This window comes from Entelurus aequoreus, linkage group LG26 (assembly GCF_033978785.1).
Source record: "Entelurus aequoreus isolate RoL-2023_Sb linkage group LG26, RoL_Eaeq_v1.1, whole genome shotgun sequence".
Classification (NCBI taxonomy): Eukaryota; Metazoa; Chordata; class Actinopteri; order Syngnathiformes; family Syngnathidae; genus Entelurus; species Entelurus aequoreus.
The window spans coordinates 7,377,005-7,449,093 of NC_084756.1; the positions used below are offsets into that span (position 1 = coordinate 7,377,005).

At 41.5% G+C, this 72,089-nt stretch overlaps 2 protein-coding genes across 13 annotated transcripts in view; both read right to left on the reverse strand.

Moving 5' to 3' along the window:
- Window positions 1-442: 442 nt before the first annotated feature.
- Window positions 443-33,337, reverse strand: hp1bp3 (heterochromatin protein 1, binding protein 3). The gene is made up of 13 exons (XM_062038288.1): window positions 33,172-33,337; window positions 32,686-32,769; window positions 18,176-18,350; window positions 17,789-17,881; window positions 17,504-17,660; window positions 11,166-11,309; window positions 11,030-11,089; window positions 10,812-10,951; window positions 10,352-10,442; window positions 7,292-7,451; window positions 3,559-3,670; window positions 1,417-1,599; window positions 443-1,356 (listed from the first exon to the last, which is right to left on the reverse strand). Exons 2-13 carry the CDS (start codon window positions 32,753-32,755, stop codon window positions 855-857), a joined length of 1,887 nt encoding a protein of 628 aa, XP_061894272.1. The 5' UTR covers window positions 32,756-32,769; window positions 33,172-33,337; the 3' UTR covers window positions 443-854.
- Window positions 33,338-69,321: 35,984 nt separating this feature from the next.
- The window catches only part of eif4g3a (eukaryotic translation initiation factor 4 gamma, 3a), a 126,021-nt gene continuing 123,253 nt past the window's right edge, over window positions 69,322-72,089 (reverse strand). For all 12 annotated transcript variants that reach the window (XM_062037752.1, XM_062037761.1, XM_062037760.1 and 9 more), the window contains one exon: window positions 69,322-70,082. In XM_062037752.1, coding sequence (XP_061893736.1) covers window positions 69,901-70,082 — 182 coding nt within the window. In that variant the 3' untranslated portion in view covers window positions 69,322-69,900. The remainder of the gene's footprint in view (window positions 70,083-72,089) is intronic.

Below are 72,089 nucleotides of genomic sequence, written 5' to 3' on the forward strand. Positions count from 1 at the left end.
TATATATATATATACACATACATATGTATATATATATATATATATACACACACATATATATACATGCACATTTATATATATACACGTACGTACACACATATATATACATACACACACACATATATACACAAATATATAATACATACATTATAAATATATGTATATATATACACATTATATATATATACACATGTGTATATATATATACCTATGTATATATATATATATATACACATACATATGTATATATACATATGTGTATATATATATACATATGTATATATATATATACATATGTATATATATATACACACAAACACACATGTATATATATATATATACACATATACACACACACACATGTGTATATATATACATATACACACACATATATACATATACACACACAAAAAAACCACAAACTGCATGCAAAGAAAAGAGCAGTTGTGTACAAACGGCCATGTTTTATTAATGCCTTGAGGGCAAAGGCGACCAACACAAGGAGTACATGCATGCAAGGATGGAAGCGCTAACGCAAGCTGCTTGTTCCTCTGATCCACAACACCGCGCTGCGAAGCATTGAAACCGGTTTCTATGCCACTGGTTTACACGGGTATCAAAAAAGATGGGGATAAATAGTGTGGAGTCAGCGCTACGTGACCATGACAACAACGTGGCGGCCAAAGAAAAAGGTTACAAGATGGCGGACATGACACTAGTGACACGCGGGTTAAAAACCAAGGTCATTTACAGGAAACTGGTGGTGAGCACCTTCTAAACAAAAACTACTGCCCCGTTAAAAAGGGGAACACAATAAAAAGTGCCAGAGCACTGACGGACTTGAGGTCCTGGTCTCAGTTCTTGGCTCTCTTTGACTTGCGGGTGGACCGCTTCTTGCTCGGCGACGCCTTCTTGGCGACGGGCTCGTCGCTCTCGTCGTCGGCCTTGGAGCGCCGACCTTTGTTCGCCGCTTTCTTCCCGACCGGCCCCTTGGGGGTGGCTTCCGCCTGCTTCGATCGCTTGGCCGCGCCCTTCTTGGCCTTCCTGCCGGCGGGCCGCTTGGCCGACGGCTCCTCGACCTTGGAGCGCTTGGCCCCGCCCTTTGCGGGCTCCTCCTCTTCCTCCGATTCTTCGGGAGAGTCCTCCGGAGTGGCGGCTCGCTTGGTCGCTCGCTTGGTCATCTTTTTTACGGCTGGCGTCTTCAGCCTCTTGGCGGGCGCGCCCCTCTTTACGGGCGTGGCTTCTTTCTTGGCAGGGGACTTTTTGGCAAGCGGACGTCCCCGCCCTCTTTTGCTGCCAGACTTGCCGGCTGAGGGGGCTTGGCGAACCTTGGGCGGAGGCCTCTTGACGGACGTCCTGCAATCAAACGGACAACGTGAGCGGCGGGCGTTTACACCACTCAACTTGTGCACCCACCTCTTGCGGACTGGAGCTTCTTCCTCAGACTCCTCATCCTCATCCTCCTCCTCCTCTTCTTCCTCTTCCGACGACGAAGAAGAATCTAAGGAGGAAGACGCGGCTCTCCGCCTGGACTTGGCGGCGGGCTGACTGGCCTTCTGGGCTGCTTTGTTGAATTTGTCCGGGTACAGAGTGCTCGGGCTGCGCACAAACAATTTTGTCATCCAGCCCATCGTTAGCATTCTCATGTTAGCATGCTAGCTTTGTCTGCAGGTATACACCTCCAGTCATATTTTGCTACTTGATGCATGCTAATGCTAGCATTTACTAATTCTTTTAAAACAAATACCGTATTTTCCGCACTAAAAAGGCGCACCTAAAAACCTCCAATTTCCTCAAAAGCTGACAGTGCACCTTATATATGGACCAATATTGAGCCACAACAGGTCTCGCAACTACGGTAACTACGCCGACTTCATTTTCCTCCTACGGCTGCTTACCGTAGAAGAAGCGCTTCTACGGGGGAAAATGAAGTCGGCGGCTGCTTACCGTAGAAGAAGAAGTTCTCCTTCTACAGGGGAAAATGAAGTCCCGTAGTTGCGAGACCTAAACTTTATGTAGAGACCCAAAAATGTCTCCTATTAAGAGACACGCTTACGACGCAGAGTTTAAACTCAAGGCGATCAGTCACGCAGTAGAAGACGGGAATAGAGCAGCAGCGAGAGAATTTAACTTTAACGAATCAATGGTGCGGAAGTGGAGGAAGCAACATGATGACCTGCGCCAAGTAAAGAAGACTAAACAGAGTTTCCGAGGGAACAAAGCGAGATGGCTACAGTTTGAGGACAAACTCGAGCAGTGGGTTGTTGAACAGAGAGCAGCAAGTAGAAGTGTCAGTACAATCATTATTTGTTTTGTTGACATTCCCTTTAGCATAACGTAACCCCAGCCTCTACTGTAGCGTCTATTCTATGCGCCTTATAATGCGGTGCGCCTTATATATGAACAAAGTTTTAAAATAGGCCATTCATTGAAGGTGCGCCTTATAATCCGGTGCGCCTTATAGTGCGGAAAATACGGTATATATATTGCACTGGTTTTGCAGGTGAAACCTAACAAAATGGCCCCCGCATCTTTTGATTTGTCAGTCCGTGGCCCTCAGTGGAAAACATTTGGGCCCCTGGTGTACCGTAAATTATGGACCATAAGCCACTACTTTTTTCCCTAGGTTTATAAAACGGTGTGGCTAGTTTATGGACTTGTCTTTGCTGCCGTTGGCTATAGAGTTTAGAGTAAAAAAAACAAAAGCATAAAAACAAAAACAAACAAACAAAAAGTGCTTTGGCGCCATCTTTTGGACAAGTTTGCTCACTGCAGGTACTGCATTGCCATTCTGTTTAGACTTTTTTTTTTAACCTACTGGAAGTACGGTTGCCGTTCGGTCTTCTAGACGTCCATAGCATTCTACTCATATGGATTAGTTATTCATCACTCCAAGAAACATTTGTAAGTTTTACAATATAACTAAAACTATTCCTACTTACTAAACCGTCCCATGTGTGATGTCTGTAGGAGTGTTTTCACGCATATTTGTACACGCTATGGTAATGCAATGAAGCCAGCGTCGTTAGCATTAGCTAATATGCTAACACGTTAACTAGTGTCTGTTAGTATTATTAACTTACAATGGCATTCTTTTTGTATAGTTACAGTTTCACAAATTCCCCAGTAAATTCACCAAAACGTCAACGTGGAGTTATTGAGTCTGTTTAGCTGATTGGAGCTACCTTGCGGGTCCATGACCACGACTTGTGTTTTGTTTGATCAACCGTTTTACTGCTGTGTTACAGACAGTTTGGAAACAATTAAGGTATGTAAATAAACATTTACAGAATATTTCCGTGTTAATAACGAATCTCACAACATATATATCTTTAGCTTATATATGGGAAATATGTTTTTCTTCTAAAATGTAGTGGGTGTGGCATACATCCCAGTGCACTCTATAGTCCAGACAATATGGTACGTGTAATCTGTCTGTTTTCAAAGTAAACTTTGATTTGAGATTATACAACCCTGGGTGAAAAAGTGTGGATACCCCGGCTGTAATGTGTTGATAAAAGGTGTGAGCGTGTTGCGACTGATTTTAAAAAGGTGTACCTTGGGTAAAAGGGGAAGGAGAGCCGGTAGGTGCCCTTGAGGCCGTGACCTGTGATCTGCTCCATCCAGCCCAGGACTTTACACTTGGTCAGAGTCCTCCTCAGGTTGGCCACTGAAAAGACACAGGGTTTAACTTGGTGGGTTCACTTCCACGAGTTTGTCCTTTTGAGAATTACTTCAATGACTGTGATTGACCGTTTATAAACAAGAATTGTAGAGTGGAACCTGGACTCACAAATGCTTTACTGTGCAAACTTCTCCATTTACCAACCAGACTGAGCAGAAATATGTCGTCTCGATGCTTCACCCACCCGCTGTGTTCATAACAAAGTAAACATGAATCATTACTTCTAATCTCAGCTAAAGTCCCTATTTTATGTCAAAAACGCATTATAATAATCAAAACAATCTTTTTATCCTAACAACAGCCATCTTAACCGACAATGCGTCCAAACACACACACTTTCTCCAAAATGTTACAAACATGTTGCTACAATAAAAAAATTAAGAGGAAAATCCTGGTAAACAAGCATAGCGTCACCTTCCAGCCACCACTAGGGTTGGGTATCGAGTATTGAGCATCGATTGGAACCGGGACTAACTTTCCGATTCTCCCGGAATCGTTCAAAAGTTTATTTTCGATTCCCAGTCCGCCGACCGGAAGAAGAAGCCGCTAAACACCAACGAAGAAGCACCCACCGTCGGAAGTGTTAGCATAGCCGAGCCTATGTAGCCGAGCGAGTCAGTCAAGCATGGATAGCGGGCGTCGGCGGTCGAAGTGTGGCTTTATTTTACTAAAAAAAAATGAAATATCGGCGAAATGTAACACGAGCGACAGGACTGTTTGGTGCTTAGGAGGGTGCACGTCGAACATGATGAAGCACCTCAGAGTACAAATAAATGCGTGTCCCGTCTTCGACGCGCTGCGCAGACCGTCCTCCTGTGCCTCTTCCTCTGGCTTCGACACCCAGCCTGGCACCTCGGTGACTGCATTGCAGTCCGAATCCGGTAAGTAAAACAATATATATGCAAGAAATAATGTGTTTTGCGCCAACGTCGAGGCAGCCAACAAATTAGCCCGCGTATTTTTTCATAGACAATTTACAACCTGCTAGCCAGGCTCCGCGATGTGCTCAGCGTACTCCGTTCACCGTAGCGGCAATGGGGAAGATGTCGGTGCCACAGACGGAAGAGTGCCACAGAAAGGTCACTGCACACATAGTCAAAAGACGTCATCCCTTTTCAGAGGTGGAATCTCCAACATTTAGGTTAGTTAAGCAATAACTTTAGAGCTAAGCTAATTGATACTGGGCTAAACAGTAACAGCAACATTACATGTTTGTTTATGTTTGCAGGGATATGGTGAAACCTCTCAACCCAAAATACATACCACCTTCCAGGGACTACCTGTCAAACACATTGATCCCGACATGGTACAAGAAGAATCGGAACTGAGAATCGTCAGGAATCGGAATCGTTCGAATTCAAACGATACCCAACCCTAGCCACCACTAGCACAAACTAGCAGTGTGAGGCCGTTCTCCATCGGCTTGTGTCCCAGTACTGCATTCTCCTTCCCTCTGGCTTATTTTTTCCAAAAAAGTCCCCACAGTTAAAAGTTAGAAATCCCCCTTCGCGGATAAAATTGATGAAGCAGCAGCTTTATCTGAGTAGCCTCGCCATGTTGCACACACGCTGTGAATGACAGCTCCTCTTTTTAAACTTTTCCAAACACCCACGGCCCGCCTTAAATTGTTCTTCCGTGCTCACTTTGGGACATCAAGTCGCCATTTAAATGGCAAGTCTTCTCTCAAACGATAGCCTCGGTAATGCTATCTCCGGCCTGCTGCTTCTCATTTATCCACACGAGCAACAGCTTTTCTACATTGTCTTGCACTTTCTCTCCGTCCTTGCAAAGATAGTTACCGTATTTTTCGGAGTATAAGTCGCTCCGGAGTATAAATCGCACCGGCCGAAAATGCATAATAAAGGACAAAACATACCGTTCAAAAGTTTGGGGTCACCCAAACAATTTTGTGGAATAGCCTTCATTTCTATGAACAAGAATAGACTGTCGAGTTTCAGATGAAAGTTCTCTTTTTCTGGCCATTTTGAGCGTTTAATTGACCCCACAAATGTGATGCTCCAGAAACTCAATCTGCTCAAAGGAAGGTCTGTTTTGTAGCTTCTGTAACGAGCTAAACTGTTTTCAGATGTGTGAACATGATTGCACAAGGGTTTTCTAATCATCAATTAGCCTTCTGAGCCAATGAGCAAACACATTGTACCATTAGAACACTGGAGTGATAGTTGCTGGAAATGGGCCTCTATACACCTATGTAGATATTGCACCAAAAACCAGACACTTGCAGCTAGAATAGTCATTTACCACATTAGCAATGTATAGAGTGTATTTCTTTAAAGTTAAGACTAGTTTAAGTTTTTGAAAATTACAGTGCTTTTCCTTCAAAAATAAGGACATTTCATTGTGACCCCAAACTTTTGAACGGTAGTGTATATAAGTCGCATTTTTGGGGGAAATTTATTTAATAAAACCCAACACCAAGAATACACATTTGAAAGGCAATTTAAAATAAATAAAGAATAGTGAACAAAAAGATGATATTTATATGACGCATAAATAACCAACTGAGAAGGTGCCTGGTATGTTAACGTAACATATTATGGTAAGAGTCATTCAAATAACTATAACATATAGAACATGCTATACGTTTACCAAACAATCTGTCACTCCTAATCGCTAAATCCAATGAAATCTTATACGTCTAGTCTCTTACGTGAATGAGCTAAATAATATTATTTGATATTTTACGGTAATGTGTTCATAATTTCACACATACGTCGCTCCTGAGTAAGTCGCACCCCCAGCCAAACTATGAAAAAAACTGGGACTTCTAGTCCGGAAAATATGGTACCAGCTCATGATGTCAATGCAGCCGCAAAAGCTAAAAGTAGTTCCTTAATGTTAGCGCTTGTAATAATACGTGTTTACTGTCAAGGTCACAAATGGCAAATAGAGTATTGTTGGGGCTTTTTAGTGGGTTTTATGGGCACAACTAATCCCAGTAGCTCCATTGTTAGCGACCTTTTATTTACCTACTGTTTAATTGTGAGGGTTGTGAGTGATGGGCAAATTCCCAAAAAAGTGCTGTTCCCCTTTAAAAGGTAACATGACCCTGAGAGCCGATTAAATCCTATATTGTTACAACAATAACGACTAATGTAGGGTTGTGTGTTGTACCGTCATGTCTGTTTGTGTACATCCTTTTGTCTTATGTAAAAAAAAAAATAGAAAAAGTGTATGGACCCCATTAAAAATACAGGAAATATTGTGCAAATGTCTATTCATGTCAGCAATTCAATATGAAACTAATATTAACTCATTACAGGCAAAGTGAGATATATGACCCTTTGTTATACTTATCAGGATCAAGGCTTAGTTTTCGATAAACACATATTTTCTGAGATTTTCAATACAAGCTTTTCATAAGCTGCAAGCCATAAACATCAAAACGATATCGATAACGATATAAAAGATGGAAGTTGCATGTTATGATCCTGTGTCATATATCAGTTTAATTTTGTAAATCTAATTCCTGGAATAAACAAACATTTATGGCATTAAATATTCACACTTTTGGAGCTCCACCTGTATCCACTGCTATTGCAGATCTTAAATGACTAAACTAAAACTTGTGGGGCGTGGCCTTACCCAGATGGTACTCCTTGGTGTCCTTGTTGACGTCCAGCAGATGCCTGCGCAGAGTGGTGGTGCTGCACGTTTTGGGCTCGTTCATGGCCGTGATGGCCGCCAAGATGGCGTCTTCCAGGGCGCCGCCCTTCAGCAGCACCTTGTTGCCAGTGCGCTTGAGCTGCAACATCATAAGGACACAAAATCAACAACAAGCATCTATTTCAACATAAAGTAAGCAATTTTGGTGTTATCATTATTCATAATGTAACATTGATTGTCTTTACCCTGTGGTACCGAGCTCTGGTCCGGTTCGTACCGCTAATAAAATGTGGTTTGCCCCATTGAGAACAAATCTACTTTCTAGCATCCATTACAGGGTTTCAACAGGTTTCAGCACATCTAATTTAACTATTTTTTATTGCCACCCAAAGTGTTTGGATGCGCATGTGTAATAGGGGTGCAACGATTAGTCGACAATAACTATATATGTCGACAATAGTCGTGATTTCTCGGGAGGAAGACGGTCCGCGCCGCCAATAGCATGTAAACATGTAAAATGTGAGAACATTTACTTTTATTCTTGTTAAAAACATGAAGACATGGCTCATTTTGCAAAGCCGAACTTGTTTTTATGGCAGTACATCTGCGATACGTTAGCATTTAATGTGGAGACATGATGTCGGACATTTGGAGGGAGGATGCGGACACAGCCTCGGTAAGAGTGTCAGCAAGCTAGCAAGGTAGAAGCTAAAAAAAGTGAGACAAAGTTGTGTGAAAAATAACTGTCATTTTAGCCAAAGTCAGCCAGCTTAACTTTGGCTACATCAGGGGTATCAAACGTACGGCAGAGGGCCGGATCAGGCCCGCGCACAGGTTTTATTCGGCCCGCGGGATGTGTTTGCTAAGTATAAAAACCAACCTGAAATTGTTAAATGAAAGAAACTGCTGTTCTAAATGTGTCCACTGGATGTCGCAATAGCAATTCTTTGTATATTTGTAGATACGTACAAATTAAACAGTCGAGGAAAATGATCAAACTATGTGAATAACATCCTGTTAATTTGATTTTGATACAATTTTTTTATCTTGATAGATTGAAAATTAACACCAATGAGTTGACTGATGAACATTATCACATAATTTATTCTGAAAATATAAATAACAACAAATAAAGATAGAATACGATTAACCGCAACATATAAGATTAAAAAAACAACATTATGATTTGTACAATTTCAGAATGTGCCGGTTCTATTTTAAACAAAGAAAATAATTGAAATTGTGTTTATTTTTACGTTATCGTGCCGTGATTTTAGCATTCTGGCCCACTTGGGAGTAGATTTTTCTCCGTGTGGTCCCCGATCTAAAAATGAGTTCGACACCCCTGGTCTACATCAATTTGAGTACTTTTTAAAGCAGCGTCAATTTGCAATGCCGTAAAAACGCAATCTGCACACGTGCAGGCGCCAATGCAGAGGTATCATAAGATTAAACACACAATCTGATTAAACACACAATCTATTGAATAGCCAAAATTTTAAGAATTAATCAAAGATATAATTCTACACTTTGAGTCTATTACAGTGCTAAAACTGACAAGACTAAATCAATAGTCAATATACCAGTGTGCAGCTTTTTAAGCATCACAAAATTATTTTCTTTTAGAGGAAGTTAGATTTGGTGTTTTGTTGTTTTACCTTTCTTTTAAATGGACAACATTTTAACATATGTAACAGCTGAATGAGCAGCACAGTTAAAGTATAAATAAATATTTACGAATGAATTAGTCATCTTTGTTGTTCATTAGCACATGCCTAAAATAACTTAGCTGCATTTAAGTTGATAGAAAAATTTGAGCCATTAAATAAGTATATGCTTTATTATCGGATTAGTCGACTAATCGTTGACTAATTGATTATCAAAATAATTGTTAGTTGCAGCCTTATTGTGTGATACATGTGTGTGTGTGTTTAGCTAAAGACAAAAATATTCTCTGGCGTCACGTAGCTTGCGTACGCAAAGCATCGGTCTTGCTCCTTGCCCTGCGTACATGCACATCCCAAAAAATCTAGCTTTGCGCCAGCGTTTAATAATGACGACAAAGGAAAACAAAGGTCATCAAAAACTTCCCACATTCTAAAATATATATAGTATAAAGACATTTCCATTAGAGACAAAATTAAAAAAATAGTAATATGATGATTTTATTTATTTTTCCTTCCATTTGCTTCAAATCCCTTGCATGTTTATTCTTTCCTTATGGTAATTTTGTTTCAATTTCTTAATTTCGGTTTGAAAATTAGAGAAAAATTATTTCTATGTACATAATTTGAAAAAAAATTAAAGACAAAGCTTCTTATGACATAATTTCTAGGGTTCACAAAGCCCGCCTTTGAACGTCTTCACAAAGTACTGTATAAAACATAGAATTAAAACAAAAAGGGGCAATATCATAAAAAGGATAAAAAGTTATAAAATGGATAAAAAGTAAAAAATCCATTAAATAAAAGCTTTTCTGAAAACCAAAGTCTTCACATGGAATTTAAAAAAAAAAAAGAGTCAGCATAGTCAAGCCCACAGAGGGACTGGTCCAAGTTCTTCCAGAGTCTCGGGCCTACAGCCTGCAATGCCAGGTCTCCCTCAAAAGGAATTTTAGGGATCTTTAGGAGACCTTGGCCTGAAGACCAAAGTGTAGGGGCACAACAAATCAGGGCCTCACCTTGCAACGCACGGAAAGTCAGGACTAAAATCTTTAACACTGCGAAATTTGACTGGAAGCCAATGAAGACCGGATAGAACGGGGGTAATATACTCAAGTGCTGAGAGCGATACAGAGTGAGACCTCTTTTATATAATTTGACAGCCAGAGACGAAGACTTAGCAAAGTTACTGAGTTCTTTTTCCATTTATCATTCAATTTATTGACTTATCAGCTTAGTCATACAATTTTATTATTTTTTAATGCCTCTGGACATTGAATTAATGCTTTTTCATGTCATTTAAGGCCTTAATCCATTTAATGCCTTTTATTGACCCGCGGAAACCCTGTATAAAATGTTCAGAAATGGGGAAGACTACCTGGAAGGTCCCAGTGGCTCCTTTCCCAGTGATCTGCTCCAGTTGTCCGCGCTCCACCGCCTTCAGCAGGGCCGACTTCAGGACTTCGGGCCTGAGCAGGAAGCGTGTGACAAAGTCTTCAACATTTATTTTCTTTATAATCAAAGTATCTGCAGGTTTCAAAGAGTTGTCTTTAGGATTTGGCCAAATACTCTCATCAGTGAAGCATATTTAATATAATTTAGGAAGGTGTGTGTCATGGTTGTCTTCCTACAGAAACCAAGTTCAAACAAAAACATATTTCCCCCCATCTTTTTCCATTTTCATACATTTTTTAAAGAGCTCCAAGGAGCCACAACGGCGGCGCTAAAGAGCTGCGGGTTGCCGAGCCCCGAGTTAATGAATAAATGTACTGATTTCACATTGTTGAATAATCGACCTGTACGGCAGGATCTCTAAGGGGCACCAACATTCAACGCACCTGTTGTCGATGTTGAGACTGGGGAAGTGCTTCTCCAGGTACTTCTTGATCAGGTTGTAGGAAGCCTCCTTGGGCTCGCACAGACGTGTGATGATGAGCGGCAGAGCGTCTCCTAGGAGCTCCTGCTTGGCACCAGCCTTCTAGAGCCAAAGTCATACGAGCAGGCCGTCACCACCGAGGCCACGTTCGCTGGTGACACCACTTCCTTTGGCACTTACCTTTGACGCGGAAGGCTGCTTCCCGAGGGCGAAGGTTCCCGAGAGGCCTTTGCCTTTCAGCTGGCACCGAGGAGAGGAGATATGTTTGAAATAACCTACTTGGAGTGTTTTTATTTTGCTGTGTTGTTCAAGTCACCTGCTTGATCGTCCCCTTCTCCAGGTGCTTCTTCATCGCTTTTTTGATGTGAAACTTCTTCTTGTCCAGCTCCATGTCGGGGCACTTTTTCACAATGTACTTCATGACCGACTGGTAGGACACACCAGATCTGTGATTGTAGGACTGCACAAGGAAACACCTTCTTACTTACCTGTGAATCCATCAAGGACTTAACAGCTGAATGAGGTGAGCTGAGATTGGTTCCAGGAGAATGACTAAATTGCGGAATGTAAGCCGTTACTTTTGTCTACGCCTTGAAACCTGTGGCTTTAAAAAAACAGTTCGGCTGTCTTATGGATTTTTCTTCGCTGACAGCCATAAAGCAAAAAGTGTTTAAACAGATGCAAAGACACTTAAATGCTGTGTTAGTTTGTGCTGTGGCGCCATCTTTTTGGACGAGTTCGCTCACTGCAGGTGCTGCTAAGTGAATACGAATTCCTGCTGTTTAAAGCTTTGAAAAGGTTGTAGAAGTGCGGTTTCGTCTTATAGCCGTTCATAGCGTTTCTACTCATACGGATTCTTCTTTCATCACTCCGATGAACGTTCGTAAATCTTACTTACTAAACCGTCCAATGTGTGGTGTCTGTAGGAGTGTTTTCATGCATAATTGTGCCTACTATCGTAATGTAATGAAGCTAGCGTGTTGGCATTAGCTAATATGCCAACACGTTATCGTGGGTCTGTTTGTATTATTCACTTACAATGGCATTCGTTTTGTATTGTTTCAGTTTCACAAATTCAACAAAATATCACTGTGGCGTTATTGTGTCTGTTTAGCTGATTGGAGGGCAAGTTTGCGCATGACAATGACTTCTGTTTTGTTTGATCAGCCGTTTTACTGCCGTGTTACAGACACTGATTGGAAACAATTAAAAGGTATGTAAATAAACATTTACTTAATATTTCTATGTAAATAACTCATTTCACAACGTATATATCTGCGAGTTATACCGTATTTCCTTGAATAGCCGCAGGGGCGTTAATTAATTTAAAACCTCCTGTCACTCCTGCGTTTACCGGAAACCGGCGAGATGGCCGTGCATGCGGTAATTATTTTAAAACCTCTTCTCACTCCGGCGTTTACCAAAAGGAATCCATAAAATTTAGGCGTGCGCTTTGAGTGTGATGTAAGCATACCATCATGAAAAGCACATTTAATTAAAAAAACGTTATTATGGTCTTACCTGTACTTATAAATGGAGTCCATTTGCAGCTCCTTCTGACCAAAAGCATCGATAACTTGTTTATAGAAGTCTTCCTTATTTTCTTTCTTCAGTTTTAAAAGTCTCTGTTTCGATGGAGATATTCCTTTAATTATTACCTCCTGCTTCCATTGAAAGTCCAGTTTAGAAAACTGTTTTATTTTAGATACTGGTATGCAATCCTCCATCTGAAAAAAAATCTCTTGCTGCGTGTGTTCACTTCTTCTGCAGTACCGGAAGTCGCAAGAAGGATCACTAGCGCGGCAGCGCCCTCTACCACCAGGAGGCGGGAGTCATTTAATGACTTATACAGTATTTCACACACGCAGCTACGGTATATTAATAAAACATAGCTGCTTACTGTTCTCTTTAGCATACTGTACCGGTATTCAATAGCTTGGACCTTAAATCCTACTGAATAGCTCTTTATCTTTTTTCCTTTGTGCGATTGTAAGCAGCTTCCTCCATTTTGAAAATGAGGACAGATGCGTCACTCGTGACGTAACGAATTTGACCCGGTGGAAGTTCTAGCCATATGCTAAATATTTTGCGAAACGAGTTTCACCCGGCGAAAATTATAGACATGCGATAATAAAATTAATATTTTGCGAAACGAATTTGATCCAGCTTCAATAATAAACCGGCGATAAGGCCAAGCATGCGTTAATTATTTTGAGAAACGACTTTGACCCGGCAGTAATTCTAGACGTGCGAATACTATATTCCCTGCGCCAATTCAAGGAAATACGGTAGTCCGGTGCGGCTAATATATGGAAAAGTATACTTATTTTTTCATTCAGTGGGTGTGTCTTATATACCGGTGCGCTTTATAGTCCAGAAAATAAGGTAAATGTAATAAAATGGTTGTACAGTTGAGGGGAAAATCAATTTGTTTACAACATTGCAATTATTATTATTATTTTTTTTTATAAACTTTTTTGGTGATGTCGAAGAAGGGTACCAGTGATATTAAAGTTGACAATTAAAAAAACGACCAGGTTATAACACGGTTCTAACATTGAAGTGGTACCTCTACTTACGGGGGAGGGATGCAACGATCATAGATTTGGACTGCACGGTTATAGTCTGAGTAACAATCACGATTATTATGTATTGATTAATTACAAAAAAACACACGGTTGGTTGCACGAACATAGACACTCACCATCTGGTAACCTCGCAACTCAGGAAATGATCAACGAGCAATGGGAAGGACACGCTAACATATAAACATGTAAAAGTTTCAAGTTTGGTTGTGCCATCTTGCTATGTCGCTGTTGATTCTCTGGATGGAGTGAGAAGAGAAACTACGAAATCTTGATACATCAACTCAATAACATACATTTGTCTTTAGTTTGGTTGGTTTTAATGCAGTGGCAACACCCGGACACTTCCAATGTCTCGGCAAAACTAGTAGCCTGAATAGCTTATGCACTACTGCCCTCTAGTGTCCCAAATCTGCAACTACCTTCAAATCTACTGTTGAACAGTAGATTTGAAGAACAGAGTGACGAAAGTCTACAAAACTGGAAACAGTTGTTTTTTTGTACATGTAATTCCACTGTGTAATAAACGTGCTGACCGTTTGTGCTGAGAGCGATGAACAGAGTGAGACCTCGTTTCCAGTTCGAAAGCCAGAGACAAAGACGTAGCAATTTAGACATGACGGCAAAGAGATTAAATTCATTTTCATTTATCTTTCGATTTTTTTAAATGCAATGCAAAAAAAGCAAATACACTAAAATAGTGTGTTGTGCTTTGGCGCCATCTTTTGGACTAGTTCGCTCGCTGCAGTGTCCTTCCATTAAGAGCTCTCAAACGGAAGTAGATTTGCTTCTTGTCGTTCATACTGTTTTTTACTCGTACAGATTATTCATCACTCCCAAAAAAACATTTGTAAGTTTTACAACATAACTAAAATAATTCATACTTACTAAACCGTCCCATGTGTGGTGTCTGTAGGAGTGTTGTCATTCATATTTGTACATGCTATCGTAATGTAATCAAGCTAGCATTATATGCAAACACATTTACGAGTGTCTGTGTTAGTATTATTAACTTACAATGGCATTCTTTTTGTATTGTTTCGATTTCACAAATTCTCCAGTAAATTAGAGTGGAGTTATTGCAGAAACCGTTTAGAAACAATTAAAATATGTAAATTAACATTTACAACATATTTCTGTGTAAATAACTCATTTCACAAAGTACCGTAATTTCCGGACTATAAGCCGCTACTTTTTCCCCTCGTTTTGGTCCCTGCGGCTTTTACGACGGTGCGGCTTTTTTACGGCTTACCAGGTGCGCGCACTACCGAGGATGCGCGAGACCGAGGCAGACATCTGGCGCCAGGTAACGAGGGCAAAACAAAGAGTAGGAGAGCGTCAACGACAGTTTGCGCGAAGGAAGTGTTCATGCAAACACCCTCAATATGGAAAACAAACGGAGAAGTGCATATGATGCTGCTTTTAAGTTACAGGCAATCGATCTGGCTGTCAAAGAAGGAAATAGAGCTGCTGCACGTACCCTTTTGCTCAAGTCTGCCAGTGGATCCTGACGGCATGGAAAAGTGTGAAAACATCCACGATCATCAACGGCTTTCGAAAAGCTGGACTGCTGCGTCGTGATGATGAAGAGGACGGCGTAACGGCTGACAAAGCCGTTGATTCCACTGACGAAGGAGAGAGAGTGGCTGACGACGCCATTTTGGACCTGTTCTTCTCCGACACCGACGAAGAGGATTTTGGTGGTTTTAGTACGCAGGAGGAAGACGACGACACAATGATTAAAGACTGACTACCGGTAATACCGTTGTATTATTTGTACTTTGCACGAATGCTGTTTGCCATGTCAAAGATGTGAAAGTTTGATTGAATGATTGAAAGATTTATTGTTAATAAATGGGACGCTTTGCGTTCCCAAACAGTCATCTCTGTCCCGACAATCCCCTCCGTGGTAGCAGGAACCCCTATATACTACGGTAATTACACATCAAAACGCCTGCGGCTTATAGTCGGGTGCGGCACATATATGGAGCAATCTGTATTTTCCCCTAAATTTAGCTGGTGCGGCTTATAGTCAGGTGCGGCTTATAGTCCGGAAATTACGGCATATGTCTGCGGTTTATAGTCCGGTGCGGTTAATATATGGAAAATATTTTCCCCAAAATTTAGTGGGTGCGGCTTATGTTTCGGTGCGCTCTATAGTCCAAAAATATGGTACTGTTTTATTTATCATTCCATGAATTGATTTATTGACTATCGGTGGTTCTGGCCTACAATTGTATGAATTTTAATAGGCCTTCATTTCCGCAAACTCGATTTAATTACTTTTAATGGTTTTTAATAGTGCTGTGAGTCTTTAGGCACTGTACGATTCAACTCTATTCAGAATCAATACTTTAAAAACATTGGGTGCCAGTTCTATGATGAACTACATTCCTACATAAAATAACAGCTCTGCTGAAGTTCTATATTACTTAAAAGAAAACTGGTTTTTGTTGAATAATATTTATTAAGCTAAAGTGAGGAGTAGGGATGATGTTCGTTAAGAAATTATCGATGTCGATGCCATTATGGAATTCTCTTATCGAACAGATTCCTTATCGAATCTCTTATCGAATCCAGATAGGTTGTTGTGTGTGCACTGAGTTCCAAAAGCCATAGATGTTGTGACTGGGCCAGCACGCTGTTTATATGGAGGAAAGGCGGACGTGACTGAGGACAGCATGCGGACATTAAAGGGTGAAGGTTTCAGGTGAGAGAGGACGCTAAAGGCACGCCCCCAGTGAGCATATAGTGCTGCTATGTGCGTTGTAAATAAAAAAATTGCAGACAAACACATCGCCAACATGGACGAGTTGCCGCTCACTTTCGACATCCCGGTGAAGCACACTGTGGAGAAGAAGGGGACCAGCACGGTAGCGAATCGATACAACGGGGCAAGAGAAGTCGGCTTTTACTGTTGTGCTAGCTTGCTATGCTAATGGTGAGAAACTGCCACCTATGATGATTTTCAAGGGGAAGACGCTGCCGAAAGAAAAGTTTCTACCTGGAGTCATCATTAAGGCATGACGAAGGATCTCCAACCGCTGGACAAGGGTGTAAACAGGACGTTCAAAGTGAAGTTGTGAGCGTCATGGGGGCGATGGATGACAGTTAAAGTTAAAAAGTTAAAAAAGTTAAAGTACCAATGATTGTCACACACACTAGGTGTGGTGAAATTTGTCCTCTGCATTTGACCCATCCCCTTGATCACCCCCTGGGAGGTGAGGGGAGCAGTGGGCAGCAGCGGTGCCGCGCCCGGGAATCATTTTTGGTGATTTAACCCCCAATTCCAACCCTTGATGCTGAGTGCCAAGCAGGGAGGTAATGGGTCCCATTTTTATAGTCTTTGGTATGACTCGGCCGGGGTTTGAACTCACAACCTACCGATCTCAGGGCGGACACTCTAACCACTAGGCCACTGAGTAGGTTTTCACAGACGAACACAGCTTCACGAAAACCGGGAGGCAGCGTCGGGCGAGTTACACCACAATTTGTGAATGGATCGTGGATGCTTGAGCTAACGTGTCTGCTTGCACTGTTGTTCGAGCTTTCGCAAAAGCCGGCATCTTTTCCGAGGAGCCTCACGACAACGAGACTGACTTTGAAAATGATGAGAGGGAATCTGGAGTGTTTGATGGAGAACTTGCCCAGCTGTTCATTTCGGACACAGAAGATGAGGACTTTCATGGATTTGTGGATGAGGATTGATCAAAAAATAATGTGAGTACATTGATAAATACTTCAATAAAGTACAACCGAACTCAGCTTTGCTCCTGCTGCCTTTTTAAAACGGTGTCCATGCATGCTAGCGTATGTTTAACCATGCATGCGCCCAAAAATACGCTGCGCCTTATTTATGCGCTAAATACAGAAATAGCACCCGTAACTGACACGGCGCCTTTTAATACGGTGCGCCCTATGGTCGCGAAAATACGGTATAGTGGCTTTGATAACGGGAACCGGTTCTCAAAAAGGGATTTGAATCCATGGAATCTGTTCTTTTCTTATCGAAGCATCGGGAGAACCGGTTTTCGAACATCATCCCTAGTGAGGAGATTTGTGTACACACCGTGATGGCTTCGATAAGGAGGTGATCCAGTCTATTCTGAGTGCCGGCGTAGTTGGAGACGGGAAGCTTTTTCCTGCTGGCGACGCTTGCCCATGCCGGGATGGTCCTCTTCACCTTCTTGACTTTGCCCTTCTTGTACTTGTAGCCGTCCTTCAACCTGCGGACACAAGAACAGAAGAGGAGGGGCGCGGGGGGTGCAAGAGGCGTTGAGTGTCATGCTCGGCGGCGGCCAGGAGCGATATTTCACTGTGATGGTCCCCACCCTTATCTCTAGCGCATCCTCACCTTAGTAGGGGAACATAGCAGTGTGTTGCGCACTGGCCAGCCACGCAGTCCTTGCATTTGTCACTTCCGTTTGTCACCGACAGGGAAGACAAACTGAAAATTTGAGAACATCTTGTCTTAATGAGCGGATCAGTGGCTGACTGCTAGCGCTGACCAAGAACACAGTCAAGAACACGACTCAGTGACTAAGGACTAAATAATCGCCGTCCACTCTCACTTACTAGCAGCCAGTGGCGGCGGAAAAGGCAACGCCACATCCAGCAGAAGGGTGGGCGGCCTGCTGTTATCCAGCAGAGGTAAGGATCATGTGAGCAGATAAGTGCTATCAAAGTGAAATATCGCAGCGATCCCCCGTGTGACGGCTGGGCGGGCGCTCGTGGAACTTACTCCTTTTTTTCCGGTCCCTCCTCGGCCTTGTCGGCGGCCTCGTCGTCCGCCTTTTCGCCATTCTCCGCTGGCTCGCCATCGCTTGCCTTCGCCTCGCCGGCATCAGCGGTCTTGGCGGAGGATGCGGGCTGCTCGCCGTCAGCGGACAGAGACTCGTCTGGAGTGTCTGCGGGATCTGGCGGTCACAAAACCGAGATTTCTCTTAATCTGCTGTTATTGTAGGGATTCTCATTACTCCACGCTCATTTACATCTAGTGTTCCCTTGCTACAACGTGGTTCATTTTACAGATATGTTTTGTGTGTCATTTTTTACAGTGCTTTAAAAAAAAAAAAAAGTTTTACAGCCTATGAATGCGCATTGTGTTCTGCGTCCTGATTGACAATGGTCTACTGTCCCATAGCCAATCAATCATCTTCATGCCATGTGTCCTGTACACTACAGAATGCAAAAAAGTGACTACAGGCCAGAGGAACTGTAAAATATGCCAGTCACAATTAATAATTTCTTATGTTCAACCTCATATGTTGATCATTTAAGTTAAATGTGTTATTTGTAAAAGCTATCATATTTTACTTTTTATAGGAAAACGTTTGTACTTTGCCCTGGATAAAGTCGAAGAAAATGGATGGAGGGACGTTTAAATATTTCTTCAGTTTCCGAACCGCCTATCCTCATTATTTCTCAAATAAATGTTTTGGCCTAAAACAGGTTTTAATCTTTGTTTCATTCTTTAATACAGTAGTGTACTGTACTTATTTTTAATCAATCCACGAACGTTTCAACTTTTGAGAGTGTTTAAACCAGAGAAATGTGGGAAAATGTTAATGCATGTCTGAGAAGTTTATAAAGTGTCTGGTTAGGAGTTTTACAGCCTTAAAATATATGAAACAAAACATACTGCACAGTATTGTAGACAGACAAAACAATAAAAAAACATCCTGTAAATGAAAAAATATATACAATGAACGAAAACATAAAACAAAAAGCAACTACTGCACGGATTGCACTTAAAGCGGGTATTTTTTGGAACGTAACCCCCGCGTTAAACGAGGGAACAATGTACTGCACATGCTAGTACTGTGAGCACCCTTTGACCAAAAAAAAGAAAGAAAAAAAAGAAGAGGAAAGCTTACCAAAAAAAAAGGACCAAGTGCTGCCATGCAAGCACCAAATTTATTTTACTTTTTTTTTAAAAAATCAAGACTACATTTCTACACTATATTTGACCTTTAGATTTATTCTCATCTATCAACCTCTTCTAGACACTCACATACCCCATGTAATGTAGCACACAATGTTTACTAGATCATTTACTAACTTTATCATTGAAAATGTCAAATTCTATAACATGCATGCATTTGGCAACTCTATTCTGTAGCCACGCTCCCTCAAACAATACACTTCCTGTGTTGTGACCTCTGTTTACATCAAAGAATACACCTTCTAGCTGGCTACTAATAGTCTACAACTACCACTGGTTCAGTGTTTGGATTGTAATCATCTAAACAGGATGAGCAGCAAAGAAGAAAGTTTTCAACGTTGTAGCTCGGAGAGTTAACAGTGGCGACAAGAAAGCTAGCTAGATGATGCTAACTATGCTAGCTTGTTTAGGTGTTCCTGATCGCCTCCCCATTCTGCAACGCAGTGCGAGAGGAACAGCGATTACCGTATTTCCTTGAATAGCCGCAGGGGCGTTAATTAATTTAAAACCTCCTGTCACACCTGCGTTTACCGGAAACCGGCGGGATGGCCGTGCATGCGGTAATTATTTTAAAACCTCTTCTCACTCCGGCGTTTACCAAAAGGAATCCATAAAATTTAGGCGTGCGCTTTGAGTGTGATGTAAGCATACCATCATGAAAAGCACATTTAATTAAAAAAACGTTATTATGGTCTTACCTGTACTTATAAATGGAGTCCATTTGCAGCTCCTTCTGACCAAAAGCATCGATAACTTGTTTATAGAAGTCTTCCTTATTTTCTTTCTTCAGTTTTAAAAGTCTCTGTTTCGATGGAGATATTCCTTTAATTATTACCTCCTGCTTCGATTGAAAGTCCAGTTTAGAAAACTGTTTTATTTTATGTATGTAATCCTCCATTTTAAAAGTTCAGGCAGAGGACAGAAAAAAAAATCTCTTGCTGCGTGTGTTCACTTCTTCTGCAGTACCGGAAGTCGCAAGAAGGATCACTAGCGCGGCAGCGCCCTCTACCACCAGGAGGCGGGAGTCATTTAATGACTTATACAGTATTTCACACACGCAGCTACGGTATATTAATAAAACATAGCTGCTTACTGTTCTCTTTAGCATACTGTACAGGTATTCAATAGCTTGGACCTTAAATCCTACTGAAAAGCTCTTTATCTTTTTTCCTTTGTGCGATTGTAAACTACTGAAAGCAGTTTCCTCCATTTTTAAAATGAGGACAGATGCGTCACTCGTGACGTAACGAATTTGACCCGGTGGAAGTTCTAGCCATATGCTAAATATTTTGCGAAACGAGTTTGACCCGGCGAAAATTACAGACATGCGATAATAAAATTAATATTTTGCGAAACGAATTTGATCCAGCTTCAATAATAAACCGGCGATAAGGCCAAGCATGCGTTAATTATTTTGAGAAACGAGTTTGACCCGGCAGTAATTCTAGACGTGCGAATACTATATTCCCTGCGCCAATTCAAGGAAATACGGTACCTGCGGCTGAAGAGAGTGTTCAACACATTTTGTTTGGATCCTATTTTTTTGGTATTTCATTACTGTGTAAGTGATATTTTCACGCAAAAATAAATGTATAGGATTTCTGTGTTTTTGCTGACATTCCTGTAGTTGTCTGGTCTGCAGCTTGTTTTTTTTATTATTGCAAGCATGTGATTTTAACTTAATGAAAAAGACTGAAAATAAGCAGGGGGCCTGGGGCTGCAGGTCCTCTGATTGGCCTGTACGTAATGTTTTGCCCTGATCTTAACCAGTCATGACTCGTTATAGTAAACAACCAACCAATCATGGATGTTCTTATACGTAAACCAACCAATACAATGGATGTTCTTATACGTAAACCAACCAATACAATTGATGTTTCCTGTATATTTTGTCCCCTGCCCGTGGAGTTGCTTCGCTACGTAGCTTTGTTTTTTAAGTTAATAATTTTTAATGGAAAACCCCCTGGGGCTGCAGGTCCTCTGATTGGCCTGTACGTAATGTTTTGCCCTGACCTTAACCAGTCATGACTCGTTATAGTAAACAACCAACCAATCATGGATGTTCTTATACGTAAACCAACCAATACAATGGATGTTCTTATACGTAAACCAACCAATACAATTGATGTTTCCTGTATATTTTGTCCCCTGCCCATGGAGTTGCTTCGCTACGTAGCTTCATTTTTTAAGTTAATAATTTTTAATGGAAAACTGTAGTTTTTACTACCTGAGGCCTACTCCCACTTCCTTTTTGTTTTTACCTCCTGAGGCGTAATCGGAATACTCCCACTTCCTTCTTGTCTCAGCTCTAAACACTCAGTTGCTCGCACTCATGTCAATCAAGTGGTGTCCGATTTCTCCGTCAGGTAAGTGGGAGGCCCAAGTTTTAGGTTCGCACTGCCCTCGAAACGAGATTGCGAGCTATACAGCTAAAACATGAATTACAAAGAGTTTGACTTAAAAAACACAGATAAAACAATGAACAGCAGATTCCGTAAAACCTAGCCAGAACTTACGTATAATCACTTGTCAGTTAAAATTTTTTTGTTTTAAAATTATATTGTTTAGGAAATGTGGGACCAGAAGCGACATGTTTTATGCGGCGCTAATGTGGTTAATTTCAAGTAATTTCAGAATCAAAAACCGTATTCATTACGGGAAAACCGTAGTTGTTGACAGGTGTGGCAAAGAGACGGATCAAGATTTTAACACACATTGTAGGTCGGAAAAAAACAGAAACAGAAAATATTTTCACAGAGATAAAAAAAGACGGATTTCTGACTATAGACGGAAAAATCAATGCCTGTTATTGAGTCTTGCCTTACTCCAGAAATAACATCAGAACATTACAAAAACAATTATGGTTCGTCGCTTCCAACCAACAGTACTGTGACACCTCCTGAGGCCTAATCAGAATACTCCCACTTCTTTCTTGTCTCAGCTCTAAACACTCGGTTGCTCGCACTCATGTCAATCAAGTGGTGTCCGATTTCTCCATCAGGTAAGTGGGAGGCCCAAGTTTTAGTTTCGCACTGCCCTCGAAACGAGACATCGCGAGCTTTACAGCTAAAACATGAATTACAAGAGTTTGACTTAAAAAAACAGATAAAACAATTAACAGCAGATTCCGTAAAACCTAGCCAAAACTTGCGTATAATCACTTGTCAGTTAAACTTTTTTTGTTTTAAAATTATATTGTTTAGGAAACATGGGACCAGAAGAGACGTGTTTTATGCGGCGCTAATGTGGTTAATTTCGAGTGATTTCAGAATCACCTTTATTACATATGTCTTAGAAAAGCGTAGACATTTGCATTTCAAAATATAACAAGTCTTCATTTTATAACTTTATTCACATCGTAAGGTTTCCTCGTGCGAAACCCTTAAGTATTGCGAACATTTAAATAAAAATAATTCCAAACTCCTCAATGTAACTTTATAGTTCGAACTAGGGCTAGGCCAGGGGTCGGCAACCCGCGGCTCCGGAGCCGCATGCGGCTCCTTGACCACTCTAATGCGGCTCAGCTACATACATGCCGACCCCCCCGATTTACCCAGGAGATTTATGGATCTCAGTGTCCCTCATAGATTACTCCCAGGGAAAAATTAATCCTATTTACACTCTAATTACTAAATAAAGGGCGTGCCCTAATTGCACTGCAGTAATTGTCCTCTATAGCACTTACATACAGCGTGCCAGTCCAGCCACATGTTGTTATTACTTGCACACACAGGAGACAGCAAAGCATACTTAGTCATCAGCCACACAGCTTACACTGACGGTAGCCGTATCAAACAACTTTAACATTGTTACGTTACAAATATGCGCCACACTGTGAACCCACACCAAAAAAGAATGAAAAACACATTTCTGGAGAACATCCCACCGTAACACAACATAAACACAACACAACCATTACCCAGAATCCCATGCAGCCCTAACTCTTCCGGTCTACATTATACACCCCCGCTACCACCAAATCCCCCCACACATCAACCCCCCCTCTCCGTGCGTTGGTTGAGCGGAAGAGTTAGGGCTGCATGGGATTCTGGGTATTGGTACAGTCAGTGTAAGATGTGTGGCTGCTGAGCTAGTACGCCTTGCTGTCACTTACGTGAGCAAGCTGAAATTGCATTCTACGTGTGGTCGAGCAGGTACACTGTTAGGGCAGACTGTAGAGGGCGCCAAACGCAGTGTCATCACGCTCTGATATTCGGGAGTCTCCCGGGTAAAATGAGAGGGTTGGCAAGTATGACGCTATCAAGCGCCATTCATTCAAAACTCGCGGGCTGCACTAACATCAAATTTCCACATTAAAGTGCGTGCCGGTGCGTGTGTCGGAGACCCCTAGTTAACACAGCACAAAGCATTTAAGCTTTGTATGCGGTGTTTTTCATTTTAAATTTTTTTTGTGGCTCCCATTACTTTCTTTAATTTGTGAAACTTGCCAAAATGGCTCTTTGAGTGGTAAAGGTTGCCGACCCCTGAGCTAGGCGATATATCGCGGGTTTGTCTCTGTGCGATATAGAAAATGACTATATCGTGATATTCGAGTATACGTTCTCACGCAGTTGCTTTTAGCTGCTGGCATTACACCACAGGCTCTCCTCGCTCTTTCCTGTGTCTCCTTCTTACAGACAGCAAGCGCAGCTTCTACACGTCACATACTGTCACGTCATACGTCACATAGTATACGCCCTCGCGCAGCAAAGAGGTAGCAGCATGGGTAACGTTAGCTGTGATGCTAGCTGTAATACGAGAGAAAGGTGCGACTCTGGTAACAAATTAAGGAATAATTAATTCCCCCAAAAAACAGCAGGGGGTCCGTCGTCTGTAGGTGGTTTGGCTTCAAGTGGGAATATGTCGAACAGACAACCGTCATTTGTCAAGTGTGGGGCGAAAGCGTTGCTATAAAAAGTAGCATTACTGCTAATATGTAGCATCATTTGAAAAGTCACCCGCTCGAGAATGAACAGGGCTTACTCTGCACGTCAACATCTCCGTTCGGTGCCACACCAACAAAATGCCGAGGCAACCATTTCCATATCAACACCGTATGAAAAAAAAAACGACGTAAGGAGATAACGTCCGCCGGAACCTACCACATAGCGAAGGACGTACACAATTTGATTTCCTATTATGCAGCTAATTTTTATTTGACAGTTATTGAAATATCTTGTGACATCATGCACAAAAGTGCACTTTATTTGTTTTAAACTATTGTAGTGGCGTTCTGTACAAAAAGTGCACTTTAGTGTTTTGATTTGTCATCTTGAGGACATCATGCACAAAAGTGCACTAATAGCTTGTTTTAAAATGTCCCTGACAATCTTGCACGTTCTGTTTTGAAATGACATGAATGTTTATGCCACTGCTTAATATCTGTTTAATAAATACAGTTTTGGTAAATTGACTTAGTTGTGATTTCCCTCTCTGCATGAAAGTTTAAAATGAGCATATATTAATGCAGTATGAACAAGAATGTTTTAATGTAGACACATAGAATCATCATACTGGTGTGATTATATGCATCAAGTGTTCATTCAAGGCTAAGGCAAAATATTGCGATATATATCGTGTACCGCGATATGGCCTAAAAATATTGAGATATTAAAAAAAGGCTATATCGCCCAGCCCTAGTTCGAAAATTTTTCAAGATGGCTGACATTTCTTCCTGGAGGTTACAGAAAGTACGAGAACGTGTGAGCTGCTGCCTGCTCTTCTTTACTTATACTATGTTGTAAGTCTCCTATTTGTCCAAGTTTGGATTTTTTGCAGGGATATCTGTTCCGTCACCTCACTGTCCATCCATCTATGATTTCTTTGCTGACGGCTATAATGAAAATAATTTAAAGAAAAACCTAAGCAAATACATTGAAAATATGGGTTATTGTGCTGCAGTGCTCTTCTGTCTACTTGTTAATAGTTAAAAAAAAACAATTGTGCTACAGCGCCATCTTTGGACAAGTTTGCTCACTGCAGGTACTGCATAGCCATTCGGTTTACTTTTTTTTCCTCTTTCTTTTAAACCTACTATAAGTACAGTTCCTGTTCGGTCTTCTAGACATCCATACTGTTTCTACTCTTATGGATTCTTCATTCATCACGCCAAGCAACGTTTGTAAGTTTTATAATATAACTAAAACAATTCATACTGACTAAACCATACTTGCCAACCTTGAGACCTCCAATATCGGGAGGTGGGGCGTGGTTGGGGAGTGGCCAAGGGCGTGGTTAAGAGGAGAGTATATTTACAGCTAGAATTCACCAAATCAAGTATTTCACATATATATATATAATATATATATGTATGAAATACTTGACTTTCAGTGAATTCTAGCTATATATATATATATTTTTTATTTTATTTTTTTATACATATAAATAAAAGACATACTTGAATTTCAGCGTTCTGCAGGCTATCCGGTAGGTGGCAGTATTGTCCTGTTTAAGAGTGTCACAACATTGCTGTTTACGGCAGACAAACTGCTTTACGGTAGACTAAACGTGACTGCTGTTGTGTGTTGTTACCGCCCTGGGAGGACGTTAATGAAACTGCCTAACAATAAACCCACATAAGAAACCAAGAACTCTCTTTACTTGTTGTGCACTCTACTCTCTAAAAGCCGTAGATGTTATGACGTCATTGGGCAGGCAAGCTGCTGGGAAAGCGGACGTGAGAACAGCTGTCCCCACTCAGGTCCACATTGAGCTGGAGGGGGCGTGGCCTCCAGCTCCGGCTGAATACCGGGAGTTTGTCGGGAGAAGTGAGGTTGTCGGGAGAGGCGCTGAATACCGGGATTCTCCCGCTAAAAACGGGAGGGTTGGCAAGTATGGACTAAACCAGCGTTTCTCAAAGTGTGGGGCGCGCCCCACTGGTGGGGAATAGAGACATGACAGGTGGGGCGCAAGGAACGGGAGGATTTTTTTATTATATTCTTAGATTTTCTTTTTACTATGCTTTCATTTTCTATACACACTCTAAATCACTGTGATTCTGTCTGTGAAATCCGCTGTATAAAAAAATGTGAATTACTTATTTTTCCTGTAGGCTTTAAATTTCTAGGTAGGAGCGAAAGTTGATGCAAGTTATTTGATTTATTATTGAACTTGATGCAAGTTATAACACTTTTATTTGATTTATTATTGAACTTGATGCAAGTTATAACACTTTTATTTGATTTATTATTGAACTTGATGCAAGTTATAACACTTTTATTTGATTTATTATTGAACTTGATGCAAGTTATAACACTTTTATTTGATTTATTATTGAACTTGATGCAAGTTATAACACTTTTATTTGATTTATTATTGAACTTGATGCAAGTTATTACACTTTTATTTGATTTATTATTGAACTTGATGCAAGTTATAACACTTTGATTTATTATTGAACTTGATGCAAGTTATAACACTTTGATTTATTATTGAACTTGATGCAAGTTATAAAAAAATTTTTGGATTTATTATTGAACTTGATGCAAGTTACAACACTTATTTTATTTATTATTGAACTTGATGAAAGTTATAACACTTTTGTTTTATTTATTATTGAACTTGATGCAAGTTATTTTATTTATTATTGAACTTGATGCAAGTTATACCACAGCTGCAGTTATTTGAGTTATTATTGAACTTGATGTAATTTTATGTTATTGAGTTTGAATGTATACAACTTGATGTTACTTGATGTTCAATACATTTGAAAATGTTAAGCTTGGCATTAGCGTTCTGTTGGGGCAATGGGGGCAGGTGGGGCTTGAAAACTCCCCCTTGTCCAAAGTGGGGGATGACAAAAAAAGTTTGAGAACCACTGGACTAAACCATCCCATGTGTGATGTCTGTAGGAGTGTTTTCATGCATATTTGTACGTGCTATCAAATAGTAATGAAGCTAGCGTCGTGAGCATCAGCTAACATGTTTACGAGTGTCTGTGTTAGTATTATTAACTTTCAATGGCATTCTTTTTGTATTGTTTCAGTTTCACAAATTCCTCAGTAAATTCACCAAAACATCACTGTGGAGTTATTGAGGCGGTTTAGCTGATTGGATAGCTAGCTTGCGCAGCTAGTGGGTCCATAATGACGACTTGTGTTTTATTTGATCGCCCGTTTTACTGCTGTGTTACAGACACAGTTTGGAAACAAGGTATGTAAATAAACATTTACAAAATATTTCTGTTTAAATAAATTTCACAACGTATATATCTGCAGCTTAAAGTCCGGTGCGGCTAATATATGGTAAAACTTTTTTTCTTGTAAAATTTAAATATCTCGGTGTTCTCTACAGTGCGGAAAATACTGCAACATATGTATATTTTAGGAATAAGATTCAATTCACAGAAAAACTCAACTTGTAGGCGCACAACTACCGTATTTTCCGCAACATAAGCCGCACCTAAAAACCACAATTTTTGTCAAAAGCAGACAGTGCGGCTAATAACCCGGTGCGCCTTATATATGGATTAATATTCATATTTATTTTCATAAGGTTTAGGTCTCGCAACTACGGTAAACAGTCGCCATCTTTTTTCCCCGTAAAAGAGGAAGCGCTTCTTCTTCTACGGTAAGCAACCGCCCCATAGAAGAGGAAGCGCTTCTTCTTCTACTGTAAGCAACCGCCAAGGTGAGCACCCGCCCCCGGAGAAGAAGAAGCTCGCGGATATTTAATTTCATTTGTTTTTCTGTAAAGACAACAAAATGTCTCCTACTAAGAGACACGCGTACAAGGTTCCACTGGCTTTTGATATTCATGTGAACCGCACTGTGGATACAACGGGAGCACGTACGGTGAATATTCGCACCACAGGGAATGAGAAGTCGTCTTCACCGTGGTTCTAGCTTGCCATGCTAACGGCCAGAAACTTCCACCCACGGTGATATTCAAAAGGAAGACCTTGCCAAAAGAGAACTTTCCAGCCGGCGTCATCATAAAAGCTAACTCGAAGGGATGGATGGCTGAAGAAAAGATGAGCGAGTGGTTGATAGACGTTTACGCGAAGACACCGGGTGACTTTTTTCACGCAGCGCCGTTCCTGTTGATCTACGACTGCATGCGCGTCCACATCACAGATGGTGTCAAAAAACAAGTGAAGCACACCGAAGAAGAATAATTCGAGGGATTTGTGGATGAGGAATAACTTCAGAAAGTGAGCTTTAAATGTTTATTTTGTGTGTTGTGTGACACTAACGTATGAGCAACGTTGAGTTATTGATGTTGCTATTGCTCTGCACTATTTTGAGTGTTACTATTTTTGTGATTGCACATTTGCACATTACATTTTGGGAGTGAACAGAGTTGTTAGAACGCTGGTTTGTAATATATTATTAAAGTTTGACTGACCTATCTGACTGTTTTGTTGACATTCCCTTTAGCGTAGCGTAGGTGCGGCTAATAGCACGGGGCGGCTAACAGGTAAACAAAGTTTTGAAATATGCCGTTCATTAAACGTGCAGCTAATAACACGGGGCGCCTTATGGTGCGGAAAATACGGTAGTTCATAACACGAGGACCACTTTTATACCTTTGCACTTTAGGTTACTATTGCACAAAAACAAGGTCCCTATAGGACTGGGTTAATTTAAAACAATTGTACTTTAGATATACAAGTAGGGGGTTCCTGCTCCGAGTCTACTTCAGTTTAGGGGCCCCTGGTCGGGAAAATGTCAAAAACCCAGGCTACAAAGCACAGGGGTCAAATGCAAGACCCGGGGGCCAGATATGGCCCGCCACATCAATTTAGGGCTATATAAATAAACGATTGATTGGTTGAATTTAAAATAAATACATCTTAAAAACAAATAAAAATACAACTAAATAAATCACAAAAAATAAAGTACTGTATTTTCTGCACTATAAGGCGCACCTAAAGACCTCCAATTTTCTCAAAAGCTGAAAGTGCGCCTTATATATGGACCAATATTGAGCCACAACAGGTCTCGCAACTACGAGACCTTCTTCTAAGCGCTTCTTCTTCTACGGAGGGAAAATGAAGTCGGCGGCTGCTTACCGTAGAAGAAGCGCTTCTTCTACGGGGGAAAATGAAGTAGGCGGCTGCTTACCGTAGAAGAAGAAGCGCGCGGTGCATGCTGGGATATATGACTGCGCGAGGCGTGCCGTTTCATTTCCATTTGTGCGTTTATGTAAAGACCCCAAAATGGCTCCTAGTAAGAGACACGCTTACGACGCAGAGTTTAAACTCAAGGCGATCAGTCACGCAGTAGAACACAGGAATAGAGCAGCAGGGGGCATGTTGGATGCCGTATTCGCCCAACTGTTTAATTCAGACACTGAAGAAGAATTTGAGGGATTCGTGGATGAGGAATAACTTAATAAAGTGAGCTTTACATGTTTATTTTGTGTGTTGTGTGACATTAACGTTTGAGCAACGTTGAGTTATTGATATATTGTTATTGGTTTGCACTATTTCGAGTGTTACTATATTGTGATTGCACTAACGTTTGATTTACCGTAACAGTATCAGTTTGTAATCTATTAATATAGTTTGACTGACCCTTTAGCGTAGCGCCATCTAATGGATGCATAACGTAACCCCAGCCTCTACTGTAAAGTCTATTCTATGCGCCTTATATATGAACAAAGTTTTAAAATAGGAAATTCATTGAAGGTGTGCTTTATAATCCAGTGCGCCTTATAGTGCGAAAAATACGGTACTGCATCTTTTGTGTGTATGTAAAAAAAAAAAAAAATCAATGCATAAGCATTTGTGTAATAACGATACAAGGTGATTATACATTTAGATGAATATATATTCACTCTCGCAGGCAGCCATGACTTAAGATGTGGCCCTCAATGGAAATGCGTTTGACACCCCAGCACCGACTGACATGGATGATGAGCGCTGGTCTGCTAGTTTTGTCCAGTGATCTTGCGTTTCTTTCATGCCTGTTTATGACATTTGCAGCATTTTCCTGTTGTTTCATCTTTGGATTTTGCGTCATTTCAGTAATCGGTGGGGGGGTGAGGTTTGGTTGTTATCAAAAAAAAAAAAAAAAGAGATCAGAAGGCATAAGAAAAAGTATCTACATTTGATTATTAACAATCCGGGTAGGGCGTTAGTTTATGGTTGAAGTTGCCTGGACGTGTACTTTTATTGCGGTTTTGAAGGAGGATAGAGATGCCCTTTCTTTTACACATGTTGGGAGCTCTTTCCACATTGATGTGACATAGAAAGAATGAGTTAAGACCTTTGTCACCATAAAAATATAAAAGTCTGTGCGTCGATTCAATTATGGTGTTCATGTTTTATAAAGGTAGTTTTACAAAAAAATGTAATGCTTCACGTTTTTTGTGTGTGCATGAAAACACACCATGTCATGTAATAATACACAAATCATGACTCGTGTGTAGTTTTGGTCAAACTTCCAGACTATCTGCATTTATTTGGTTGTCTAGTTTTGAAAATTGTAAAGTTAGACGTTGTTCACATCCCCCGGAAGTGCCTCGACTTGGAAATTCCCAGGTCTGGTTTCTCAAAGTGTCAATAACGCGCAAAATTTTACATCTCAGGATGATACAAAATGATCCCTGAAGTTGAGTTTTGATATATTTACTTTAGTTTTGTTTGTTTGTATACATATCTGTCCTTATAATGCTGAAATATGAAGCCAATCTGTGCATTGAAACACCTTTTGTGCTAGCTAAAACTGTCGAAGCCACCGCCATGAGAATCCAGGGGAAAACTCCACTGTGGTCAGACAGTATAAAACATTCAACTACAATTATTCGCTTTGTATGGCAATTTATGACGTTTTTTAACCATTCAGTCTGTATTCACAACGGTATACCGCAAGTGCGCTCTTGCCGCTATTTAACTAAATAAAGTTTAAAAAATGCCATTCAGTGATTTTCTTTGGGTTACTTTTTAATTCATGCATTTTTCGACTGTGGTATTTTGAATTTAATTTTCCAAAATATAGGTCACACCTTTCTCTATTGTTTTAACGCAGGTGTGTCAAACTTGTTTTAATTGAGGGCCGCATGTAACAGTGAATATGAATATATATGTATATTAGCCTTGTCACACAATTTGCATAATATTTTAAAAAATAATGCATTTCGTCAGAAAGAGCTTTCATTATATTCACCTTTACTTTGCAGTCCAATTATCAAAATAAAAAGGTTTTGCTATCGCATCCGATCCGAGGATTTAACAATTACTATGTTCTAAAGGACTACAAAGATGGCGATGTCTTTTGGGGGACTAGCGTCTAAAGCTCATGGGAGTTGTGGTCCAAAAGTAAATTTAACTTTAAGTTGTTAGTCTTAACATAATAAATGATAACACACTCTTAAATAAAGGAAACAGTCGCAAACCAACCTACAAAAATGTTTTCATGATATTTTTCTGGGTAAACTGCACCTATTAAGCAATTTTCCAAATTCCTCAGCTACATAAAACGCCAAATTGAGTCTGCTTTAACGCGTATTTGCTGTGATGCGACTTTTTATTTTATTTTTTCACTTAGTAGAATTTGTGTGAAAGAGGCAAATATATTTTTGAGGTGTGAATATTACAACAAAAGGTTAAGAAAACATTGAAAAGTAGCAGCAGCTTCTCTTAAATTGCTAGCTTTTTATTATGCTTTTGTGGAAAAAGGTGCTAGCCATCTTTGCTGTGTGGGATGAGTGTGTAAACCACATGTCAAAGTCAAGGCCCGGAGGCCAAATATTGCCACCGCAAGACTTAAATTGGCCTGCTGTGTCATTTTATGTGGTCCTGCATCATTTTATGTGGCCCGCCACATCATATAAGTGGCCTGCCAGGGACACATCATTTTAAGTAATATGCCACATTCATTAATGTGGCATATCACATAAATTGAATCATGCGGTGGGCCAGAATTGGTCCCCGGGCCTTGAGTTTAACACTTGTGCCTTAATGGGTAATTCAAGACTAAAAAGCCACTGATTCTTTAATTAATAAAACGTGTAGCTACATTAATATTTGACCTGTCACAAGGGTTTATTGGAAAGTTTTTTTCCACGGTCTTTAAAATGGTATCAGTTGCTTTGATACATTTGGCATTTCAATTTGTTGTCATGTATTTAATGACTAAAGCGTAGTTTTGGGTCAAACTTCCAAACTATCTGCATTTAAATTGGTCGCCTAGTTTTGGGGTGTCAATTTAAAACGCCAGATAGCATTCCAAACAGCAAAACTGTGCTTTGTTTGGCGCAAACTTGTGAGACCGCGAAGGCAGCAGCCATGTTTAAGCTATGGAGCCTCTGGTGCGTTCACGGGCACTTGGTTCAGCTCGATGGACGTCCTCGATCGACCTCACCTGTCTCTGCTGTAGCCGAGAAGGACTGTTTCTCCAGGGTCGGAGTCGCTGCTGCTCGGCGAATCGGCATTGCGGGGGGTTGACCTGGAAGGTGAAGATTCAAAAAAGCAACAAATGAGAACGCCGCGAAAGAGCGCTGGTTCGAGGCCCTCAGCCTGAACAGACAACACCACATTCATTCACCGCGGCCCGCATCGTTTACTGGGGCGGGAAACTGCACCGGGGTGGACTAAAAAAAGGGAAGTCCCAAATGGACGCTGCTAGTCGAAACTGTTGGTCTAGTGGACTCTTGACCGTTGTGGTTCGACTCAGAAAATTTCGCCATTTTGTCCGCTGGTTACCGTGCCACACACACATTGCACTCACACACACAGCGATGATGGTGGCGTCGAGTAAGAGCGAAAAATGCATTTATTTAACCGGCCCGTGTGCAAAAACTCCCCCTTAGCCGAACGACGACGCACTCGGCGCGCAATGCAAACTTACCGTGGACTTTAAGGCGAGAAGCGAGATAGTCACCAATTTGAATTTCTGCACGATCCTTTATTTCGATTCCTCTGTTTACGAGCCCCGCCCCGTTCGAGCCGTTGGTGACGTCACAGCGTCTCGCAAGCACGTCCGCCGACTGTCATGGCTGCCGTGGGGTTCCTTTGTTGTTTTCATTGAAGACAACATGTAGCATTGATGGTTAAACGGGGGTGGTGGCGAGGATGAAGACGAACAAAAACAACGGGGGAGGGTTTCCGTTTAAGTCCAATTACCAAAATAAAATGGTTTTGCTATCGCATCCGACCCGAGAATTTAACAATTACTGTTCTTAAGGACTACAAAGATGGCGACGTGTTTTGCGGGACTAGTGTATAAAGCTCATGGGAGTTGTGGTCCAAAATTAAATTTAACTTCAAGTTGTTACTCTTAACATAATAAATGATAACTAGACACTCTTAAATAAAGGAAATAGTCGTAAACCAACCTACAAAAATGGTTTTCATGATGTTTTTCTGGGTAAACTGCACCCATTAAGCAAGTTTCCAAATTCATCAGCTACATAAAACGTCAAATTGAGTCTGCTTGATCGCGTATTTGCCGTTTCGGCTGTGATGCGACTTTTTATTTAATTTGTTTAGCTTAGCAGAATCTGTCTGAAAGAGGCAAATAGTTTTGAGGTGTGAATATTACTGCAAAAGGTTAATAAAACATTGAAAAGTAGCAGCAGCTTCTGGCCCAGGGGCCAAATATGGCCCACCACAATATTTAAATTGGCCTGCTATGTCATTTTATGTGGACCTGCATCATTTTATGCGACCCGCCACATCTGCCAGATCACATCATTTTATGTAATATGTCGCTTTAATTTACATGGCCAGCCAATTCATTTTACGTGATGTCACCTCATTTTATGTAATATGCCGCATTAATTTATGTGGCCAGCAACTTCATTTTACGTGATATGTCACCTCATTTTATGTAATATGCTACTTTAATTTATGTGGCCAGTCACATCATTTTATGTGATATGTCACCTAATTTTATGTAATATGCCACATTAATTTATGTGGCCAGCCACATCATTTTATGTGATATGTCACCTCATTTTATGTAATACGCCACTTTAATTTATGTGGCCAGTCACATCATTTTACGTGATATGTCACCTCATTTTATGTAATATGCCATATTAATTTATGTGGCCAGCCACGTCATTTTATGTGATATGTCACCTCAGTCTTCCCAACGTGTCCTGGGTCTTCCCCGTGGCCTCCTACCGGTCGGACGTGCCCGAAACGCCTACCCGGAGGCAGTTAGGGTGGCATCATGACCAGATGCCCGAACCACCTCATCCGGCTCCTCTCTATGTGGAGGAGCAGCTACTTTACTTTGAGTTCCTCCCGGATGACAGAGCTTCTCACCCTATCTCTAAGAGAGAGCCCCGCCACCCGGCGGAGCAAACTCATTTCGGCCGCTTGTACCCGTGATCTTGTCCTTTCTGCCATAAGCCAAAGCTCATGACCATAGGTGAGGATGGGAACGTAGATCGACCGGTAAATTGAGAGCTTTGCCTTCCGGCTCAGCTCTTTCTTCACCACAACGGATCGATACAGCGTCCGCATTACTCACGATCCACTCTTCCCTGACTCATGAACAAGACTCCGAGGTACTTGAACTCCTCCACTTGGGGCAAGATCTCCTCCCCAACCTGGAGATGGCACTCCACCCTTTTCCGGGCGAGAACCATGGACTCGGACTTGGAGGTGCCGATTCCCATCCCAGTCGCTTCACACTCGACTGCGAACCGATCCAGTGAAAGCTGAAGATCTTGGCCAGATGAAGCCACGAGAACCACATCAGCTGCAAAAAGAAGAGACCTAATCCTGCCGCTCGCCTCAACGCCCTGACTGCGCCTAGAAATTCTGTCCATAAAAGTTATGAACAGAATCGGTGACAAAGGGCAGCCTTGGCGGAGTCCAATCCTCACTGGAAACAGGTCCGACTTACTGCCGGCAATGCGGACCAAGCTCTGACACTGATCATACAGGGAGCGGACCGCCACAATCAGACAGTCCGATACACCATACTCCTGAGCACTCCACACTGTGGAATGCCTTCTCCAAGTCCACAAAGCACATGTAGACCTGTTGGGCAAACTCCCATGCAACTTCAAGGACCTTGTCGAGAGTATAGAGCTGGTCAACAGTTCCACGACCAGGACGAAAACCACATTGTTCCTCCTGAATCCGAGGTTCGACTATCCGGCGTAGCCTCCTCTCCAGTACAGCTGAATAGACCTTACCGGGAAGGCTGAGGAGTGTGATCCCACGATAGTTGGAACATACCCTCCGGTTCCCCTTCTTAAAGAGAGGAACCACCACCCAGGTCTGCCAATCCAGAGGTCCGCCCCCGATGTCCACGCGATGCTGCAGAGTCTTGTCAACCAAGACAGCCCCACAGCATCCAGAGCCTTAAGGAACTCCGGGCTACAGAGGAGCTTTTTAACTACCTCGGCAACCTCAGCTCCGTTTTACTAGAAAAATGACCTTTTGTAAGGTTTGCAAATACAAACGTGTGTTTTACTAAATATGACAGTAATGTTCTTAAATTCCTGAGATAATGCAAAAAAAGCGATACAAATGTATTCAAACATAACTCTTAAACCAAACATGCAAAATGTCTACAAATGCCTGAAATAATGTATCTTTGTGAGGTTTACCAGAAAAATAATCTTTTGTAAGGTTTGTAAATCCAAAAATTTACTCAATTTGACAGCATAACTGTCATACTCAATATGACAGTTATTTAAACACAATTCCTTAACCAAACATGCAAAGTGTCTACAAATGCCTTGAATAATGTATCTTTGGGAGTTTTACTATACAAATTAACTATTGTAAGGTTTGTAAAGATAATATTAGTGGTTTTACTCAATATGACAGTATAAGAGTTATACTCAAAATTACAGTTATTTAAACATAATTCCTAAACCAAACATGCAAAATGTCTACAAATGCCTTGAATAATGTATCTTTGTGAATTTTACTAGAAAAAATACATTTTGTAAGGTTTGCAATGACAAAAAGTTGTGTTTTTTTTACTCAAAATAACAGTATAACAGTCATACTCAATATGACAGTTATTTAAAACAACATTCCTAAACCAAACATGCAAAATGTCTACAAATGCCTGTAATAATGTATCTTTGTAAGTTTTACTAGAAAATTAACTTTTGTAAGGTTTGTAAAGAAAAAAAAAAAGTTGTTTTACTCAATTTGACATTATAACTGTCATACTCAATATGACAGTTATTTAAACATAATTCCTAAACCAAACATGCAAAATAGCTAATAATGCCTGAAATAATGTATCTTTCTGTGTTTTACTAAAAAAAACAGAGATTTTGTAAGGTTTGCGAATACAAAAAATAGTGTTTTACCCAATATGACAGTAATGTTCTAAGAATTCTGAGCTAATGCAAAAAAAGCAATAAAAAAAACATTCGGACATAACTGTTAAACCAAACATGCAAAATGTCTACATTTGCCTGGAATAATGAATATTTGTGAGTTTTACTAGAAAAAATAGATTTTGTAAGGTTTGCAAATACAAAAAATATTGTTTTACTAAATATGACAGTACTGTTCTTAAAATCCTGAGATAATGTGAAAAAAGCAATAAAACTGTATTCAAACACAACTCTTAAACCAAACATGCAAAATGTCTACAAATGCCTGGAATAGTGTATTTGTGAGTTTTACTACAAAAATCATATTTTTTAAGGTTTCCATCGACAAAAAGTAGTTTTTTTTACTCAATATGACAGTATAACAGTGTTACTCAATATGACAGTTATTTAAACATAATTCCTAAACCAAACATGCAAAAGTCTACAAATGCCTGGAGTAATGTATCTGTTTGAAATTTACTCGAAAATGTATCTTTTGTATGGTTTGTTAAGACAAAAATTAGTTGTTTTACTCAATTTGAGAGTATAACTGTCAAACTCAATATGTCAGTTATTTAAACATAATTCCTAAACCAAACATGGACAATAGCTATTAATGCCTGAAATAATGTATCTTTCTGAGTTTTACTAAAAAACATGAGATTTTGTAAGGTTTGCAAATACAAAAAATAGTGTTTTACCCAATATGACAGTAATGTTCTTAGAAGCCTGAGATAATGCGAAAAAGATATAAAAATAGATTCAAACATAACTCTTAAACCAAACATGCAAAATGACTAAAAAATGCCTGGAATAATGTATCTTTGTGAGTTTTACTATAATAATAAATAAATAATAATAAATAATGGATTAGATTTATATAGCGCTTTTCTAGACACTCAAAGCGCTTCACAGAGAAGTGAGAACCCATCATTAATTTTTACAACTCATTCATTCATCATTCATTCTCCGGTGTGAGCGGCACTGGGGGTAAGGGTGCAAAAATTTTCTTTTGTAAGGTTTGCAATGACAAAAAGTTGCTTTTTTTCACTCAATATGACAGTATTACAGTCATATGCAGTATGACAGTTATTTAGACACAATTCTTAAACCAAACATGCAAAATGTCTACAAATGCCTGGAATGATGTATCGTTGTGAGTTTTACTAGAAAAAATACATTTTGTAAGGTTTGCTAATACAAAAAAATTGTGTTTTACTAAATATGATTGTAATGTTCTTAAAATCCTGAGATGATGCGAAAAAAGCAATAAAAATATATTCAAACATAACTATTAAACCATTCATCCATCCATCCATCTACTTCCGCTTATCCGAGGTCGGGTCGCGGGGGAAGCAGCCTAAGCAGGGAAGCCCAGACTTCCCTCTCCCCAGCCACTTAGTCCAGCTCCTCTCGGAGAATCCCGAGGCGTTCCCAGGCCAGCCGGGAGAGATAGTCTTCCCAACGTGTCCTGGGTCTTCCCCGTGGCCTCCTACCGGTCGGACATGCCTGAAACACCTCCCTAGGGAGGCGTTCGGGTGGCATCCTGACCAGATGCCCGAACCACCTCATCTGGCTCCTCTCGATGTGGAGGAGCAGCGGCTTTACTTTGAGCTCTTCCCTGATGACAGAGCTTCTCACCCTATCTCTAAGGGAGAGCCCGGCCACCCGGCGGAGGAAGCTCATTTCGACCGCTTGTACCCGCGATCTTGTCCTTTCGGTCATAACCCAAAGCTCATGACCATAGGTGAGGATGGGAACGTAGATCGACCGGTAAATTGAGAGCTTTGCCTTCCGGCTCAGCTCCTTCTTCACCACAACGGATCGATACAGCGTCCGCATTACTGAAGACGCCGCACCGATCCGCCTGTCGATCTCACGATCCACTCTTCCCTCACTTGTGAACAAGACTCCTAGGTACTTGAACTTCTCCACTTGGGGCAAGATCTCCTCCCCAACCCGGAGATGGCACTCAACCCTTTTCCGGGCGAGAACCATGGACTCTGACTTGGAGGTGCTGATTCCCATCCCAGTCGCTTCACACTCGGCTGCGAACCGATCCAGTGAGACTGAAGATCTTGGCCAGATGAAGCCATTATCTGCAAAAAGCAGAGACCTAATCCTGCAGCCACCAAACCAGATACCCTCAACCCTCTGACTGCGCCTAAAAATTCTGTCCATTAAAGTTATGAACAGATTCGGTGACAAAGGGCAGCCTTGGCGGAGTCCAACCCTCACAGGAAACGGGTCCAGCTTACTGCTGGCAATGCGGACTAAGCTCTGACACTGATAATACAGGGAGCGGACCGCCACAATCAGACAGTCCGATACCCCATACTCTCTGAGCACTCCCCACAGGACTTCCCGGGGGATACGGTTGAATGCCTTCTCCAATTTCACAAAGCGCATGTAGACTGGTTGGGCAAACTCCCATGCACCCTCAAGGACCCTGCCGAGAGTATAGAGCTGGTCTACCGTTCCACGACTAGGACGAAAACCACACTGTTCCTCCTGGATCCGAGGTTCAACTATCCGGCATAGCCTCCTCTCCAGTACACCTGAATAGACCTTACCGGAAAGGCTGAGGAGTGTAATCCCACGATAGTTGGAACACAACCTTCGGTTCCCCTTCTTAAAGAGAGGAACCACCACCCCGGTCTGCAAATCCAGAGGTACCCTTCCGCGATGTCCACGCAATGTTGCAGAGTCTTGTCAACCAAGACAGCCCCACAGCATCCAGAGCCTTAAGAAACTCCGGGCGGATCTCACCGAGGAGCTTTTTAACTACCTCGGCAACCTAAGCCCCAGAAATAGGAGAGCCCACCACAGATTTCCCCGGCGCTGCTTCCTCATAGGAAGACGTGTTGGTGGGATTGAGGAGGTCTTCGAAGTATTCCCTCCACCGATCCACAACATCCGCAGTCGAGGTCAGCAGAACACCAACCTCACCGTACATGGTGTTGATTCGCTTTTTCTAGAATCGCTTCAAAGCCGCCTGGAAGTCGTTTTCCATGGCTTCCCCAAACTCTTCCCATGTCCGAGTTTATGCCTCCGCGGCTGCCAAATCAAATCAAATCAAATCAACTTTATTTATAAAGCACATTTAAATAAATGATAAATGGGTTGTACAGCGCTTTTCTACCTTCAAGGTACTCAAAGCGCTTTGACAGTATTTCCACATTTACCCATTCACACACACATTCACACACTGATGGCGGGAGCTGCCATGCAAGGCGCTAACCAGCAGCCATCAGAGGCAAAGGGTGAAGTGTCTTGCCCAAGGACACAACGGACGTGACTAGGAAGGTAGAAGGTGGGAATTGAACCCCAGTAACCAGCAACACTCCAATTGCTGGCACTGCCACTCTACCAACTTCGCCACGCCGTCCCATTTAAAATTTACCACAGGGGTAGCCAAAGTGCTGAACAATGGGCAGGTTAAAAAATAATACGAGAACCGAGCAAACACAACACAACACAAACAGAACACGATAAAAAATAAATAAAATAAATAAAACATAAAAACAGGTTCACAGCAGGTGTATTATGGGGCGCCATTACAGGATGGATATCACTCAGTGTTAAAAGCCATGGAATAAAAGTATGTTTTTAAGAGAGATTTAAAAACAGGAAGAGAAGAGGCTTGTCTAACACTCAGAGGTAGGTCGTTCCAGAGCTTGGGAGCAGCAGCGGCGAAAGCTCTGTCACCTCTAAGCTTCAGCCTTGTGTCAGGGACCGTTAGTAGCAGCTGATCGGCTGTTAGGGATTGGGTGGGGCAGTAAGGCTGAAGGAGGTCGGAGAGATATGTTGGCGCGAGGTTGTTTAGACATTTAAAAACAAATAAAAGGAGTTTAAAATTGATTCGGTAACGCACAGGGAGCCAGTGAAGGGACGCTAATATAGGGGTGATGTGCTCACGTCTGCGGGTCTGTGTTAGCAGACGAGCAGCAGAGTTCTGCACGAGCTGCAGGCGGGCGAGGGAGGCCCGGCTAATGCCTACATACAGGGCATTGCAGTAGTCAAGACGAGTCGAGATAAAGGCGTGGATTAATTTCCCGAGATCATGTCCCGATAGAAGCGGTTTCACTTTCGATATTTGGCGTAATTGATAAAAGCTTTTTTGAACGACGCTGCTGATTTGTTTTTCGAATTTAAAATCTGAGTCGAACTTTACCCTCAGGTTTGTGACACAGTCGCTGAGATACGGGGTCAGAGTGCCGAGGTCAACGTTGGGGGAGGGAGAGCGACTTGGACCGAACAACATAACTTCTGTTTTGTCTTCATTTAGGCTCAGGAAGTTAGCTGAAAGCCAGGCTTTGATGTCGTGCACGCAGTCAATAAGACGTTGAACCGTGTTATTTTGTGCCATGGGAAAATAAATCTGGCAATCATCGGCATAAAAATGAAATGCAATATCGTACTTCCTAAAAATAGAATCAAGGGGGAGAAGGTAAAGCGCAAATAAGATTGGGGCAAGGATTGAGCCCTGGGGAACACCATGTGGTAAAGGAGCTGTGGAAGACATAAAACTGTCTATTTTTACACAATTACTCCTGTCGGTTAGGTACGAGCAGTTGAGGGCGGCGCCCTTAATGCCCACACAGTTTTCAAGACGAGTGATTAAGGTGGCGTGGTCGACGGTGTCGAACGCAGCAGACAGATCTAAAAGCACCAGGACAATATATTTACCAGAATCAGTTGACAGGAGGATATCGTTAAAAACTTTTTGAAGTGCTGACTATGTGCTATGGAGGGCTTTAAACCCGGACTGGAACAGCTCAGTGATACCATTATCCTCTAAGAAGGGCAACAACTGACTGTAGACAACCTTCTCTAATATTTTGGAAATGTATGGAAGATTAGAGATAGGTCTAAGGTTAGAGAGGAGAGAGGGGTCGAGGCTTGGTTTTTTAAGTATAGGTCGTACCACTGCATGTTTAAACTCTACTGGAACTATTCCAGAAGAGAGGCTACTATTGACAATGTTAAGGACACTTGATCCAATAGTAGCAAGTACCTCCTTAAACAGGCGAGGTGGGAGGGAATCTGCAGGAGAACCAGAGGGCTTCATATGACTAACTGTGTCATTTAAAAAAGAAAAAGACACGGGCTCAAACTGATGGAAAACAGAAGAGAAATGCAGAGGAACAGAAGGGTCATATGAAGGCCGAGATAAACTGGCTCTAGTTGACACAATTTTGTCAGTGAAAAAATGGAGACAATTTTCACAGAATTCAAAAGAAGCATCAAAACCAACAGATTTGGGAGCATCAATGACAGTGTTAATAGTTTTGAACAGAACTCTGGGGTTGTTACATTTAGAAGATATAATCTGAGATAGATATATATTCATCTCTGCTTTTACAGTCATCTGAAAGGAAAACAGGCTTTCTTTAGGCAAAGGACACATGCAGCCTGTCTTTTTTCCATTTTCTCTCTGCCATCCTACACTTGCGCCTGGCAGTCATTCAACCAGGGCTGAGGCGTGGCTTTAAAGCAGCGGCACTTGAAAGGAGCGATCGTGTCCAGTGTTTGTAAACAAATAGAGTTGAACCCAGAAACCAACTCTTCAGTATTCAGACATACAGAGGCTGCAGAATTATCATCACAAAGAGTCGAAAAAATTGAGGAGAACAGAGCAGGAGACGAAGAATTAAACATGCGAGAGCGTTGAGGCGGAGCGCACAATTTAACCGGACATTAAATGGGAATATCAAACAGGATCGGCATATATGATCAAAGAACACAGTGTCGCAAATGTCCAAATTAAAAACACACAAACCATACGAGAGCACTAAATCGAGTGTATGCCCGCGTTCATGTGTGGAACCACACACAGATTGTACAAAGTTAAAAGAGTCAATTACATTCAGGAAGCTCCTGGAAAGCGACTCTTCTGGACAGCAGGTGTGAAAATTAAAATCACCCACAATAAGGACACGATCATATTTGGGCAGTATTTCAGCCAGAAATTCAGAAAAGTCAGTTATAAAGTCTTTGTGGTACTTGGGTGGTCAATAGACGACGGCACACAGGACGACATCAGAAAGACCCAGTTCAAACATGCACAGTTCGAAGCTTGAAAAGGATTGCAGGCGGATCTCACGGCATTTAAAGTCATTTTTAAAAACGACTGCTAATCCTCCTCCTTTTCGACCGGACGACCGCGGAGAATTAAAGTAGGAACACTCCGGAGGCAGAAGTTCATTAAGAGGGGCGGACTCACCGGCTCTCAGCCATGTTTCCGTCACAAAGAGGAAGTCAAGTCCGCGGGAAGTGAAGAAATCCTTCAGGATAAAAGTTTTGTTTGTCAAGGATCTTGCGTTCACAAGACCGAACCTGGCGGGGGCCAGCACGTCCAAGGCTGCAGCTAATCCGCGTGGGGCCCGACACAGAGCCCGCAGGTGGCGGGAATCCACCCCGCTCCTCCGGGGGCGGGGACAGCAGGAGCGACGGCGGCAAGCCTCTTCTTCCAAACCAACGATAGGAACAAGCCAGGAACCGATGGGATCCAGCGAGCGTGGGTGCAGGAGGAGACCGGATACCACACCATTCCTCCTTCAGGAAGCCACGGGAAGCCGGGTCAGGAGTGCCCTAACTTTCACCAGCTGGCTGCCACGTTTACCGCGACGCCGGAGACGCTTCCGCCAGGGGAGAGGAGGCGGGAAAGGAAGGCAGGAATCCGGCCAGGTGAAAAAGCTGACTGGGACGTCGAAAAACCAACGTCGAAGTTGATCATATCAGTGGGAGAGGGGCAAAGATCCAATAGTGTTTGGCGGTCATACACAAGCAGTGAGCTGACAGAGACGAAAATAGACGCAAACAACACAAAACGAACAGAGCTGACAGCGAGAGACGGCGGGCCAAAGAACATACTGGCGCCATCTTGGAAAATGCCAAAGCCACACACCGCTTGGCCTGAGGGTACCTGTCCAGTGCCTCCGGAGTGACATGAGCCAAAGGACCCGATAGGACTCTTTTTTCAGCTTGACGGCATCCCTCACCGCTGATGTCCACCGATGGGTTCTAGGATTACCGCCACGACAGGCCCCAACCACCTTGCGACCACAGCTCCAATCGGCCGCCTTGACAATAGAGGTACGGAACATGGTCCACTCGGACTCAATGTCCAGCGCCTCCCTTGTGACATAATCAAAGTTCTTCCGGAGGTGGGAATTGAAACTCTCTCTGACAGGAGACTCTGCTAGACGTTCCCAGCAGACCCTCACAATGCGTTTGGGCCTGCAAGGTCTGTCCTCCCCCACCATCGCAGCCAACTCACCACCAGGTGGTGAACGGTAGAAAGCTCCGACCCTCTCTTCACCTGAGTGTCCAAAACGTGAGACCGCAAATCCAATGACACAACTACAAAGTCGATTATGGAACCGTGGCCTAGGGTGTCCTGGTGCCAAGTGCACATATGGACACCCTTATGTTTGAACATGGTGTTCGTTATGGACAATCTGTGACGAGCACAAAAGTCCAATAACAAAACACCACTCGGGTTCAGATCCGGGCGGCCATTTTTCCCAATCACGCCTCTCCAGGTTTCACTGTCGTTGCCAATATGAGTGTTGAAGTACCCCAGTAGAACGAGGGAATCACTCGGGGTAGCACTCTCCAGTACTCCCTCGAGTGAATCCAAAAAGGGTGGGTACTCTGAGCAGCTGTTTGGTGCATAAGCACAAACAACAGTCAGGAACCTGGCCCCTACCCGAAGGCGGAGGGAAGCTACCCTTTCACCCACTGGGTTGAACTCCAATGTGCAGGCTTTGAGCCAGGGGGCAACAAGAATTGCCACCCCAGCCTGTCGCCTCTCACTGTGTGCAACGCCAGAGTGGAAGAGAGTCCAGAGCCCTTGCTGTGCGTCGAAGTGAGTCCGACTATATCTAGTTGGAACTTCTCCACCTCGCACACTAGCTCAGGCTCCTTCCCCCACAGCGAGGTGACGTTCCACGTTCCAAGGATCGGACCGCCAAGTGCCCTGCCTTCGGCTGCCACCCAGTTCACATCGCACCCGACCTCTGTGGCCCCTGCTATGGGTGGTGAACCCATTGGAGGGGAGACCCACATTGCCTCTTCGGGCTGTGCCCGGCTGGGCCCCATGGCCACCAGGCGCTCGCCTTCCTACCCCACCTACGGGCCTGGTTCCAGAGGGGGGCCCCGGTGACCCGCGTCCGAGGGAAATCTGGGTCCTTTGTTTTTATTTTTCATAGTGGTCTTCGAGCTGCTCTTTGTCTGATCCCTCAACTAGGACCTGTTTGTCTTAGGAGACCCTACCAGGGGGCTTATGCCCCTGGACAACATAGCTCCAAGATCTTTGGGACACGCAAACTCCTCTACCACGATAAGGTGGCAGCTCAGAGGAGATTTTATGTAATATACCATATTAATTAACTTGGCCAGCCACATAATTTTATGTGATATGTCACCTCATTTTATGTAATGTGCCACATTAAAGGCCTAATGAAATGAGATTTTTTTATTTAAACGGGGATAGCAGGTCCATTCTATGTGTCATACTTGATCATTTCGCGATATTGCCATATTTTTGCTGAAAGGATTTAGTAGAGAACATCGACGATAAAGTTCGCAACTTTTGGTCGCCTTGCCTGTACCGGAAGTAGCGTGACATCACAGGTTGTGGAACTCCTCACATCTGCACATTGTTTACAATCATGGCCACCAGCAGCGAGAGCGATTTGGACAGAGAAAGCGATGATTACCCCATTAATTTGAGCGAGGATGAAAGAGTCGTGGATGAGGAAAGTGAGAGTGAAGGATTAGAGGGCAGTGGAAGCGATTCAGATAGGGAAGATGCTGTGAGAGGCGGGTGGAACCTGATATGCAGCTGGGAATGACTAAAACAGTAAATAAACACAAGACATATATATACTCTATTAGCCACAACACAACCAGGCTTATATTTAATATGCCACATAAAAAACTCCTCCCCCCTCCCGTCCATATAACCCGCCAATACAAATCAAACACCCGCACAACACACTCAATCCCACAGCCCAAAGTACCGTTTGTAATATTCCCATGTATGGAATAAACTGCAGGACGATTTCTTCAGGCTTTGAGTTGTGTTTTTATTCCAACAGGTCATCTACATCCAACTTCTCTACCGTTAGCTGTGTGTCCTACTGACTTCCTCATTCCAAGCCAGGACCCCTACTGGGCCACCTGGAGCATGTAGTTGCCTAAACCAGTGTTTTTCAACCACTGTGCCGTGAGATACAGTCTGGTGTGCCGTGGGAGATTATCTAATTTCACCTATTTGGGATAAAAATATTTTTTGCAAACCAGTAATTATAGTCAGCAAATTATGTGTTGTTGAGTGGTCTGTGTCGTCTAGAGCTCGGAAGAGTAACCATGTAATACTTCTCCATATCAGTAGGTGGCAGCCGGTAGCTAATTGCTTTGTAGATGTCAGAAACACCGGGAGGCAGTGTGCAGGTAAAAAGGTGTCTAATGCTTAAACCAAAAATAAACAAAAGGTGAGTGCCCCTAAGAAAAGGCATTAAAGCTTTGGGAAGGCTATGCCGAACGAAACTAAGACTGAACTGGCTACAAAGTATACAAAAACAGAATGCTGGACGACAACAAAGACTTACTGTGGAGCAAAGATGGCGTCCGCAATGTACATCCGAACATGACATGACAATCAACAATGTCCCCACAAAGAAGGATAAAAACAACTAAAATATTCTGGATTGCTAAAACAAAGTGGGTGCGGGAAATATTGCTCAAAGGAAGACATGAAACTGCCACAGGAAAATACCAAAAAAAGAGGAAAAAGCCACCAAAATAGGAGCGCAAGACAAGAACTAAAACACTACACACAGGAAAACAGAAAACAACTCAATAATTCACGGCGTGATGTGACAGGTGGTGACAGTACACCTACTTTGAGACAAGAGCTATAGTGATGCATGCTTTTGGTTATGGTTTGAATTCATATCCAACAAATGCGACAAGGACTTTTTACTGTCAACTGAGTTTTGTTTTTTAAAGATTTCTGCTGGTGGCGTGCCTCCGGATTTTTTCAACGCAAAAAATGTGCCTTGGCTCAAAAAAGGTTGAAAAACACTGGCCTAAACAGATGCCTGATTAAAATGCCACTCATCCAACGTAGGGTCTTCATTGGCTATGAATATTACATCCCCCTTTTCATGGAAACAAACAAAACAAAACAGTAAAGTGCTGCCTGTACCATGTATGCATAAAATAGCATCATATCATGTAAGTAAACTGGGAACAAATATTAAATGAATAAACATGGCACAATAGACAGATTCTGTGTGAGGTACCTGGTTAGTGCAAAACGGCATTATAAAAGGACTGGAACGTAGTGTAGAACTTACACCAGTGACGTGCGGTGAGGTTCATCACTGGTGAGGCACGGAGTTCATCACAGTCAGATTTACAAACATATGAACCCTAAAGAGTATCTTATTCACCATTTGATTGGCAGCAGTTAACGGGTTATGTTTAAAAGCTCATACCAGCATTCTTCCCTGCTTGGCACTCAGCATCAAGGGTTGGAATTGGGGGTTAAATCACCAAAAATGATTCCCAGGCACGGCGCCGCTTCTGCCCACTGCTCCCCTCACCTCCCAGGGGGTGAACAAGGGGATGGGTCAAATGCAGAGGACAAATTTCACCACACCTAGTGTGTGTGTGACAATCATTGGTACTTTAACTTAACTTTACACATAGAAACTGTAGCACACAAAAAAGCACATCTAATAAAAAAAACGTTATCATGGTCTTACCTTTACTTATGAGTGCGGGAACAGTGGTGTTCGTGTTGGAGGAGTTGTAAATGAATGAAATATGAAATCCGTGCTGCAGTCTGCAAGTGTACCTAATGTTGTGTCCCTACGGTCGTTCGCACCTCCTCCGGTGCGAGCATTGTTGTTTTTGCACTTTTTGGCTTCTTGTTAAGTGACTTTTTTTTGGGTGGATTCGGTCTTGCACGTGGAGGGTTTGGGTGTGGGCTTTGGTTGGTGTGGCGCTCCCGTCGGGCGGTGCATTCTGCGGCGGAGGTGCTTGGCACCAGGAGGCGGGGTTATGAGGCGAGCCTCTCACAGTGCGCCTTCGCAGCAGTTTTATGATCGCTCAGCACAAGAAATACTTTACACACATACAGTTGTTGACAAAATACACTGTACATTATATACCTCAGCTAACTAAACTATGTAAATGTATAATATAGTTCATATAGCAATACAGTCTCACTGCACAGCAGGCCAGCAGTTAGCCGAATCATTGCGCACAATCCATGTTGAGGCACAACTGAGTGACGTGCCTCAACTGGCTGCTGATCACCGCACCGTCTCTTCTCAGTATTTGAACGGCAAATGTGAAAATAAAAATAAAAATAATCTAAAACTGGTGAAGTTAAAGGAAAAATAACTTTAGTATAATCACTGGATACATATAACAATTTAATAATTTTTTTTTCTTTTTACATTTTTTTTCTTTCCGTGATGGCAGGTGAGGCCGTGCCTCCCCAGCCTCTAGTGACGGCACGTCACTGACTTACACAGGTATCGGCCTAACGTGTCTCAATACCAGAATGCATCATTCAACATTTTAGCGCGGTAGTGAACCCATATGCAGTATGCATTGCACTGTAATAGAAGATATCGTATGAACATATCAAGCACATTTGTGAAAAGTCTTGACTGTAAATTCCCAACAAATAATCAGAATCACTGATAAATATGACGGTTTCAGCTTACACATATAAGGTTACATTCGTATTTGGTTTTTTTCCGTTTTTTTTTCAGGGCAGCGTTCGGCGTACACCCTTTACAATTCATAGGTCTAAAATGGCTCTAGGCTTTACCCTCTGCCTGACCTGGTGCGGTATGAAGCCTCTGCTTCTGAATCAGATGACAGTTCTGGTGCATGCGAAGCAGGCAAGTCCATTTCTTCGCTTGTGTGTGTGAAAGGTGCGTGGTTTTCTTCCGGTGTGTTGTCGTCAGGTGAGTATGAGATCGGTTCAGGTGGGTGAGAGTGGTGTACCTTGGTGCTACGAAGGTGTCTCTGGTTCCGGCGATACACCTGTCCCTCTGGAGTGCGGATGATGTATGATCGTTCGGTGTTAGCAGGCTGCACGACCACTGCTGGCTTCCAGTGCCCCTGTTCCTGGAGTCTGATGGGCTCTCCACTGTGTAGTGGTGGTAGTGGCCGGCTTGACCTGTCGAAGTATCTCTTTTGATGTTGTTGTGTCTGTACTCGCGTTGCATGTGCCTCTTGGTGACTGACGATCTCTGGTTGCAACTGCTGGTCGGTGATTGGCAGGACGGAGCGTAGCCTGCGGCTCATCAGCAACTGTGCTGGTGATTTGAAATTGTCGACTGGTGTGTTTCGATATTCTAAAAGACTGATATATGGGTCTCGTACATCAGTTTTGGCCTTGTCCATGAGAGCTTTGGCGGTCTGTACTGATTTCTCTGAGAGGCCATTAGTCTGTGGGAAAAATGGGCTTGATGTGACGTGCCTGAACTCCCATGACTTTGTGAAGGACTCAAACTCCTTGGACGTATACTGGGGGCGTTATCTGAGACCAAGGTCTCTGGGATGCCGTGTCTGGCGAAACTTGCCTTGAGCTTGTGAATGACTGCGGTTGACGTGATGCTGGTGAGTTTGTCTAGTTCAAAGAAACGACTGTAATTGTCGACAGTTACCAGGTAGTCCTGGTTGTTCCACATGAAGAGATCCGTTCCAACTACTTGCCAGGGCCGGTCGGGGATCCGGTGTGGTATCATGGGTTCCTTGGCATTTGCTGGGCGTCGTTCTTGGCAGACAGAGCATTGCTCCACAATGACCTCTATGTCTTTGCTCATCCCTGGCCAGAACATGATGTTCCTGGCTCTATGTTTGCATTTCTCCATTCTCATATGTCCAGCATGGATTTTTGACAGCATCTCCTCTCTGAGGCTGGCTGGAATGACGATCTTCTCTCCCTTGAATATAATTCCATTCGTTTTTGACAGCTCGTCCCGGTGGTTCCAGAACGCAGACACACTCTGGGAACATTGTTTTCTTTTCTCCGGCCATCCGTCCAGTATCACCTGGCTCAGCTGCCTGAACTGTGTGTCATTCTCTGTAGCTGCTGCAATCTCTTTCAGTTTAGGGTCACTCACCGGCAAGCTGTGGTACACACTGTGCACCTGCCAGTCCATTCCTTCACTAAGGTTGTCGTTGCCGTGGGAGATTAGGGATTTTCTGGAGAGTGTGTTGGCGACCGGGATGTCCTTCCCAGGACGGTGTTCGATTGTGAAGCTATACTTTTGGAGCTGGAGCATCATACGTTGTAGCCTCGGAGGGGCTGCAGCAAGGGGCTTCTTCGGAATCGACTCGAGTGGCTTGTGATCCGATTCCACCAGGACGTGGCGTCCGTTGGCGTATTGGTGGAAACGTTTGAAGCCGAAGAGTATTGCGTACATTTCTTTCTCTATTTGCGCATAGTTGATCTCACTGTCTGTAAGGGATTTGGACGCATAGCTGATGGGTCTGCCCTCTTGGAGCAGCATGGCTCCGAGCCCATACTTCGAAGCATCCACCTGTAGACTGAGAGGTTTCTCCGGATTGAAATAGGCCAAGACTGGGCCCAGTTGTATGGTGAGCATGTCTTTCATCTTCTGGAACGCTGCGTTCTGTTGTTTGTCCCACAGGAACTCGCTGGATTGCTTCAGCAGCTGTCGCATGGGCGCGTTCACCTCGGAGAGGCAGGGGGCAAACTTGGCCAGGTAGTTGGCCATGCCTAGCACAGTCTCTAGCTCTGCCCGGTTCTTTGACGGTTCCATGTTCTTGATGGCGGATACTTTCTCTGGATCTGGCTTGAGACCGTCTGCTGAGAGCCGATGCCCGAAGTAACTTACTTCAGTGGCTCCGACGGTGCTCTTTTCCGGGTTGAGCCGGACTCCTCTCTCCCGTGACCTCTGCAGCATAGTACGGAGCCTTCTGTCATGCTCCTCCCTGGTCGCTCTGTAAATGAGGATGTCGTCAATGATTGCGAGTACGCCGTCAAGGCCCTCATAGGTTTCGTCTATTTTCCGCTGAAATTCGTCCTGTGCTGAGATGAGTCCAAATGGTAACCGCAGGAATCGGTAACGCCCGAACGGCGTGCAGAACGTTGTGAGTTTGGACGATTCCTCTGACAGTTTGATGGCCCAATATCCTGAGCGGGCGTCCATTACGCTGAAGTAGCGCGCTCCGGCTAGCTCAGACGTGATGTATTCCAGTGTTGGTAGTGGGTAGTGCGGGCGCATAATGGCCTTGTTCAAGTCTCTAGGGTCCAGGCATACTCTGAGCTTGCCTGTCCGTGGTTTTTCGACGACCACTAGCCGATTTACCCAGTCTGTTGGTTCAGTTATCTTGGCGATGATGTGTGTGTTCTCCATCTCTCGTAGCTCCACCTTTAGTTGACAGCGTAGCTTGTGTGGAAGCTTTCTTGGAGGGGCCGCCACGGGTATTGCGTTCGGGTCCAGGTGGATTTTGCATTCCCCGGGAAATAATCCGATCCCTTTGAACACGTCACTAAACTCCTCCATTACTGTCTTTTTCTCAAGCGGCGGCGGCGCAGTGACTGACAGCACTAACTTGATGAGATCCATGTCCAGGCATGCTTGTAGACCTAGCACAGGGGGCGCTTGCGTTTCTACGATGTAAAAGTCCAACATCATGCAGCATGCTTTATATTTGCAATTTATTGTGCATGTGCCTTTTACTTTTAGCTGTTCTCCCCGTAGCCTGTCAGTCTGCATGTGGTGGGTAGAAGCTTAGACTCCTGTTTCAGGCTGTGGTACTCTCTCAGAGGAATTATGTTCACCTGGGCCCCAGTATCTAGCTTAAACCTCAGCTCTGTTCCCTGCTTGCCCATTTCAATACATGCAAAAGCCTGCTCTACTTCTGCAACACGCTCTCTCTGCACTGCATCTACAAAGAATTCGTCTGTATCTGACTCAGGGCTTTGGCCCACTTCATGCACTGTCTTCCTGGTGTACTGGCTAGATTTACAAACGGCACTAAAATGATTTAGTTTTGCGCATTTAGCACACTGTCTTTCTTTAGCTGGGCAGTCGTCTAAGTTCCTATGCCATTTATTACCACAGTAGCCACAGTTCCTTGTCCGTTTTGCGCCTCTATCACTCACTCACATGTTTTCCGTTTTCTCTGCGGCACCGTTTGATGCGTGCCAGTGTACTGCATGTACTAGCTGCTGTTCACGCGGGCTACTGGTGACTCCGCTGAGAGCCTTAGTCTGCGTCTGGGTTAGCTCGTGTGATCTAGCTATATCTATGGCTTTGTCTAGCGTTAACTCGGATCCAACGTTTAAGAGCTTTTCTCTCACTTTAGCTGAATGTATCCCAAACACAACGCGGTCTCTGATCATCTCATCCCTGTTCGCATAATCACAATCCTTTGCTAGCAGCTTCAATCCGGTCACAAATTGCTCAAATGATTCACTAGGTCCCTGCACTCTTTCCTGGAACCTATACCTAGAAAATATTGTGTTCTTTTTGGGTGTTACATATGCTTCAAAACGGTCGTAGTACCCTGTCAGTACAATTACTTCCTCCGCAGTCAGGACCCACGTATTAAAAATGTCTCGCTCTTTCTCTCCTACCCACTGGAGTAAATAGCTGCATCTTTCCGCATCACCTTTGCTTTGTAGCGGGCCGGAAAACATCAGTCCAACATGCTGCTTGAACTTTCTCCATTCTCCCGGTAAATCGAGAGAGTCCCAATCCATGCGGGGCGACGGCACTCCTGTCGGTTCCATGTAAGTGTCGGTTCTGCTCCTCTATTCTGACACCATGTAATATTCCCATGTATGGAATAAACTGCAGGACGATTTCTTCAAGCTTTGAGTTGTGTTTTTATTCCAACAGGTCATCTACATCCAACTTCTCTACCGTTAGCTGTGTGTCCTACTGACTTCCTCATTCCAAGCCAGGACCCCTACCAGGCCACCTGGAGCATGTAGTTGCCTAAACAGATGCCTGATTAAAATGCCACTCATCCAACGTAGGGTCTTCATTGGCTATGAATATTACACCGTTCACTTCCGCAAAGTTCATACAGCACATATATTTCCCCAAAGTCACGTACGTGACATGCACATAGCAGCATGCACGTATGGGCAAGCGATAAAATGTTTGGAAGCCGCAGCTGCATACTCACGGTAGCGCGTATCCAACTCAAAGTCCTCCTGGTAAGAGTCTCTGTTGTCCCAGTTCTCTACGTGTTTGTGTTGCTGCAGCCGGCCGCTAATACACCTCTTCCCACCTAAAGCTTTCTTCTTTGCTGTCTTCATTGTTCATTACACAAATTGCAAAAGATTCACCAACACAGATGTCCAGAATACTGTGGAATTTTGCGATGAAAACAGACGACTCAATAGCTGGCCACAATGGTGTCCGAAAATGTCCGCTACAATCCGTGACGTCACGCGCAAACGTCATCATACCGAGACGTTGTCAGCATGATATTTCGCGGGAAATTCAAAATTGCACTTTACTAATCTAACCCGGCCGTATTGGCATGTGTTGCAATGTTAAAGGCCTACTGAAAGCCACTACTACCGACCACGTAGTCTGATAGTTTATATATCAATGATGAAATCTTAACATTGAAACACATGCCAATACGCCGGGTTAACTTATAAAGTGCAATTTTAAAATTCCCGCCACACTTCCGGTTGAAAATCTCCTTTGGATATGATTTATGCGCGTGATGTCATAAAATGCACGGAAGTGTTTGGGCCCTATTGGACACAATACACAAAGCTCTGTTTTCTTCGACAAAAGTCCACAGTATACTGGACATCTGTGTTGGTGAATCTTTTGCAATTTGTTTAATGAACAATGGAGGCTGCAAAGAAGAACGTTGTAGGTGGGATCGATCGGTGTCTTAGCGGCTAAGTACAATACTTACAGCAACACAACAAGGACTACTTACCCTGATAGAAGACGCCTAGCTGATGCTTGCCGCCAAACCCACGGATGAAGTCCTTCGTCGCGCCGTTGATCGCTGGAACGCAGGTGAGCACGGCTGTTGATGGGAAGATGAGGGCTGGCTGGCGTAGGTGGAGCGCTAATGTTTTATCATAGTTCTGTGAGTTCCGGCTGCTAAGTTGCTAAATTAGCCTTAGCGTCGTTAGCAACAGCATTGTTAAGCCTTACCAGGCTGAGAATTTTTAACCGTGTAGTTACATGTACATGGTTTAATAGTATTGTTGATCTTCTGTCTATCCTTCCAGTCAGGGGTTTATTTCTTTTGTTTCTATCTTCATTTGAGAACGATGCTAGCACGTTAGCTCAGTAGCTAAGTGTGTCACCGATGTATTGTCTTGGAGATAAAAGTCACTTTAAATGTCCAATTCGCATGCTCAACTCTCATTTTCAAGAGGATGTAGTATCCGAGGTGGTTTAAAATACAAATCCGTGATACACAATAGAAAAAGGAGAGAGTACATAGTTCTGTGAGTTCCGGTTGCTAAGTTGCTAAATTAGCCTTAGTGTCGTTAGCAACAGCATTGTTAAGCCTTACCAGGCTGAGAATTTTTAACCGTGTAGTTACATGTACATGGTTTAATAATATTTTTGCTCTTCTGTCTATCCTTCCAGTCAGGGGTTTATTTATTTTGTTTCTATCTTCATTTGAGAACGATGCTATCACGTTAGCTCAGTAGCTAAGTGTGTCACAGATGTATTGTCTTGGAGATAAAAGTCACTTTAAATGTCCATTTTGCGGGCTCGACTCTCATTTTCAAGAGGATATAGTATCCGAGGTGGTTTAAAATACAAATCTGTGATCTACAATAGAAAAAGGAGAGTGTGGAATCCGATGAGCCAGCTTGTACCTAAGTTACGGTCAGAGCGAAAAAAGATACGTCCATCACTGCCTCTCAAGTCCTTCACTGCAACGTTCCTCATCTACGAATCTTTCATCCTCGCTCAAATTAATGGGGTAATCGTCACTTTCTCGGTCCGAATCTCTCTCGCTCCATTGTAAACAACGGGGAATTGTGAGGAATCCTAGCTCCTGTGACGTCACGATACTTCCGGTACAGGCAAGGCTTTTTTTTTTATCAGCGAGCAAAAGTTGCAAACTTTATCGTCGATTTTCTCTACTAAATCCTTTCAGCAAAAATATGGCAATATCGCGAAATGATCAAGTATGACACATAGAATGGATCTGCTATTCTCGTTTAAATACAAAAAAATCATTTCAGTAGGCCTTTAAGATTTCATCATTGATATATAAACTATCAGACTGCGTGGTCGGTAGTAGTGGCTTTCAGTAGGCCTTTAATATGTGGCCAGCCACATCCTTTTACGTGTTGTCACATCATTTTATGTAATATGTCACATTAATTTATGTGGCCAGCCAAAGCATTTTACATGATATGTCACCTCATTTTATGTAATATGTCACAGAATTGTATTTTTCCCCCCAAGATGGCATCGCTGTAGTGGCTGCCGTTGGCAGTAGCTCTGTGCTCTTGTGTCATCCTTCTGTGTTCCTGATGTTTCCCTCTTGTTTTCATGTGGGTTTTTTTGCCTTTTGGTTCGGGACCCTTTGGAACTGTGTAACAAGGGGTGCTTTTTTGTGAACTTTTGGATCTGCCTCCCGGGAGCCTTTTGGCCATAGAGACCAGCTGCGTTTGGAGAGACTGGAGGCTGCGGAGCTGGCGCTGAATGTCTTGGCTTTCACAGTGTCTTGGCTGAGTGAGCAGGTATCGGACACTTCCGTCTCCTTGGACGTATCCTCGCTCATTCATGCAGACTGGACACTGGCCGAGAGTTAGTGGGCGGCCGAGGGTGGAGTCGGCTCTCTTGGTTGCTTTGTTGGGTCTGCTCCTGTCTCTGGACATGCTCCCCCCTACCCCATCAGACAATAGAGTGTACATGTTTTTTTTTGCTGTTTTACTTTTGTGGCTGTGTGTATAAGTGGCTGGTTGCATCAGCTCTGCTCTTTTTATGTCTTTAAATGTCCATTGTGTTCTTTGATGTTTCCCTCTTACACACATGTTTATGTGTACTGTGGCTATGAGTTTTTTCCCCCTTGGCCTTAGTCTGGACCCCCTCTCAATGAGCCCAGGCATAGACTGAATAATTTTTTCCCCCAACTTTTCTCATCTTTTTATGTAATGTGCCACATTATTTTGTGGCTAGCCACATCATTTTACATAAGACTGACCATACGTCCTCTTTTCCCCGGACATGTCCTCTTTTGCGGGGCTGTCCGGGCAGGGTTTCTTAAATGCCTCAAATGTCCGGCATTTTGAGTCAGGGTTGCGTGTATTTTCAATGTTCGTCCAGGGTTAAGAAGGGGTTAAAAACAAAACAAATTGTGAAGTGTGCGCACGCAGCAGCATTCGTTAGGGAGGGGCAGAGACAGAGAGAGCGAGGGAGAGGATTGTTTGACATACTTGCCAACCCTCCTGATTTTCCCGGGAGACTCCTGAATTTCAGTGCCCCTCCCGAAAATCACCCGAGGCAACCATTCTCCCGAATTTCTCCCGATTTCCACCCAGACAACAATTTGGGGGGCGTGTCTTAAAGGCACTGCCTTTGCGTGCCGGCCCAGTCACATAATATCTATGGCTTTTCTCACGCGCAAGCTAATGCAAGGCATACTTGGTCAACAGCCATACAGGTCACACTGAGGGTGGCCGCATACAAATATATGTTACAAATATGCGCCACACTGTGAACCCACACCAAACAAGAATGACAAACACATTTCCGGAGAACATCCGCACCGTAACACAACATAAATACAACAGAACAAATACCCAGAACCCCTTGCAACACTAACTCTTCTGGGACGCTACAATATACACCCTCCCCCCGCTTTTTTTTTTACTACTTGCGGCCCACAGCACATTCTAAAAATACTTTTAAAATAAACAAAAACATAACAAAAGTGAAATAAAAAAGCTTAAAGGTGAAATGTAATTGACAAAAAGTTGCAATGTTGACTAATAAAACAAAGCTGTTTTTTTTCTTTCAAACTGTCATTGCTCAAAACATTATATTCAATCAAAATCAGTGTTATTTGATTTACGATTACGTCACATAGAAAATTTCACTTTGAAAAATATTTTTGTGTGTTTGCCATAAAAAAACATAGTTTTGTTTGACAAAAAAGGGCGGAAGACAAACAAACAAAAAAACAACATAAAAAAAAACTAAAACATTTTGAAATGAGGAATAGATCTGAAGTTGATGTAGACTCCAGAGATTTAAGCATTAAATATAAAATGTATGTATGCCCTGGCACACCATTATCATCATTTCATGACCGAAGCAAAACACTTTTTACACTTTTATACTGAAATAAATACACCTACAACTTATCAAATAAAAACATAGAAAAAACTACCAGCAGCGGTAAAGTTTAGATCCATGAAGGAAAGAAGAAAGTGAATGAATGTTTATAACTGAATACATTGACATATGCATACAAATTTGTCTTCTTTTTTTTATTATTTCTTTTAATGAATTAAGTAACGTTTATGACAACCTTTTTCCAAAACACAATATAGAATGTGAGATAAAACAGGACAATGCATACATTTATCATTTGTTTTCAACAAGCTTACAAAAAAGTGGGACCCCAAAAATTTACTGTGGGACCCCATTTTTATGACTTGATGGGGTCCCTGGGACCCCATTTTGAAAATTCCTAGCGCCAACACTGCTGTCAACAGAGGAGAAAACATGCTTTATTTAAATAAATATATTATTTATAAACCAAGTTCAAGTATCATTGGCAAATTTTCACATAGTCCCGGCCTTGGCACGCATATACTGTATGTGTCCTCTTTTTGGGATTTCAGAATATGGTCAGCCTATTTTACATGATATGTCCCCTCATTTTATGTGATATGCCACATTAATTTATGTGGCCGGTCACATCATTTTACGTGATAGGTTGCCTCATTTTATGTAATATGTCACATTAATTTATGTACTGTACATATTACAAACTTGTAATAAATAATTCTCCCCTATACAATATCCTACCCTAATACCCTACTGTGCAATATTACCCTTCGAGTGCAATATACGACACTGAGTGTTAATACTTTATTACTCCGGTACTCTTGTTTTGTTCTGTATATTGTACAATATTTTGTATATTGTACAGGTTTGCTTATTGTTTTTATTGGATAGTAGTCTGTTTATTTCAATTCTTATTTTCTACCTTTATTACTTCTTGTATGATTTATTTTTATTCCATAATTGTTTCCTCTACCGCACCTTAAGTTGGAGTCCTTAATGTCGTTATATGCAAATATAATGACAATAAAGTCCATTCTATTCTATTCTATCCCGACGTCGCAGAGTGATTGACAGGCTGACACCTCAAATTGATCTCTGAACAGCGCAAGATACGAAATTGTTGGAAAAAACAAGTTAAAGTGCCGCAAGTCGCTAAAGAAGCAACTGCCGTTAAGACACAAGCAATAGGCATTGACGTCAGTGACTGCCGCGATGCGAAAAGGTAAAGGAAAGATTGAAATCCCGAAACCTTCGGGGTCAGCTGTTACAGAACACAACTGGGAACAAGATTTGAGGTTGGACACAGGACATGATGGGAATCAAGAAGTGATACTACAAAAACTTGAAGAAATGAAAGAAGAAATGAAAGAAATTAAAAAAGAAATGAAAGAAATGAAAGAAGAAATGAAAAAAGAAATGAAAGAAATGAAAGAAGAAATTATAGAAATGAAAAAAGAAATGAAAGAAATGAAAGAAATGAAAGAAGAAATGAAAGAATTGAAATAATATCTGAGAAAAGTAACAACAGAACACCAACAAGATGTGAAAAGTCTGCAGGAAAATATAGAAAATCTGCAATCTCAGAACAACAGAAGAAATAATGAAGCCACTGAAATGGGCAAACGAATGAAGACCCTTCAAGAAGACAACAACATGTTGAGGCATATCATAGATGAAATGGATCAGGACAAACGAATGAATGATATCATCGTGACTGGGCACCGAATTAAACCAAGATCCTATGCGAAAGCTGTGAATAATGAAGGTGAACCAGATGAAATGGATATGGTCTCAGCAGAACAGCAAGTGGTCAACTTTCTGCAATCAAAGGAAATTGAAATTGACATTAATACCATCGAAACATGCATCCCACTGAACGGAAGAAACAACAACGCCACTCCAGTCGTGCTCGTGAAACTCGTAAACAGAAAATCTAAAATGGCATTGCTGAGACAGGGAAAGAAGCTGAAGGGAACAAATGTGTACATGAATGAGCATCTCACAAAACGTAATGCTGGAATCGCCAAGAAAGCATGCGACTTGAGAAAGCAAGGAAAAATCCAGGGAAATTGGAGCACCAACTGTAAAATCTACATCAAGCTGAATGGAGGTCCAGAAGCAAGAGTAATTGTTGTCCATGACATCAAGGACCTGGACAATTTTTAAAGTTTACACAGCTACCAAAACAACGATGATAATGGACTCTGACAGAAAACAAACACCCAAATTCAGCATCGACACTACTATGTTCCAAGGGACGACTAAACAAGAGGACCTACATTCAGGATTGCATCCACCTACACTTATTGAGATTATTGAAACAACATCAAAGATTGTTGAACAAGAAAATATGGAACTAAAAAATTTCTGCAACAAAGATCACAAAAACCAGGATTTGGAAAATGATATAGATCCAGATACAAATTTTTTTCTCCCATATCAGTAATAATTGTTTTTATTATACAGGTGATCAATATAATAGCAACATTACATGCGATAACAAATTGTCAATTATTCATTTTAATAGCAGAAGCTTGTATGCAAACTACAACAACATTAAGAACTTTTTGGAACACATCAACGAACCCTTCAAAGTGATTGCTGTCACAGAAACATGGATTGATGATAAAAAAGGAATAGATTTTGATCTGGAGGGATATGAACTAAACTACATCAACAGAACCAACAAAAATGGAGGAGGAGTAGCTGTGTACGTGATGAAGAACCTGAACTACAAAGTGGTAAAAAACATGTCATTTGCTATAGATAATATCTTAGAATGTATAACCATTGAAATATGTCAGGAAAAAAGCAAAAACATTTTCATCAGTTGTATATATAGATCACCTAAGTCAAGTATAGAAACATTTGAAGAATGGATTAAGGCAACTTACATGGATAATGGTCAAAGAATAATGTTCTTATGTGGTGACTTTAATATTGACTTATTGAACCCTAACAAGCAAAAGTCTATTGATGACTTCATTGATACAATGTACAGCATCAGTTTATATCCAAAAATCACAAAGCCAAGTAGAATCACAGCACACTGTGCCACGCTTATTGATAATATTTTTACCAATGAGTTTGACATCAACACTACAAGTGGTCTACTTATTACCGACGTTAGTGATCATCTACCAGTTTTTACAATATATGATGGACACTACAAGAAGAACATGGAAGACAAAAGGACATTTCGAAGACTATGCACAGAGAAGAGGATGACTGCTTTCAAAATTGAGCTACAAAAGCAAGATTGGGACAATGTGTACAATGAAAAAGAGGTTGATGAAGCATATGAACATTTCTTAAACAAGTTCATAATACTTTATGACAAACATTGTCCATGGATACAACTCAGTAACAAGCAGAGAAAGAATAATCAACCATGGATGACAAAATGATTAAAAAATGCTTGTAAGAAGAAGAATACACTATATAGAGAATTTATAGCACAAAGAACTATAGAGGCAGAAATTAAGTACAAAAAGTATAAAAACAAGTTAACAGACATACTACGATCATGTGGAAAATAATATTACAGTGAATTATTGGACAGGAACAAAAATAATATGAGAGCAACATGGGGCATCCTCAATAGCATTATTAAAAATGGCACAAAGAGGGACTACCCTCAATACTTTTTAGACAGAAATAAAAACAATGACAACATAAAGGAAGTAGTTGAAAGCTTCAATAATTATTTTGTAAATATTGGACCAAAATTGGAAGAAAGGATTCCAGACCCAGTTCCAATTGAAGACTATAATGATACCATAGAGCGAAATCCCAACTCCATGTTCCTCAGTAATGTGACACAGGAGGAAATAGTTACAATCGTGAAAAAATTTAAATCTAAGACTTCAACTGATTGTAATGGAATTGATATGGAAACGATAAAAAAGGTTATAGAAGAGATCTCAGGACCATTAATGTATATTAGTAACCTATCATTTCAAACAGGTACATTCCCAAACAAAATGAAAATAGCTAAAGTTGCACCAATTTATAAGACTGGAGATAAACATCAATTTAAAAATTATAGACCTGTTTCTTTACTTCCACAATTTTCTAAAATCATTGAAAAACTGTTTAATAACAGATTAGAGAGTTTCATAAATAAAAATAGAATACTCGAAGAGAACCAATATGGATACAGAGCTAATGTCTCAACTTCAATGGCTTTAATTGAAATTACAGACGAAATTACCAATGCAATAGACAGTAAAAAATGTGCAGCAGCAGTTTTTATGGATCTAACTGAAGCATTTGACACAATTAATCACAATATTTTAATCAAAAAACTAGAACGATATGGCATCAGAGGGTTAGTCTTAAACTGGATAAGAAGTTATCTAACGAACAGGAAACAATACGTGAAGCTAGGCAAACACACGTCTACAACGCTAAATATATCCTGTGGTGTACCTCAGGGATCAATATTAGGACCTAAATTATTCAATCTCTATATAAATGACATTTGTAAAGTTACAAAAGATTTAAAGTTAGTATTATTTGCGGATGATACAACAGCGTTTTGTTCAGGAGAGAACACACAGGAGATAATACAAATAATAACAGAAGAAATTAACAAATTAAAAAGATGGTTTGACAAAAACAGACTATCGTTGTATCTTAGTAAAACTAAAATAATGCTATTTGGTAATAGTAGAAGAGAAAGTCAAACACAAATACAAATAGACGGAATAGAAATTGAAAGATTAAATGAAACCAAATTTCTAGGTATAATGATTGATGATAAATTGAACTGGAAATCTCACGTAAAAAATATACAACATAAAGTAGCAAGAAACACGTCAATAATGAATAAAGCAAAACATGTTCTAGACAAAAAAATCACTTCATATTCTCTACTGCTCACTAGTGTTACCATATCTGAGCTACTGTGTAGAAATATGGGGAAATAATTACAAAAGTACACTTCATTCATTAACGGTGTTACAAAAAAGATCAGTTATAATAATACATAATGTTGGATATAGAGAACATACAAACCCTTTATTTATTGAATCAAAGATACTGAAATTCCACGACATAGTGAATTTGCAAACCGCTAAAATTATGCACAAAGCAAACTATAACCTGCTACCCAAGAATATACAACAATTCTTCTCAACAAAAGAGGAGACATATAATCTTAGAGCAAAATGTAATTTAAAACATTTGTACGCACGTACAACACTTAAGACATTCAGTATATCAGTATGTGGAATTAAATTATGGAATGGATTAAGCAAATAAATCAAACAATGTACTAATATGATACACTTCAAGAAACTCTTCAAACTTAAAGTGTTTACAAAGTACAAAGAAGAAGAACCATGACAAACATTCTCAATTTATTTCATCCATCCATTCATTCATTCTTAAAGTAATCTTACTTATCTCATCATATGAAATATGACTTTCTTCACCAATTATTATTATTAAATTCTTACTATTATTTATTTATTTATTTTTTATTGTGATTACCTATGGAGTTTATTGTGAATAAATTGAGAACAGGAAGTGAATAAAAAAGTTTCAGCAACTGTTATGTAAAGAAAAGGGGTAGGATTAAATAAGCTCTGCTTCTTCCTACTCCTTTTCGAACATGTTGAAAAGAGAAACTGGAAATTGTGATGTATCATGTTGTATGCTTGCATGTTCGAAATAAACTCAAACTCTAACTCTAACTCTAACTCTATGTGGCCAGCCCCATAATTTTACGCTATACAAAACAAAATCTTTATATTGTACTGTTAAAAAATGGCAGCTCAGTCTCCACAATTTTACCGTAATATTTGCAGGGTTTTTATTTTATTTTTTTACAGCATATCAAATAAAAAAATACATGGAATTAAATTGAATGGAATGAAAAAACTGTACTACTGTTTTTTTTACGTAAAAATTCATGCAAGTTTTTAATACTGTAAAATCTAGAGTTGTTGTGTTTTATAGTGTATTATTACTCTATATTGAAAGTGTATTCTACTGTAAAAAATGTTTACTGTAAAATTTTTACATGAACAGTTTGTTGGATTACTTGCTTTGAAATCATAAGTCAAGCAGTTATTTAATATCTTTATTTGAACAATAAAAATTGTCTTTAAATGTATGATGATATATTTTGTTTTATTATTAGAGATGATTAAAGTGTAAATATATGTAATTGTACGCAATATAATCATTTTTGTAATACATTTATTAAGAAGAGATAAGGTACTTTTTTTTTACAAATATTATTTCCACGCTTTCGGGGGCCACATACATTGATGTGACGGGCCAGATCTGGCCCCTGGGCCTTGAGTTTGACACCGGAGCTCTACAACTACAACTGGTTGGGAACTAACAGTGTTGGGATTGTAATCATCCAAATATGATTAGCAACAATGTTTGTGGCTCGGAGAGCGAACGCAGGCGACAACAAGTAAGCTAGCTAGATGATGCTAACGAGCAAGCTTGTTCCAGCGCCCTGTCGTCTCCCTGTCCCGCAATGCAGTGCGGCGTTTAGGCGAGAGGAACAGCGAGTACCTGCGGCTGAGGTGAGCGTTCAACACATTTGGTTTGAATCCTATTGTTTTGATATTGTAATGAGTTTACATAATTCCCCCATGGACCTATTGATATTTTTAGAGTTCTGGTTAAAGTTAAAGTTAAAGTACCAATGATTGTCACACACACACTAGGTGTGGTGAAATTTGTCCTCTGCATTTGACCCATCCCCTTGTTCACCCCCTGGGAGGTGAGGGGAGCAGTGGGCAGCAGCGGTGCCGAGCCCGGGAATAATTTTTGGTGATTTAACCCCCAATTCCAACCCTTGATGCTGAGTGCCAAGCAGGGAGGTAATGGGTTCCATTTTTATAGTCTTTGGTATGACTCGGCCGGGGTTTGAACTCACAACCTACCCATCTCAGGGCAGACACTCTAACCCTGGGGTCACCAACCTTTTTGAAACCAAGAGCTACTTCTTGGGTACTGATTAATGCGAAGGGCTACCAGTTTGATACACACTTAAATAAATTGCCAGAAATAGCCAATTTGCTCAATTTACCTTTAACTCTATGTTATTATTAATAATTAATGATATTTACACTAAATTGAATGGTTTAAAAGAGGAAAAAACACAAAAAAATGACAATTACATTTTGAAACATTGTCTATCTTTAATTTCGACTCTTTAAAATTCCAAATTCAACCGAAAAAAAGAAGAGAAAAACTAGCTAATTTGAATCTTTTTGAAAAAATTTTAAAAAATAATTTATGGAACATCATTAGTCATTTTTCCTGATTAAGATTAATTTTAGAATTTTGATGACATGTTTTAAATAGGTTAAAATCCAATCTGCACTTTGTTAGAATATATAACAAATTGGACCAAGCTATATTTCTAACAAAGACAAATCATTATTTCTTCTAGATTTTCCAGAACAAACATTTTTCAAAGAAATTCAAAAGACTTTGAAATAAGATTTAAATTTGATTCTACAGATTTTCTAGAATTGCCAGAATAATTTATTTTTGAATTTTAATCATAATAAGTTTGAAGAAATATTTCACAAATATTCTTCGTCGAAAAAACAGAAGCTAAAATGAAGAATTAAATTAAAATGTATTTATTATTCTTTACAATAAAAAATAAATTTACTTGAACATTGATTTAAATTGTCAGGAAAGAAGAGGAAGGAATTTAAAAGGTAAAAAGGTATATGTGTTTAAAAATCCTAAAATCATTTTTAAGGTTGTATTTTTTCTCTAAAATTGTCTTTCTGAAAGTTATAAGAAGCAAAGTAAAAAAATAATGAATTTATTTAAACAAGTGAAGACCAAGACTTTAAAATATTTTCTTGGATTTTCAAATTCTATTTGAGTTTTGTCTCTCTTAGAATTAAAAATGTCGAGCAAGGCGAGACCAGCTTGCTAGTAAATAAATAAAATTTTAAAAAATAGAGGCAGCTCACTGGTAAGTGCTGCTATTTAAGCTATTTTTAGAACAGGCCAGCGGGCTACTCATCTGGTCCTTACGGGCTACCTGGTGCCCGCGGGCACCACGTTGGTGACCCCTGCTCTAACCACTAGGCCACTGAATAGGTCGGACGGGTTTTCACGGTACACATTTACGGTCACGGATGTTTGTTTCTTTACATTGATGATAAGAAAACAAAGTTAGCTCCATAGACAGCAGCATCGACCGCTACTGCCTACTGGCGCTGACGAGACGCGGGGCCGCCATCTTGGAGTGGTGATCCGCTCCACTCAGTGCAATTCATTTGGCAGGAGCAATGAACTGTCAGCGCATTTAATTCATTTTACCTCACTGAATACCACTGATTTTCACACGTTTTTTTGTCATACGTGTAGCTATGATAAAGGACACATGTTTTGGCGTGTTTTATTATTCATAGTTTGCTTAACAGTAATAGAATATTCTTATACGATATAAGTGACCAGACGTCCAAGATCACAACTGGGAATATTATTCCAGAGAAGGGGGAAAAAAACGGTCAGCTATTTTTAAGTTCAAGAAACAATATGATTAGGTTATATATACATGCGTATATCATACATAAACAATGTATGAATACATTAGATATTTATATACAAACCCTGTTTCCATATGAGTTGGGAAATTGTGTTAGATGTAAATATAAACGGAATACAATGATTTGCATATCCTTTTCAACTCATATTCAATTGAATGCACTACAAAGACAACATATTTGATGTTCAAACTCATAAACTTTTTTTTTTTTTTGCAAATAATAATTAACTTAGAATTTCATGGCTGCAACACGTGCCAAAGTAGTTGGGAAAGGGCATGTTCACCACTGTGTTACATCACCTTTTCTTTTAACAACACTCAAACGATTGGGAACGGAGGAAACTAATTGTTGAAGCTTTGAAAGTGGAATTCTTTCCCATTCTTGTTTTATGTAGAGCTTCAGTCGTTCAACAGTCCGTATTTTACGCTTCATAATGCGCCACACATTTTCGATGGGAGACAGGTCTGGACTGCAGGCGGGCCATGAAAGTACCCACACTCTTTTTTTACAAAGCCACGCTGTTGTAACACGTGCTGAATGTGGCTTGGCATTGTGATGTGTAAGTTACCCATGCCTCGGGCACTAATGCACCCCCATACCATCACAGATGCTGGCTTTTGAACTGTGCGTCGATAACAGTCTGGATGGTTCGCTTCCCCTTTGGTCCGGATGACACGATGTCATCCAAAAGCAATTTGAAATGTGGACTCGTCAGACCACAGAACACTTTTCCACTTTGCATGAGTCCATCTTAGATGATCTCTGGCCCAGAGAAGCCGGCGACGTTTCTGGATGTTAAATAAATGATAAATGGGTTATACTTGTATAGCGCTTTTCTACCTTCAAGGTACTCAAAGCACTTTGACAGTATTTCCACATTCACCCATTCACACACACATTCACACACTGATGGCAGGAGCTGCCATGCAAGGCGCTAACCAGCAGCCATCAGGAGCAAGGGTGAAGTGTCTTGCCCAAGGACACAACGGACGTGACTAGAATGGTAGAAGGTGGGGATTGAACCCCAGTAACCAGCAACCCTCCGATTGCTGGCCCGGCCACTCTACCAACTTCGCCACGCCGCCGTTGTTGATTAATGGCTTTCGCTTTGCATAGTAGAGCTTTAACTTGCACTTACAGATGTAGCGACACACTGTATTTAGTGACAGTGGTTTTCTGAAGTGTTCCTGAGCCCATGTGGTGATATCCTTTACAGACACAGACAGCAGCTTTATTTTGTCCATTCTTAACATGTTACAGGGGGACAAGACGGGACCGCCAACGGATCAGCCACTTACAGCGCTCCTTAAAAAGGTGGGAAAAAAGTGACATTGGGAAAGGGGGAAGAGTAAAAAAAATATCAGTCTGAGACTGGACCCTCAGGAGTGGTCCAGACTGAGTCCGAGGAAAAAACCTCACATAGCATGGCACACATAAACATGGTACATGTAATCACAACAACTCGCAACAGAGTTGGGGAGGGGCGTGTGCGTGCATGTATGCCCAATTAACTTGGGTGAGATGTTGGAATGTCTTTGTGGACTGAGGCCGATCTCAAAAGTTCGACCCAGGTGCTTTTTGAAAAAAAGGAAGGTCAAAAGCGTCCATCTTTGAGGAGTCCTCGGGGGAGTTCCTCAGAACAGCCTGTTTCTCAAGGCCATTCGAGGGAGTCAAATCGTAGATTAAGATGTTGTTTTTCTTCGAGCAGTCAAAACAATGACATTCCTGCTCTGTTTCCGTGTGCTGGCTCTCTCAATTCCAATTTAATTATTCTTTCTCGGAAAACTTCACCAAGATGATATCCATTTTGCGATTCAAATCAGAAATCACTCCAGTCTGTGATCCCACAGCACGACCCAATCCTTCCATTGCGTTGAACAGCCTTTGGGCCCCTTGAGTGGCTGACATCGTCTTCCGAATTTGACGATACACCAGAGCAATGCCCAGCCCAATCAGCAAATGCCCTGCGATCACGGTTTCAAATAGGTAGATGTCTTCCACGTCCTCGATGGAAAGGACTGAGAGGCACATGATTCTCCAAGTATTCCAGGAATCTCTCACATACCCCGCAGCAATGGTTCCATCAGGGCAGCCAGGCTCCCCCGAACCTTTAGAGATTGATGTCGGTTTTTGATACAGTGCCGTCTGAGGGATTGAAGGTCACGGTCATTCAATGTTGGTTTCCGGCCATGCCGCTTACGTGGAGTGATTTCTCCAGATTCTCTGAACCTTTTGATGATATTATGGACCGTAGATGTTGAAATCCCTAAATTTCTTGCAATTTCACTTTAAGAAACGTTGTTCTTAAACTGTTTGACTATTTGCTCACGCAGTTGTGGACAAAGGGGTGTACCTCGCCCCATCCTTTCTTGTGAAAGACTGAGCATTTTTTGGGAAGCTTTTTTATACCCAATCATGGCACCCACCTGTTCCCAATTAGCCTGCACACCTGTGGGATGTTCCAAAAAAGTGTTCAACTTTATCAGTATTTATTGCCACCTTTCCCAACTTCTTTGTCACGTGTTGCTGGCATCAAATTCTCAAGCTAATGATTATTTGCAAAAAAAAAAAAAGTTTATCAGTTTGAACATCAAATATGTTGTCTTTGTGGCATATTCAACTGGATATGGGTTGAAAATGATTTGCAAATCATTGTATTCAGTTTATATTTACATCTAACACAATTTTCCAACTCATATGGAAACGGGGTTTGTATCTTAGGGACTTATAGATATCTATATATCTTAGGGACCTATAAACTGTATCGTTGTTGCTGCAGCAGCAGAGAGTTTATTCTGTCTTGACACTTTGTATTGATATTTTGTATTACATTCTTCCCTTAAGTGATCATGTTTACAGTGATTGTTTTATATGTATTTTTTATGTGTGTCGCTTTGGATAAAAGCGTCTGCCAAATACTTAAACATAAACATATATAAACACCTGGAAGTCTTTATATCAGCTAAAGCCACCAATCTGTTTCACTGGATTCAGAATTATTATTAAGGTATTATTATGGTTTGTTGTTGTTGTTTGCTAGCGGCTACGATTTCAGTACTATTGAAGATCTTTGCTCCTTTTCAACTCAGTGGTAATACTCTTTTCACAAAATACAACCAATAGTACGTTAATGTTAAATGTTACTTGTGAAAAGTAATCCCCTGATACCTATTTTCAACAGTCCGCTCATTTGAGCAGGAAAACGCTGAACACCGGCCCGGCATCTTTGTTTTCTACCTGTCAACTGTCAGTTTAGGCTGCTCGCCGGCTCATCATCACCACTTCAAGATGGCGGCCGAATTTCTCGCGTCACAGCGGCCAATGCTGCGTCTACATATAAGATGTCTATGGTTAGCTCCATATTTTGACACTCTTCCTCCGACTCCCATCATTACACGCTACAATATTTCATAAAAAAACGCGGAAGTGATATTTTGACGCGGAAATTAATGTTCCTAAACGCGGATTGCCGCGGACATTTCCGGTGCCTGAATATAGACATTTATCCGAGCTTCTTATTTAATGGAGGAATGTAGTTATTCATAAAACTAACTGGCATCCAGTGTTATTTTAAAAAAAAAGTATATATTTAGAATCGAGAATCGAATCTGAAACAAATTGTTACCTCAAAGATTCACAGCCTTACTAATCCATTTTCTAAGCGTTCACTTGTTCACAACATTGAGAAGCAGGAAGTGAGCCCTCTAATGAAGGAAGCACGGCTGCATGTACGCACAACAACACCTGGGGGCGCTGTTATCCCCGAGATGACAGAGTCACGTGTCCGCATGCAGAAACACTCCAAACACACAATCACGTGCCGGCAAAAGAGCAATTCATTGTGAAATACTTTTCCCCATCTTTAATGTATTTACAAGCATTTAACGGGCTCTGAAGTATTACAAGCATTTTGTCACAAGCACCCCCCTCCTGGCATTTGGCCGCACCTTCCGTAAATGTCAGTTTTCCCAGGCTTCTTGAACGCAACACGCGGGATGCCAGGGATCGGATGATGATGACTTTTAACTTCACGCATGCTTCCCTTTGGTCCACCCTGTTTCAAAGCAAACAGTGTAGGATGGAGGGAGGCTGTTTATTTTACAATTCATAATTTTGTTATTATATTGTTATTTCTGTTGTTGAGTTCTCACGTCCATATTTGCAGTCCTTAAAAAAATAATAAATTAAAGAGTCCAGAACCTATGCATATTGTAAGTCTTTTTTCTTCAAAAGTAACAAAAAAAGTAAGTTAAAATTTAAAACAAAAATATTTTCTATGTATAATACATGTATTTAGTGCTTCCGCCGTTGGAATCCAAACTGAAAACTCCGGCATGTTTGCGAACCGTACCGCAGAAAAAGAATTCCAGCTGTAAACAAGTCGTCCCGCTCGCTTGTTCCGCCGTCGCCCGCTTTAGTTGTCCTCCGACTCCTCCTCGGCCTCCCGCAGCCACGTGAAGAAGTCCGTCACGGACTTGAGGGCCACGTCTTTGCCCTCCTGCTCCGCGGCGTCCTTGCTGGATTCCCACATGCAGAAGGCCTCCTCCGAGATGACGTCCTCGTCGTAGAGGCAGTCAAAGAACATCCGCAGGAGGTCTGGTGCGCAAAGGGAGAAGTCACAGGAATTAGCAGGATTGTCAACACTCAATATGAGTGTTTCTGGATTGACCTAACATGTAATTACATGACATGTGGGTCATACAAACTCAGGTAACCTAGCAATAGGGGTGGGCAAACAATTTTGGTGCTTCCATAGGAACCACACGTAAAATGTACCGATTTCTGATATCCCAGTTGCATGGGACGTCACGTCTGGTTGCAGTATATTGCCAACCTTAAGACCTCCAATATCGGGAGGTGGGTGGGCCCTTGGTCGGGGGGGGGGGGGGTTAAGAGGAGAGTATATTTACAGCTAGAATTCACCAACTCAAGTATTTCATATACCTGTATATATATATATATAAATACTTGACTTTCAGTAAATTCTAGCTATATATATATATATATATATATATATATATATATTTTATTATGTATATAAATAAAAGAAATACTTGAATTTTGGTGTTCATTTATTTACACATATATACACACACACAACACTCATCTACTCATTGTTGTACTTGAAAGTACAATGCTTTGTTAAGGGTTGAATTGTCCATCCTCTTTCTATTCTCTGTCACTATTTTTCTAACCATGCTGAACACCCTCTCTGATGATGCATTGCTGTGTGGCACTCACAAAAGTGCTTTCATCAAATGCACGAGAGTGTGGAATCTTCCATCTCTCCCTAGCATGGCCCAAAACCGGTCAATCCTTGCTTCCTGGGGAAGATCTTCCCTGGCAAGCAATTGGTACTCCAGTACTTGTAGCCGGAGGCTGGTCAGGTCCAATCGCAGCTGCGGCAGACTTTTTTATTTTTTTGGGCGTGGCCTCCAGCTCCGGCTGAATACCGGGAGTTTGTTGGGAGAAAATCTCTGTCGGGAGGTTGTCGGGAGAGGCGCTGAATATCGGGATTCTCCCGCTAAAAACGGGAGGGTTGGCAAGTATGGGTTGCAGAGCGGCTCAAGCAGGCGTTATTTCCAAATTTGCCAATCAAAAAATACAACTAAAATGCACGTTATAATCAAACAGCTGGTGTGTAAGAAGTAGGCTGTTTACAGTATAAACATTTTGTAGAGCTCAACAGAAGACAAAAGGGTCAAGCTCCTATCTTGCTGATTGTATTGTACCATATGTCCCGATCAGAAATCTGCTTTCTAATAACTCCGGCTTATTAGTGATTACCAGAGCCCAAAAAAAGTCTGCGGGCTATAGAGCGTTTTATATTGGGGCTCCAGTACTCTGGAATGTTCTACAGGTAACAGTTAGAGATACTACCTCAGTAGAGGCATTTAAGTCCATATTTAAACTTATTTGTATACTCCAGCCTTTAAATAGACCCCCCTTTTAGACCAGTTGATCTGCCGTCCCCACATCTGTGGTCCCCTCCAAGGTTTCTTGTTGTTCCCATTGGGTTGAGTTTTTTCTTGCCCTTATGTGGGATCTGAGCCAAGGATGTCATTGTGGCTTGTGCAGCCCTTTGAGACATTTGTGATTAAGGGCTGTATAAATAATTTTTGATTGATTGACAAGACTGGTACATTTTTGCCTATCTTTCACAATCCTTATGTAAGACAAGAACACTTTTTCAAATGCATTCTAAGTCGTTAAATACGACATGTGGAGCTACTAGGAGTACTCTGTTCGGCCCAAAAAGCCCTCTAAAAAAACATGTCGTGACCTGAATATATTAGCGACATTGTTAACTAGCTTATAGGGGTGTCAAAAAAAAGATTTTCAAATTAATCGGGAGTCTTATTTGTAACGATTCTTAATCAATTAAAAATAAAAATACCATTAATTTTCAATCTGTCCTGTCCAGCCACTCAGACAAATCATCATGTTGATGTAGATGATCTATATCTGCTGTACAGATGTCCTTTAGAAAAGAGAAGTGTTGGATACTTATACCTTATTTGTATTTGAATTTATTAAGTGCTTGGCTAGAATTTTACTGAACAAAACCAGTTTTCTTTTAAGTAAGGGATCAAATATGTGTAT

Bases quoted from the DNA above. Each gene is read 5' to 3' on its own strand.
- hp1bp3 (XM_062038288.1), bottom strand. From the start codon at position 32,755: ATGCCGATTCGCCGAGCAGCAGCGACTCCGACCCTGGAGAAACAGTCC. The intron at 10,443-10,811 runs GTGCGTTGAATG...CTTCCTGCTCAG, and splicing joins AGTCTCAACATCGACAACAG to GCCCGAAGTCCTGAAGTCGG. The intron at 7,452-10,351 runs GTAGTCTTCCCC...ATGATGTTGCAG, and splicing joins GAGCCACTGGGACCTTCCAG to CTCAAGCGCACTGGCAACAA.